This window comes from Oryza glaberrima, chromosome 11, assembly GCF_000147395.1.
Source record: "Oryza glaberrima chromosome 11, OglaRS2, whole genome shotgun sequence".
Lineage (NCBI taxonomy): Eukaryota > Viridiplantae > Streptophyta > Magnoliopsida > Poales > Poaceae > Oryza > Oryza glaberrima.
The window spans coordinates 1054738-1114822 of NC_068336.1; the positions used below are offsets into that span (position 1 = coordinate 1054738).

Consider the following 60085-nt stretch of genomic DNA (forward strand, 5'->3'; position numbering starts at 1 on the left):
AGAAACACGAGGATGATAAGGTTTGGTCTTTCAAAGTCTTAAGACAATGAGATAGCTATTTAATAAATTTTAAGTAAAATAATACTAAAAAATATATTATTTTGTTTGGGTGCTAGCTAGCGCAAATTGCGCTAGCCATTCTCACATTAATCGGAGAAAAAAAAGAGTCAAAGTAGAAACACAATTTAAAAAGAACTGAAATTCGAAATTAAAAAATAAGCAATATTGAAAGAAGAGTCCATATAAGAGCCCAATACGAGATTATTCAAAATTCAGAATAAAATTAAAATAAAATCCAAAGTTAGAAAAGAAAAGGAGAGTCTAAATAGGAATACAATTTAGAAATAACTGGAATTCAGAAATAAAAACAAGGAATATTGAGAAAAAAGTCCATATAAGAACCCAATACGAGATTAATTAATATTCAGAATAAAATAAAAATAAAATCCAAAATTAGCAAAGAGAAAAGAAAAGTTCAAGTAGGAATACAATTTAAAATTAACTACAATTTGGAATTAAAAATAAAAAATATTGAAAGAAGAATCCATATAAAAACCCAATACGAGATTAATTAAAATTCAGAATAAAAAATAAAATAATATTCAAAATTAGAAAAACTAAAAGAGAGTTTAAGTAGGAATACAATTTTGAAACAACTAAAATTCAAAAATAAAAAAATAAGAATATTTAAAGAACATTATACGGTATTAATTAATTAAAATTTGAAAAAAAATTCTAAAATTAGAAAAAGAAAAAAAAAGATTTCAGTTAGGAATACAATTTATAAATAACTAAATTTAGTGACAAAAAACTATTGAAAGAAAATACCATCTAAAACACATGACGAGATAAATTAAGTAACAAGTCTATAAAGGAGTAGAGTGTTGGCGGTTGATACGACATATTAAAACTGTTAATAAAACACCAAATAGAATCCTAATGACGATTAAAAGCAGGGACGACGGGCAGGCCATGAAGCAAACAGGCAAGGCGGTTGCCGGGACTTCTAGAAAGTAAAAAAAAATAAACCCCAATAATAATCATATTCAATTTTTAAAATCTCAATGACAATAAAAAGGAGAAGCAGCAGCCGCCGACGGTTGGCGGGACTTCTAGAAAATAAAAAAAATGAATTCCAACGATAGTTATGTTCGATTTTTAGAATCCCAATGACAATAAAGACTAGGTGGCGGATGGGCCGTAGAGGAGTATAATGGCATCGTTTGATGGGACTTCTAAAAATTATAAAAAATGAAACCCAACAAGAGAGTGAACTATAAAAACTATAAGGTCCAATTTTTAAAGGTTCGAAACTTCTAAAAAGTAAAAAAAAATCCAATGATAATCATGTTCGATTTTAAAATCTTAATGACAATAAAGAAGGGAGACAGCGGGCGAGCCATAAAAGAGTACAATGGTAAAGCCGTTGACGGTTTAGCGGGACTTCTAGAAAGTAAAAAATGAACCTGAATGATAATTATGTTCGATTTTTAAAATTCCAATGACAATAAAGAGAAAAGACAGTGGACGGGCAGTAGAGGAGTATAATGACAGCGTTTGATGAGACTTTTAGGAATTATAAAAACGAAACCCAATGAGACAATGAACTCTAAAAACTATAAGATCCAATTTTTAAAAGGTTCCAAGGAGAATGAATGACAATGGTAGATCGAGCAAGCAAATAAAAAAGGATATGACATAAGTAAGGGTAGTAACTAGTGTGACTTTTCAAAAACTATTTAATTAGAAATTTGGGGATGAGAAGATTTGTTCTTTCAAAGTCTTAAGACAATAAGATAGCTATTTAAATAATTTTAAGTAAAATCATACGAAAAAATATATAATTTTGTTTGGGTGCTAGTCGCGCAATTGCGCGGGCCACCCAGCTAGTTTCAGTAGAAAGAAAGAAAACACATCCAACAAGTTTCAGAAGTTAAAAAAAAAGAATTAAAAAAGATGTGATGGGACAAACCCCCAACTTCCACTAATAAAAGTATCAACTGAAATAACATTTTCAAAATCACATAGATTCTAGCATAAAATTTCGTAGGTACTACACCATCCAAACTGGAATAAAAGCTCCGTGGCTACCAATTCCAAGAGTGCAACACCAGTACGCATAACATCATGTTGTTCCTGTGAAAGCATCATACACCAAGAGTGAAGTCGATTGGAACACATAAAGATAACCTACATAATGGTAGAAAATTTCTTATGGTTAAAAATTATCGTTACGACAACGCCAGATTAACCAACATAGCGCACTAGTTCCAAATAAAATCATTATTTTGTGGCCCTAGCCACTCCCCTTAGGTTGTGTTCTTTTGAAGGGGTTGGTAACCTCCATACATAAAACGGAGTGATAGATTAACACATGATTAATTAAGTATTAACTTAAAGAACTTGAAAATGGATTAATATGAATTTTTAAAGCAACTTTCATATAGAAAGTTTTTGCAAAAAAATGTATTGTTTAATAGTTTGAAAAACGTGCACGTGGAAAATGAGGGATGTGAGTAAGAAACTTACGGGAAAGAACACAACCGTAGCCAATTACCCAAAATATTTTTTGCGTTGCGGGAAGAGGGATATTAAAGGCAAAGGATATATCGCCAAGCAAAACATACAACATGACAGTAAAAAAAAGATGTTGGAGTAAAAAATAAACAACATTACTTGTTCCCCTCCATTTTCTCTATGTGAGATTATCTTTCGTTAAGATTATTTTTTGTGAAGCAACCACGTAAACACTTTGATTTTTAGTGGTACCTTTTACCTCCCATTGTGGTCTTTTGATAGGCATGCAACCCATCTAAACCTCTACATGCAGAAATCCAAAAATAGCACACTCCTCTTTCCCTTCCCTCACATCGAACGAGCGATCGATGATGTATCTTATCACTCCTCCCCTCACCTCACCTTACCTGAGAACACCACCCATTGCCGGAGTTGATACCAAACAAGGAATTCATCAATGGCAACGCATACGGTGACGGATCCACTAGAGGAGCTATGGAATCACACAATGTCGATGGACAAGACGCACCTGATGTGCTTCTACCCGAGCAAGATCACCATGGGTGGCGTCTGGAAGGGCGACAACCCGCTCGACTTCTCCATACCTCTCCTCCTCTTCCAGATCCTCCTCATCACCTCCACCACCCGCGCCGCCACCCTCCTCCTCTCCCCTCTCCGCCTCCCCACCTACATCTCCCAGATCCTCGCCGGCTTCCTCCTTGGCCCCTCCATCCTTGGCCACCTCCCTCACTTCTCCAACCTCGTCTTCCCTGTCCGTAGCCTCTTCGTCCTTGAGTCCATGGCCCTCCTCGGCCTCGTCTACTACACCTTCATCGTCGGCGTCGAGATCGAGGTCTCCGCCATCACCCGCGCCGGCATCCGTAGCTTCGGCTTCGCTCTCGGCTGCGCGCTCCCGCCCTTCCTCGTCGGCGCCCTCACCGGCTACGTCGCGCTCAGCACTGACGACAAACGCAAGGGTGACACTTTCCTGAACAAGCTCTCCTTCCCCATCTTCCTCGGCTCCACCTTCTCCTCCACCGCCTTCTCCGTCCTCGCCCGCAACATCGCCGAGCTCAAGCTCGCCGGCACCGACGTCGGCCAGCTCACGCTCTCCGCATCACTCATCAACGACACCTTCGCCTGGACCGGCCTCACCGTCGCCACGGTGCTCGGCCACTCGCGCTGCACCATCACGCAGACCACGTGGACGCTCACGTCGGGCGTCGTCATCTTCGGCGCCAGCTACCTCCTGCTCCGCCCCATGCTCCTGCGGCTGGCGAGGCGCGCCGCCGAGGGGGAGGCGGTCGGCGAGGACCGCGAGTGCTGGATTCTGATCGGCGTCATGGTTGCGGCGCTGGTGGCGGACGCAGGGGGCACGCACGCCATATTCGGCGCCTTCGTGTTCGGCCTCGCCGTGCCCAACGGGCCGGTCGGGGTGGCGCTGGTGGAGAAGGTGGAGGACTTCGTGGTGGGTGCTCTGCTCCCGCTCTTCTTCGCCCTCAGCGGCCTCCGCACCGACACCGCCAAGATCACCAACATGCATTCTGCCGTGCTGCTCATGGTCGCTGCCATGGTCGCTGCGGTCTTGAAGGTCGCCGCCGCAATCGGCGTCGCCGGTGTGTTTGGCATGCCACTCAGTGACGGCACGTCCATCGGGCTGCTGCTCAACACCAAGGGGATCATCGAGCTCGTCATCCTCAACATTGCAAGGAACAAAGGGGTAATCCATTTTAATTAATCGATCGCCATGCAGTGCATTGCATGTCGTGATTAATTAAGGGTAGGTAGCTTCTTGTGTTGTGTAGATCATGAGTGACCAGTCGTTCACGGTGCTGGTGTTCGTGTCGGCGCTGATCACGGCGATGGTGAGCCCTTTCCTGGGGGGATGGTGGTGAAGCCGGCGCGGCGCCTCGTGTTCTACAAGCGGCGCACGGTCGCGTGGGCTCACCCGGAATCAGAGCTCCGCGTGCTGGCCTGCGTCCACGTGCCGCGCGACGTGCCCGCGCTACTGACGCTCCTCGACGTGGTGACGCCGTCGAGCCGGTCGCCCGTGGGCGTCCTCGCCCTCCACCTCATCGAGTTCGTCGGCCGCTCCTCGGCGCTCCTCCTCATCAATGCCTCTGCGCCGTCGTCGTCCTCCTACGACGCCTCTGTCCACGGGCGCAGCCACACGGAGATGCAGTTCAAGCACATCTCCCACGCCTTCATGGCGTACGAGGAGCAGTCGGTGGGCGTGTCGGCGCGCACCATGGCCGCCGTCTCGCCGTACGAGTCCATGCACGAGGACATCACCTCCGCCGCGGAGAACCAGCACTCGGCGCTCATCCTGCTCCCGTTCCACAAGTACCGGTCGGTGGACGGCGGCCTGGAGGTGTCCCACCCGGCGATACAGCCGCTCAACTGCAACGTGCAGAGCTTCTCGCCGTGCACGGTGGGCATCCTCGTGGACCGTGGCCTCGCCGCGGTGCCGGGTGGCGGGTACCGCGTGGTGGCGCTCTTCTTCGGCGGGAGCGACGACCGGGAGGTGGCGGCGCTTGCGACGCGCATGGTGAGGAACCCGACCATCGACCTGACATTGCTCCGGTTCGTCCAGAAGGGAGGAAACTTCATTGCAAGCGAGTTCGACGCGCTGAAAGAGCGGAAGGCCGACGAGGGGTGCCTGCGTGACTTCCTAGAGAGGGCGAACGAGGGCGGCGGCGCGACGGTGGAGTACAGGGAGCGCGGCGTGTTCAACGCGAGCGAGATGGTGGGGGAGATACAGAGCGTGGAGGCCATGGGGAACAAGGACCTGTTCGTCGTCGGGAAGGTGCCCGGGGGGTCCGGGCTGACGGCGGGGATGGCGGAGTGGAGCGAGTCGCCGGAGCTGGGGCCGATCGGCGACCTGCTGGCGTCCAAGGACTTCCAGACGACGGCGTCGGTGCTGGTGCTGCAGGCGTACGGGAGGCCGGCGGCAGTGGTGGGAGCTGGAGCGGGAGCCATGTCGGTGGATTTTGGCGGCGACAGCGTGGCGATGGCGGAGAGGACAGCCAGTGGGCGTAGGCCATGGGCACGACCGGGTGTATGATCATCGATCATCGGAGAATTTTTCTTTCTAGAATTGATGACCGTTGAGATAGATGTAGGAATAGCTGATAATATGGTGTGGATAATTGCATATTATGGTATAAAATTTATACATAGTGCAAAGCTTAAACATAGTTCTTGGAAAAATAAAGCTAAATAACCATATACTAGCATGTTGTTAATCAAGCAGTCATCATTGCGGTGCAACATTTTGTTATTTAGAGGGCCTGAGGATGAGAACAACGCAGGGAGGTTTGGAAATATCAGAAGAAACTCAGGATCAGTTTCACTTTCAAAAATATTTGCAAAGTACTACAGTAGTACGAAAATGACATTTCACGTGTATAATGGTATGCACAGCATATCGTAGGCCTACTAATTTCAGGCCCAATAAAATTGGAGTTCAAAACAAAAAGGAACAGTGGCAGATATGGGTCCAGATACGCACTGGGCTTAACTGAAATTCTTCAGAATAAGTTTACTTTTACTCCCTTCACTAATGGCTGAATCTTTTTCGCATATACCGGGCCCCCAACTATTAAAACCGGTGCATTTTATCTCCCTTGGTGGTTTTAAAGAGCGGTTTCGCTGACGTGGCACCTACTTGACGGTATTGACCGGGTCTTCATTCCACGTGGCGTTGATGTGACGCTTATGTGGCATTAAAATCAAAAAAGAATGTGCATGACTTATTTGCCATTCACAAAAACAATATTGTGGTACCCACTGACATGTAGGGCCCACATGTCATCCTCTCTCCTTCCCTTCTTCCTCCTCCCCCTCTCTCTTCTCTCTCTCTCCCCCGGCCTTTCTCTTCACCTGGCTAGAGCGGCGGTGGGGATGGCGGTGAGTTGTGGCGGCAATGGTGGTGGGGACGGCAGCCGCCGCGGGTGGGGGAAGAGAGAGCTTGCCTCTGCGGCCGCCACGCGGACGACGTGGGCAGCGTCATGGCTGCGACATGCCTTGAGGGGGGGAGCACACGGGGATGGAGCGGAGGTAGAGCGAGTGTCGACTCGAGCGAGCGGCACTGTGCACGCAGCTAAGGGGGAGGAGGCGGCGGTGTAGCGGCGCGAGGGCATAGGGGGAGCACACAGCCAGCCTGCACACCATGGCGGCGACAACCGCTGATCCAGCTGTAGAAGGAGGGTGGTGGGAGGCGCGGCTCCACCCAATGCGGACGTGGCGCGCGGTAGGAGATGCGGGTGGTGACACTAAGGAGGACGTTGTCAGGGAGGTCCCCCCACCTTACCCAATCCATGGCGGCCACCATCGGATGCCGCCGTCTTCGCTCCCTGCCACACCCGCTCTCCGCTTGCCCCCGCCGCCCTTCCTCTGTCCCCGACATGCTGCTCCCCCCAACCGGTGGCAACCACCCAAAGCTCCCCACCGCCGTCCCCACCATCGGATGCCGCTCCTGAGGTTTCGAAAGCATAACTGGTAAAAACAGTTGTTTGGCCACCCACGGAAAATAAAAATATAAACTTGAAAAGGAGTTTCGAAATAAGCTAACAATCAGACAGTGAGAGGAGCATGCATCTCAAGAATATCATCTCTAAGTACTAGAGCGACACGTTTGTCTTTTTGAAGGAAAATCTGAGAGGTCGTATATATTCATTCCAGGTCGGTCGGTCCACTAATCAGACCAGCATCATCACCAGCTTGTACTTTGCTATACATGCGAATGAAAGGAACCAGTCAGGTGTGGCAACCTTTATATTCGTGACTGGATATCATGAGATATGATGGTTCATCGATCGATCGACGGCAGGTTCCAGATCGAAAAGAAGAAGCAGCAAATGCATGTGTTCCTTTTTTTAAAAAAAAATCGATTTTATGGGGGGTATAAATTACCGGTACCCAAAAAATATCACAACAAATTTCTGAACCTTATATAGCAGGTGGCTTACAAGGTTAATTATATGGTTAGCTTAATTGCATGGGTTGGTACATATATATTTGTTGCTGGACTCTAGGCCCTAGAGCTTAATCTAATGGTTACGATTAATTAATATACACACGCATACATAAACTTATTAAGAACATTTTACTATGCATTATATATTTTTTAAATAGACGGGTGGTATACAAGTCTCTCATAGTAGCTAGTGCTAATTAACTAGTTGGTATGTACTGCGAGATAGCTTGGTTGGATACCAAATTTAGTCCTACGAATCATTTGATAACTTTAATATAGCACGATACATATTTGGATTAAGGTCAACCTTTGCCCCAAGTCAATAATAATTTTAGTAGTGCCAGAACATATCTAAGATTTTGCACTACTAAAATTTTGCGAGGGCACTAACCCAAACAGGCACTAACATTATTTACAATGCCATGGAGGATACATATATGTATAGCTATTGCTAGCTACTAACAATTAGTACTAGTAATTCCTAAATATTATAATATTTATACATTGGAAAGGTAGTTGTCCTAAAAGTCATATTTAAGACTAATTAATTGTCCAATCTCCAACTGATCAATTAATCTATGATGCACAAGAGTAGCTACTAGCTAGCTAGATCGTTCTTGGCAGGAAGAGTTTACATGGGTGGAGACATGAAGCACGCAGTGTCACATGGTGGCAGGCAGGTACAAGTACTATGGTACACAGAGCGCAAGACGATCGATATTATTCCAAAGGGCAAAGCAAGTATACAAGGGGAAAGCTGCAGAGGAGAGCTCATACCAAGGTGGTGTGGACTAGCAACGGACAAGGGGAACACGATGCATATACGCCAAGCGTCGCTGGCATGCGACTCACATCAGATCAGTGGATCGAGAATTAACTACCCATCTACTGCTGCCTGCCTGCCTAACCAGCAACAACATAACCCTCTCGTGACCATCTCATATACAGTAAATCCATTAACATACACACAGGCATATGCGTTCATGGTTAAACATGGTATATATAAGAAACCACATGTATTTAATTTGTAATGTTTAATACTTAATTAATATTGTGTTGTGTGCCAAAACCCCCGAGCAATTGGTGCAAGCACGCTCTAAATTCTAGCCCTCTTGTAGCGGCGTCCTAGTTTCTACAAGTTGACCACGTCGGAGGGTCTAGGGGAGAGGTGTTTCATCTTCTCTCTCACCTTCTCTCCCTAAATCGTGAAGTCTTGGATAGAGTTGGGTTTTGTGTTGATTGTATAGGTCGGGTTTTGGGTGATCTCGGCAGTGTTCTGTTGTTGGCCTAGCGGCAGTCGATCACGCTTAGCAGCGGCCGGTCCGGTGCTAGCCTTCTCTTGGATCTATGTGTTGGCGCTGTCGTTGTGTGGGTGGTGGTATAATTTTTTTTCCTGGTTATGACCTTATAGAGGGTTGTAATCTTGTAATTTTTTCCTGCTCTATTAATAAAACTTCGCACCGTCTAGTGCGAGTCGTTCCTCGTTGAAGTATAATCTCGGTTACTATTTTATACTATTGAGAATAAGTTTACAAAACCTAATAAGTTTATTATGAGATCTCAAACGTACTTAAGATCGGATGAATTGTATATTTAATTGTTTATACAAGAACAACAAATACAATTAATAATATATGGGCACCATATCGATCTAGCTTGGCTATCCTGGGTAGTCGATATGTGTCATAAGGGCAAGCACGTGGCACCACTCACCCTTTTTAGCCGACTGTGCAGTTTAGGTGTGATTATAAGTTACTCTCTCTGTTTCTAAATATTTGATACCGTTGATTTTTTTAAGCACATATTTAACCGTTCGTCTTATTTAAAAACTTTGGTGAAATATGTAAAACTATATGTATATATGAAAGTATATTTAATAATGAATCAAATGATAGAAAAATAATTAATAATTACTTAAATTTTTTGAATAAGATGAACGGTTAAACATATTTAAAAAAATCAACAACGTCAAATATTTAGAAACGGAGGGAGTATAAATATCTATTTTCGTAGCAGCGAGATTACTAGTTCCAGTATTTCACTAAGTGGAGATAGATAATATTTTTTAAGAACAGAAGAGGTAGGGATGGGTCGAAATAAATAGGGGCATTTGAAAATTTATAATTGGTATTTTTAATTGTGTAACAATTTAACTCGAATGGATGACAATTCTAGCGGTATTTTTTAATTTTCTATGATATTTTCGTAATAACGATTCAAACGAGTGGTAAATTTACAATTGTCCTAAATAAATAATAAAGTGATCATGATGGTGCCAATGATCAATCTCGAGTCAGGCCAGGGCTAGGACGACTGGAGGATGTAAGCTATAGGGTTGAGGTGACGCTCTGTTGGGGCGTGAATGACCGATACACTTGTAGTATGTATATATGCGTGCGTGTGTCACAGCTTGCACAGTAGCAGTGTCGCGCGACTGCCACTGCACGCTCTGGATGGACTTGGTTCTGACCGGCCGGTTGATCGATTGGGTGCATATTTACTATGCATTGGTCATTGCACGATGGCCAGTCTACAGTACGATAACTGATCGATGTAAGAAGCCAGGCACACGCATGCACGTCTGTGTGTTACTACTGTACAAGTGTAGATGGCTATGTCAAAGAATATTGCCACGTCCATATATAAGCCTAGCTACGTACCTAGCTATATGCACGCCTACCTAATTCGTTATAATTGTGTAGTAATTCCACATTTATTTATCCTGTGAACTATGTAATAATTGATTATATTTTTTTAAGTAAATGTCAAATAATTGATTTTCATTTTCCAAAAAGAAAAATATGGATTATGACTATGAACTCCAACATGCCTATCCACCACTACCTGCATGTGTTTCGACAGTCAGGATTTATGCACGCCTGCCGGAACAGGATTTATGCACTACGTACACAGTAGAGTGACTCATGAGCTGTTAATTAGCTCCAATTAACAAGCAAATTGCTAGCAAAATTAGCTAAATTCGTGCCGAAGAGTGGTGTTGTACTTAATTGTTACTGGTGTATCACGGGACATGCATGAAACGCCAGAAGTTACACTATAGCAAACAGCACTCCCGATGTTAGTTTCCTTCAAGAAATGAAACATTATATCGATCGATCCATCCATCGAAAATTCGAAATGATGGATATGCAAGTAGTTACTATCTCTGTTCCAAAATATAATAATTTTTGGCTATTAATTTGGACATATGGTTATCCATATTCATTGCTAAAAATATTTATATTTTAGGACGGAGAGAGTAACTGCTAGCAGGGTGTCGAGTGTGGTCGCTAGTACACGTACGTGATAGTTAAGTTGTAGTATACATACATACATACATACATACATATATACGTACGCGTGTGTGTGTATATATATATATATATATATATTCTCCATATATAGTTTGAACTTTTACTGCTTGTCGCCCGAAATAATCGGCATTCTGTCGACGACCTGCGCCCTGCAGGGCGGTGCACGCTATTCAGATCGACATTATATATATAATATATTCATGTCATTTTCTCACGACCCTACCAGTAATTAACGTCCGTTGATCCACGGCCTCTTATCGATTCAGCTATAATTAAACTTCACTGTCGATCATATACTTATTCAATCCAGTATAGTAGCAGCACATATGCATCATTCTCAATCGATCAATTAGCCATTAATTGTCCTAAGCATGCAGTAGATAGATATATATCGATCCAGATATGAATGATATGTGGAAATTTTGTAGTAATAAGAAACGGCGTATATTTATTTTTTTTCGAACGGTCAGACCGTTGCTAGCGTTTTATATAAAAAAGAAGTTGTTTCATTTTGAGGAGAAAACGTGTGACCAAACCTTACAGTGCATAGTTAATTAAGAAAAACTATGCGAAAACCACAACTACTAGACCAAATTAATAGAAAATGACAAATCTAAACTACAAGGCTACGAAAAACAGAAAAAGCCAGGTTCAACCAACGCTATTCACCATAAGCCTTGCAAAACAGTAGCGAGCTGGAAGATCAAGCAAGGCTCCCTACACGGGCAAACGTTGTCAATACTACAACGTTTTGAATTCATTTTTTAATTTGTTTTTAGAAAGTTTTCAGTCGATTCTGGTTTTCATCGGATAGTAGCCTTACCATATTCGTTTCCATTCTAGAAAAAAATCTGAATTTATTTCTGTTTCCAAAATTTTCCAAAAAAAAAATTCTAACCGATATTTTCCATTTCTAAAAACATGTGTCTGAAATCAGAAATTTTCTGAACCATTTTTAACCCTACCCTAAGCTAGTTAAGTAAAAAAAAAAGACGAGATTTGGAGGGACAGATGTCCCTCCCGACACTTCTTTTAATAAAAAATTATGAGTGTTTTGGGAATTAAACACGGAAGCTTAAAGTTAAAACCACACGGCTAGTTAAGTCTAGCTGCTTGTATTGCATGCATGCATCAAAACTTACGACTTACGAGAGCTAAACAACAAAGTAAAATACATGGGGGATATTGTTAATCACATGTCGCAAACGTGCAGGAGATGACGAAGGTCCATGCATGCATGCCCGGCCAGTTGCTGCATACTCCCTCCGTCCAAAAAAAAAAAAAAGATAAACCCTTATTTTCGTGTCCAACGTTTGATCATCCGTCTTGTTTAAAAAAGTTATGAAAAAAATTAAAAAGACAAGTCACGCATAAAATATTAATCATGTTTTATCATCTAACAACAATGAAAATACAAATTATAAAAAAATTTCATATAAGACGGACAATTAAAGTTGGACACGAAAATTCAGAGTTTGCCTTTTTTTTTTTTTGACGGATGGAGTATTAGCTATTCGCTGATTGATCAAAATTAATTATGAAATATATATCCGCACCGCACATCGATCGATCTGGTGTACGTCTGCTACATCTGCATGTGCTAGCAGCATTATTTGTTGATGTATGCAAGCGTCGCATTCGTATCACAAATTTCGCATGGAATCTTGAATTCTTGATGCATTATCCTCCCTCCGTTTCGAAATATTTGATACCGTTGACCTTTTATCATATGTTTGATCGTTCATCTTATTCACAAAATTGAAGTAATTATTAATTCTTTTCCTATCATTTGATTCATTGTTAAATATATTTTTATGTAGATATATAATTTTACATATCTCACAAAAGTTTTTGAATAAGACGAACATGTGCTAAAAAGTCAACGGTGTCAAACATTTTGAAACGGAGGGAGTATATTGTTGCTTGTCAAGCATATATGCATGCATTGATATGCATACCCTCCGATATGGATACTCTCGTGATCAAGTCGTTTGTTTCGTAGCAACTATCAACTCCAGTTTGTATGTTTGGTCTGATATATATGATCGTACATGTATGCTGATTGCTGGATCTGATCCCATTTGCCTTTTCCATGTACTGTACCCCCAGCCTGGCTGTTTCCACCCCTCGATCGTTTCCTATCCACAATTCCACACACCAATCGCCTGGCTTGAATATTATGCATTTTCATCGACTCTGGTTGCTGCTCCCCAAAACTAGTTACTAGCTACTCCTATATACTCTCTCATGTTTTTACTTAAGCTTTGTATTTGATTGCTATACATATACCTTTTCCGCTGGTGTTTCCCCCTTGTTTGGTTGGTGCCGTGTTCTAGCAAAGCTTTTGATGAATTTGTTTAAAAAATATGCTACATACCTTTTCCAATTATGTTATAATGAAACATAAAAATGCAATGATCTAAAAATAATAGTTCCAATGATAAATCTTCTAATATCATTTTCATGTGATGAAGATTTAGCTTTACTGTATGTAAAATGTCCACGCATGTTTTAATAAAAAATAAATACGGGAAACGAGAAAAGATTATTAGCATATGATTAATTAAGTATTAATTATTATAAACTTGAAAAATAAATTTATATGGTTTTTTAAAACAACTTCTATATAGAAAATTTTTATAATAAACATATCATTTAATAATTTAGAAAATATGCTAACAGAGAACGAGGAAATTGAAGTTCATATTCAGCTATAGTAATCCACAGTAGCGCATCTCATAGACGTCCACCCCGTCGTGGCCCTTTTCCTCTCCGGCCTCTTAATCTCCCACTCCCTTCATCTCTTAATATGAATTTACTTACTCTTCACCTTGAACTGATTCTGTCGCTAGGCTATCCACCTCTCTCCCCTCCTTCCCTACTCCCTATTATTATATGAAAAAGACATTACCCCCATCCTTTTCAACGTACGTAAAAAAGTTATCTATAATTAAAATTATATATAGTAAATATTAAATATTTTCTTTGATGATTGTTATAAGTGGCAAGTAAAAAAAAAAACCTTTTTTTAAAGAACAGAGTTCTTGATGCTAAGGCCATGTACAACACGTGACCCTAGCTTGTGGTCTCAAACCTCTACGTCGGATGCGCGCACCCGTGGCAGTGGGGACCGTGGCTCTGCAGGCCGATCCCGCGCTTGCAGAAGAACCGCCCGAAGCGCCGCGCCTGGGCTCGGGAAGGGCGAAGCCATGGTCCAAGGCCACGCATTGCCGGAGCCGGAGCCCGTGCGTCGCCTCGACCAGTCCCCAGATCCGCCGCCACCGCTACTCTTCGCCGCCGACGGTCGTGAAGAAGGAAGGAGGAGAGGAACCGTTGCCATTATGGCCCCTGCCGCCAGATCTGGCGAGCCCGCCGCCGCCAAGCTCGCCACGCCGTCGGCGAGCTCGTCCGCGCCGTCGTGGGGGGAGGAGGACGGTGGCGTCGAGCCATCCGCCGCCACCGCTGCTCAACGCTGCTGCCAGATCCACCACCACCGCTACTCAACACCATCGCCAGATCCGCCGCTGCTGCCACTCCCTGCCGCCACCAGAGCTCGAGCGCCACCGATGGGGAGCTCGCGGCGGAGAGGGGAGGGGAGAAGCCGTCTCGCGGCAGAGAGGGGAGGGGAGAAGCCGTCTCGCACCGGAGAGGGGAGGGGAGAAGCTGGCGAGCTCCGCCGGAGAGGGGAGGGATCTCGCCGGCGGGGTGGAGTAGGTGTCGGTGGAGGTGGAGAAGGGGATTGGAGGAGCGGGTCGGTCGCGTGTGAGAAGGGCAACGGGAGAGAGAAGGGGGAGAGTAAAAAAGAAATAGGGTGGAAGAGGGGTGGAAAAGGCTGACAGTGGGTTCTTATGGTGTTTTGGGGTGCATATGTATTTCTTTTGGTTTTTATAGGGTCCAAAATATAAAATTTTAATAGGTTTGATAATAACATACAACACAAGGGCTAACATATAAATAGATAGCAGGAATGCAAAATATGTTTTGGAGTGATTACCACTGTGGGTTGTGTGACCTTTGTGTGGTTCTATCCTACGTGGCATCTTAAGACCACTGTTACTTATGGCTTGCATTTTACATGCCATAAGGAGTCGGGAGGACTCAGGATAGAGGAGTCCCTATTGGATTTTGTTACTATAGGAGTGGTATATCCGAAGCTTTTTAGATCGAGTCAAACGCTCACCTAAAAGGCTACTGACTACATCCTTTTCCTTTAGAGAAAAAAGGCTACTAACTCTCACAACTGTGAATTGGGAATGCCATCATAGCAGTGACCAGCTAAGCAATTAAGTAATGTTTTGAACAGATTGAAACCATTTTCTCCCTAAAAAGCCTAGTGTTTTTCCAGACCCTTCTCCAGCATTTGTGTTCTAGTTAACAACCAATTTCAATGGTTATCCACAAAAAGATAGTCTAACACGTAGAGAATAAAAATTTACGCTGTAATTTGATGCCAGCGATACACATTTGCCTTTTGTTTTTTTTTAAAAAAAAGGATATATGTTCTTAATTTCCACCACTTCGATTATTCCATGATTTCGTCAGTTTTGTTCTCGAGATGGCTAGAAAGGTAAAAGCTGATTTACTAGTACTACACTTTCCAATCCGGAGTGATGGCTACTGCTACGACTATCAGTGTCATAGTTGACCTACCTTGCTATGATCCTCTGAAGATATAGAAGTACTCCGTTATACTGCTGCTACTTTAATTAGTACTTCTTCTGTTTCAAAAAAAAACGAATATACGATTGAACGTGACATATTCGAGTACAATAAATTTAGATAGAGATATATATAAAGATCTGTTTATTTGGTGAAATAAAATTTTTGGGTGTCACATCGGACGTTTGACCGGATGTCGAAAGGGGTTTTCGGACACGAATGAAAATACTAATTTCATAACTTGCCTGTACACCGCGAGACGAATCTTTTGAGCCTAATTAAGCTATCATTAACACGTGTGGGTTACTGTAGCACTTATGACTAATTATGGAATACTTAAGCTCAAAAGACTAATTATGGAATACTTAAGCTCAAAAGATTCGTCTCGCGATTTATATGCAAATTGTGCAATTAGTTTTTCTTTTTTATCTATATTTAATACTCCATACATGTGTATAAAGATTCAATGTGATATTTTTGTGAAAAGTTTTTAGAACTAAATAGGATCTAGATTCATAGTACTAGAATGTGCCACATCCTCATGGTAGCACGGAGGGAGTATTGTTATACTAGTACTGTACTAACTAGAAAACTGAATGAAGAAAGTATGCAACTATGCATGCATTAGTCATCAGTGTGTGAATTGACCATTGTTGGTAGTCTTAGTACAGTCAATGGCTACTGAACTGCGATTGATCATGCTACTACTCCTTAGTGTATTAGCTTGTCTAGCTAGCCAATTAAACCGGCTGCTATACTGTAGTACACTGTTATTGTTAAAGCCTGCAACTTTCTTAAATAAAAGGCTGAACAGAAGCAGAGAGCAAGCCCATTTACTCGTGCTTGCTGTGTTGTTAGTGATGGCATTTGTAGGTGATGCAGACTGTACAATCACGAGCAGTATTGTTCAATGAATGAACACACAGCAGTATGTAGGCAGAGTATGTGTACTTGGTGCATTTGTAGTTGATGACTGATGAACAGAGACAGTTCTGGCCTGGTATGCGAGCGAATCGTGAAGATATTCATTGCTGTCGTTGAGCTCAGGTGATAGGTGGAGGTCACTGATACAGAACTATTATGGACAAGATTACAAAGGAATTGAGCAGGATTGCCAGCAGAAATTGGTAGGAAGTAAAATAATTTTAGCCGAGGAGCGCGTGACCTGAGGCAGATCGAGGCAGCAGCAGCTTGTTTGTCTCATATATACAGTATACAGAAGAGCGCAGGAAGAAGCAGCGTGCAGCTTAGCCAGTGAAATGAGCAGCTGAGCTCGATTGCAGCCAATATTGGCTCGATCGGTGCAACACTACCAATGTTATTGTGCAGTGGATTCAGACGAACAGTGCAGTAAAAGGGCAACTGCGTATCGATCCTACCGTTGTCGTCGATCGACACGGGAGCTCAGCTGACTGCTCCTCTAAACTCCTAATCAATGGCGATAGCAACTTAGCAAGAGGAAGAGCAACTGATGCGTGTCTGCAACTCTGCATGCATATGCATGGTGTTTATGGTTGGGGGGTTTACTTGAAGCCAGCTTGAACACATGTGTAGTACTCCAACTACATTGGTAAGAGAGTATAATTGGAGTGAGCTGCGTTGGATGGATGTGGTGAAGAAGAGCGAGACGGCACGAGGCAAGCAGCAGGTGATGAGGCTGCAAAATGAGAAGGAACAAGAGCAAGTGACGAAAGAATTGGACAGGGAGGGACCAACAAAAGGAGAGACACTTTCCACCCCGAAAACAGGATCGATGCATACATACATCGACGATCGATCCTTGCGTGGAGTGGATCGACGAGTGAAGAAGACAGTGCCAGAAAGCCTGCCTGCCTTCCGGGGTCCAATGCACAAAGCACCCTCTCTACCTACTGCCATCTTTCCCCATATCCCCCCCTTGACCCTTCCCTTCTCTTGTTATGCGTACCAGATTACGTAGCCTCATAATCTCTCATATCCTGCGCAAATGAACAAGGCAAAATTTGTTACAAAACATCCAAAAAAATGTATAATTAGCTGTGGGACACTATAAAGACGTGAATTTGTTTGAGGACACTCTAAAAGTATGATAATTTGCTGTAGGACACTAGACGTATTAAAATATAATATCCACTAAATTGATGAGAGAGAAACCACGTAAAATGACAGTTTTGCCCTTTTTTTTTTCTTATCTACAATTGTGTCACAAGTATAACCAAGATTATACAAAGCAACCTGGCTGATCCAGCAAGCCAGTTGCTGCTCCCCGGCAGCGGCGACGAGCTGGACGAGCCCTGCTTAGAGAGTGGCTTGATGCTCGGGTACATGATGGCGCGCGGCAACGCCGAGTGGCCGAGCCCTAGGACATGGCCGATCTCGTGCGTCCACGGACTCGAGGTCGATGGCCCATACCGCTTCAGCTCGCGCACTGGTACGAGAGATGGTTTGTAGTTCCGGTTGGTAACCTCTTTGTAGTCCCGGTTTTCTAACCGGGACTATGAATCTGGGACTAAAGATCACTATCTTTAGTCCCGGTTTAAATAACCGGACTAAAGATAAATCCATCTTTAGTCCCGGTTGGTCACCATTTTTTTTTATTTTCATTGTTTCTTTCCAAAGAGTTGCTCCTTCCCAAATCTCCCTAAATATCCCAAAATCAAAGTATCATCCCAAATCAATGAATCATTCACATCACAAATTCTCAAAAAATACAACTCAAATTCTTAAAGAAATACATCACAGATCCACACATCAAATACATCACACATCATATACATCACAGATCCAAACATCACAGATTCAATGAATCACAAGTTCTTAGATCCAAATGTATCACAAATTCGGGAAAAAAGAAAAGAAAATTGTGCTTCGCTACCGCCTCCCCCCTCCGGCAGAGGAGAGGGCGCCGCCGGCCGCCAGCTCCCGCCACCGCCGCGCTCCCTACCGCCCGCGGCCCGCCGCCAGCCGCCAGCCGCCGCCCACGGCCCGCCGCCCCCATCTCGCCACCCTGCGCCCGACGCAGCCGGCCGCCGCCCTCCCGACCTGCGTCGGCCGCCGCCTCCATCTCGTCACCCCGCGCCGGGCCACCGGCGGCGGCCTCCATCCCGTCGCCCCGTCCGGGGCTGCCGTGGCCGGCCTCCATCACGCCGCCCCGCCGGAGGGGAAGGGAGGGGAGGAGGGGGAGGAGAGGGGAGGAGGAGATGGGGTGAGAGAAGAAGGAAGAGAAGGATGGGAGGAGAGGAGGAGAGAAGAAGATAAGATGGAGAGGATGGCTCGATGGGAGAGGAGGAGATAAGGATGGAATTAATAGGAGACTTGCATGCGCGCGCGTGGATAGAGGCTTTGTTTTACCGGTTGTTTAACAACCGGGACTAAAAATCTTAACTTTAGTCCCGGTTGGTGTTACCAACTGGGAGTAAAGATCACGGGAGGGCCTGACAGCCCCTGACAACATACGAACCGGGACTAAAGATGTACCAACCAGGACTAAAGATTAAATATGCCCACTGTAGCCACCAACCGGCACTAAAGATGATTTTTAGTCCCGGTTTTTAGTGGAACCGGGACTATTGTGGATTTTGGTCGACCGACCAAAGATGGTTTCTCCACCAGTCGGCAAGCCCCGTGACATGGCTCCCGCGCCGCGCGTCGAGTAGCTGCTTGAACGAGTGCCACGCCACACCGCTGTGCACGTGCGCCGAGTGGACGCCACCCGCCATGGGGAGCCCGAGCACCACCATCGCCATGGTGGTGAACAGACATGACGCAGTAGCCGCGCGGCAGCATAGGAACATCAGAGCGCGTGGTGTGGCGAGGCAAGGCAGAAAAAGATTGGGCAAAACTGTCATTTGATGTGGTTTCTCTCTCATCAATTGACTGGACATTATATTTTAATGCATTCAGTGTCCCGTAGCAAATTACTATACTTTTGGAGTGTCCTAGGGCAAATTCACGCTTTTTCGATGTCTCACAGCTAATTACACATTTTTTTAGTGTTATGTAGCAAATTTTGCCGAACAAATGAACAATGAGCAATGGTATTGAAATAAACATATTCTAGGCATTAAACATGAGGTGGTTTTTCTATCCTTTCGGGGATAACCAGGTGGAACTACCAGTGTTGTCAAGCCTGGGTGGTCGATGAAGGGTGTTTTCTTAGTACTATCTTCGTCTCAGAACAAAAACCCAACCTAGGATTAGGATGAGACACAATCTAGTAACACGAATCGGGGCAGGCTTCTCTCTAGATATTTTTGGGACGGAAGGAGTATGTTTTTAAAATGGTTAGCTCAAACATGGTTTTTTAATTAATCAAGCCTGAAATACTATTTTTTAAGACGGTCTAATGCTAATGCAAGTAGTGGAGAGAAACCTAAGCTGTGGTGTAAGTGCCGTGATGGGAAGCCGCGTACGTGCATCTCGGGGCCTCGGGCCAGCTGTTGAAATCCCGACAAAGAAGGAAAGTCACATTCGATTAAGGGTGAGCACAAATTAACTAAAGTCCGTACCGAACCAAGCCCGTACGGAAATGATGCTCAATCGGCCGGTAATTGACCATATTTATCATTTAAACTATTCAACATCGATATTAATATGATGTAGAAATAAATTAGAAAAAATAAAAATTATAAATAGCTAAAAAGGGTTCGTTTGGAAATGGTACCCCTTATACGAAAATGTCGCTCGGTCGATCGGGAAATTCCATGATCGTTTTCACCCTTACCATCAACTAAGGCCCATGAAAGTATAACCCTAAATCCCTAAGACATCCAGCGCTAGCATCGCAACCCTTCAACGCTCACAAGGCGCGGCATAGGTACCCTGCACCTACCGGCCTCAGCAATCCATCGAATTCATCTTTTGCCACTACGTCTTTAGTCTTGCTCTCCTCTCCGGCCACTGTGACCTTCATAGCATGTCTTGTTCCCCATCCCTTCACAGCTAACTCCCTCCGTGTCGTCCTTCATCATGGGTTTCGTCCATAGCAACCTGCATCACCAGCTATGCCGGTCTCTACCCTGGCGTCGTCCATCGCATCCTCCGCAAGTGACATTTGCTATGGCCTCCATTCGTAGGCACTGTCCTTATCTCGCTTTGTCGGCGTTCTCCTCACCTCCTTCGTTTTTGTTCTTGTGTGCGGTTAGGTCGGTCCTTCATTCGCAAGGTAGTTCGGTTTGGTTTTTTTTGCCACTTGTTAATTCAACTGTCATATTTTAAAAAAAAATGTTTTGAAATGCTAAAGAAATTAACCTAAACAAAGAAACCAAAGAAACCGACTAATAACCGCTACAATAATAATTTGATTTGATTACTCTCTTTGTTCACAAATATATAAGCATTTCTCTGAGCTTGTAGCGGAGATTAAGTTCAAGGTGAAACTACTTTGGTATCCTTGAAAGTTTATTTGACCCAAAAAGATCGTGCTAGCGATAAAAAAAATGTAAATGTAAGATATATATCATAACAGGATTTGGATAAATTTTATATGCCAGAAATGTTTGTATCGGTTGGACAGTGGGAGTACCAAAGTAGTAGCTCTACTACATGAACATGAGCTAGATAGCCTTTTCTCTTGGTTTTAGTGAAAAGATGAACTCTCTAACCTGGTCTGATGGAGATGGCCATCTTTCGGGCCTGCCGACCCCAAGAACGTACTGTACATATAGAATGATCCATGGATGGATCGATCAAAAGACTCGTTGACAAGAACGTTTCCCCTTTTATCGGGCCAAGAACAAATGTCGCGGCGTGTGCCAAATATGCATACCCAAACTTTGTTTTCTGCAAGCTAGTCGATCGTGCCGGTCAACAGCCAGGCGCAACCAAAGGAGTCGCTACCTAGCTAGCCACTTTCTACTGGAGTAGGAGTAGTTTCTACACGATAGATCGATGTAGCATCACAATAATGGCCAGTGGCCATACCCTTTTCAGCGGTAGTAATATTCTTCTTCATTTTCCGTATTTTAATATTTGAAGTCTTTTTTTGCCTCGAAGCTCTGGTGAGAATTTTGAAATGTGAAAGAACCAATCCTCACTTAATTCCGATGCATTCGCATGACAAGCTTCTCTCGTATCTGTATTATCAACTCCCTCCGTCTTAAATTAAAATTAGATTATTATTATTAACCTATTTTATTTATTTCAAAATAAGTTTATTTTTAGAAAATAAAAAAATACAATGAGAGTAGAAAAAATGAAAAATAGTTACATTGAGAAACTTATTTTGGGACAAAGAAAATATGCTATAGAGTACGTATGCTTGTGCTCATGTCACTCATAGTCATAGAGCTTAATTCTAGGCACTACTAGTGTAGTACTACCTCCGTCACAAAATGTAGCTATCTAGTACGGTATGTGACATCGCGTCCAAATTCATAGTCCTAGATGATGTTACATTCAGTACTAGGTAGCTATATTTTGAGACGGAGGAAGTAGAGTTTTTTGAGTAGTCCAAAGATAAAAAGAAAATACTGGTAAGCTGCTAGGGTCATCAAGCTCAACTACTCCATCAACGGTCAAGGGGTAATATTTGGCGTTTAGTGACGGGTGAATCACACGGAAATCCCCGCTTTAGAATGTGGGATGTTTTGGTTTTGTTATAAGTTAAAAGTTTAAAAATTAAATTTATAGAATTTAGCAGTAACACCTACAACACCAAATAGTTAATTAAATCCACTATTGAATATATTTTTATAATATATTTACTTGGTATAAAAAAATATTGCTATATTTTTTTTCAAAACATGATTAAACTTATAGAATTTTGACTTAGGATAAGACTATAACATATTACATTTTAAATGTAAAAGTAAGAGAGTGCTACATAAATAAATAAATAAAATCAAGAAGCTGATGTAGTTCATCTGGTTTGTTGATCAGTTCAACTGGTCAATTTTAAATGAAATGGACGAGGTGTGAAAGGGGGTTTTTAAGGGGAAACATGAACATTTTTTAAAACTCCTTTGGACCGAGGAGTTTACTGAAATTTCACTAGAATCAATCCATTTCTTATATTTTTTTTCTATTTTGTTTCTTTCAGAGCTCCTTTTGAACACATGAAAAAAGTGAAATTTCAAAGTATTTAAATCGCATTAGAAAAATTCTTATGAGGCTCCTTGGTACGAATGATTGGGTCTCTGGGTTCCTTTGAAGTTCATATGGATTGCATGTTTTTTTATGGGAGGCACCTCTCTATTTTAAATCATGTGTGTTTTCCTGTGCTTCGTCCAAACTGTTCCATAGTTTTCTATGTTTTTTTTATTTATCTGGATTTAAGGTGTCATGATATTTTAATTCTATGTTCCTAGCAGTCCCCTAAATGTTTGAGGAGAAGAATGCCAAATGTTTAGGCCTTTTGAATCGTATGGCTAAAAAACGGAGGAATAAAAAAATATAGGATTTTGACAGTAATGCAAATGTAAAACAAAGAATTACAAAACATATGAATGATCGTTTGATTGGACCATAAGAAAAACGCACCGCAGGAAAAATATAGGAATCAGATGAGAGATAGACTCAAAAGGAAATTTCCCAAGAGGTTTGAGCTCTTGCTGTAAGAGCATCTCCAACAGCCTCTCCAACTCTGACTCTCCAAATGTCTATTTGGCTAACTCTCCATCTAATTTAGCAAGTCAAACTCTTGTTTACTCCAACAGCATCTCCATCTATTATCTCCATTACAAGTCAATGACAAATGGGACCCATATGTCAACCTCAACAAACCTTCTTCCATCCTGTTTTTTTATCCCACCCATGGCCATACTACATCTCCCTTCTCCCTCCAGTACTACTTCCCCTTCCCCACTGGCGCACCTACCTCGGTGCGGCGACGGCGCCTACTACCTCGGTGCGGCGACGGCGACGACGACTTGCGTGCCGACGGGTGGAGATGGGGCGACGGGCGGAAGTGGGGCGACGGGCAGCGGATCAGCGAGTGGCGGGGCGGGCTGAGGCGGGGCGATGGCTGCGGCGAGCGGCGGGGCAGGCGAAGGCGAGCAAAGGCCGGCGGCTGTGACGAGCAAAGGCCCCGGCAGGGCGGGCGGAGGCGGGGCGACGGCCGCGACGAGCAGAGAGGCAGGCGCTGTCTAAGCCTCCCATAGCGGCGGTGGGGCGGGGCGCGGCAGAGGCGGCGCAGAGGGCGGTGGTAGCCTAGGGGCGACGGCGACGGCGACGGGGCGCGGCTTGGGGACGACGAAGGCGCGATGGCGGGCATGGCCGTACGAAGGCGCGATGGCGGGCACGGCCGCACGGGTACGGAGAGAGAGGGAGGATGGCGTGAGAGATGAGAGAGATGGTGGGGCCCACATTTGGCTAGTCTGTTTGGATGGCTAAGAGCATCTCCAACAGCCCCCTTACTCCACTCTCCAAGCCAAATTTTAGCAATTTTGGATCAAAATCGTGCTCCAACAGACTGGCTAACCGGATGGCCAAGCCATCCAGCTGGCCAAAGTACTACTTCCGCTGGCCAAATTTGGCCAGCCAAAATGGCCTAGCCAAACGTGGGTCCCGCGCCTTTTCCCCCTCCCATCCCGTCCCGCAGTCTCTCTCCGCCGCGTTCCTCCTCCGCTTCTCCACTCCCCAGCGCGCCGGCACCTCTCCGCCGGCGCCGCCCTCTCCGCCGTTGCCGTCCCCTATCGGGCCCACCTCCGTTTGCTGCAGAGGCCGCCGCGTCATCGTCCATTGCCGGCGCCCTGTTATTTGCTGTTGAAACCGCCGCCGGTTGCCCTCTGCTGCCGAGGCCGCCTCGTCGTCGTCGACGCTGCCGAGGTTGCCACTCGACGCCACTGTCTTTGTCTCCTCCGCCGCTATCCGCCTCGCGCGCGGGGGATCCGCTGCCGCCGGCGCCGTCCGCCTCGCGCGCGGGAGGAGCCGCGCCGTCGTCGCCGTGCGCCTCGCGCGCGCGAGGAGCCGCCGCCGCCGTCGCCGTCGGACTCACGCGCGGGAGTTGCCGCCGCCGCCGCCGCCGCCGTCCGCCTCGCGCGCGCGAGGAGCTGCCGCCGCCGTCGCCGTCCGACTCGCGCGCGGGATGAGCTGCCGCCCCCGCCGCCGTGCGCCTCGCGTGCGGGAGGAGCCGCCACCGCCGTCGCCTCAGCCATCCGCCTCGCGCGCACGGGGATCGCGCGAGGAGCCGCTGCCGCCGTCCGCCTCGCGCGCGGGGGATCCGCTGTCGCCGTCCACCTCGTGCGCGCGAGGAGCCGCCACCGCCGGCGCCTCCGCCGTTCGCCTCGCGCGCTGGGGGATCCGTCGCCGCCATCGCTGTCCGCCTCGCGCGCGCGGGGAGCCGCCGCCGCCGTTGCCATCCGCCTCGCACGGGGATGCCTCAATGAGGAGGGAGAAGAGATTGAGGAAGAGAAAAGAAGAACAAGAAGAAAGCAATAGAGGCTGACATGTGGATCCCTTTGTTATTTTGGAGATGTAAATGGAGAGGATGTTGGAGTCAACACCTAGTTTGATTACCCAAATCAAATGGAGAGTTAGCTATATGGGTATTTGGAGAGTCGAATTTAGAGATGCTGTTGGAGATGCTCTAAATTTGGCCAGTTGGGAGAGGAGTTTGGCCAGTCATTTAACTTGCCATCTGAGTAGAGAGTCTGTTGGAGTGCTATTTTCTGCTGAAGTTGCCAAAATTTAACTTAAAGAGTCAGATGGAGAAGCTGTTGGAGATGCTTCAAGTTTCCTCCAAAATCCACATACAATAAGTCATTCCATAGGATTTGGAAAAACTTTAATCCTTTAAATCTAATGGCCAATTAGAAAAATTTTCTATAGATATTAAATCCTATAAATTTTCTATATAAATTATTTGATTCAAAGAGCTACTCCTACAATTGATTTTTGGAGGTTTGTTTTACAAAGTTTTCAGTTTTTACCTGTAGTGTGAAACTTGTACACAGTACACATGATATTGACAAAGCCATTATTACATGTTAAGTGTGAACATTACAACAGGGACAAACATCGGTCCGAGTAATCAACCATGGGAAAGGTGAAAAAGAAAACGAAAAAGAAAGGATACACGGAGCCCAAGGGCAAATGACACGCTGGTACTAGTCCAGTAGACTGCTTGCCGTTGCCTCTCTTCCCCCATAAATTACCCCTCACACAATCTCGTGATATGCTCCTGCTAACCTCTCCCTCTTGGTCTCCTCCTCTCGGCCTCTTCCTCTTTACTCCGCTTCCCCCTTCGCGCCATCGCCTCGCTTGCGCCGCGCCAAATCCCATAAAAATTCCACCCAACACAAGCTTTAGGCCTCCCGCGCGCGCCCGTCCGCTCGCCATGCTCGCGGCCGCTTCCCCTTGGCGTTTGTAGATGGGCTCCTCCTCCCTCCTCCTCTTCCCCTCCTCTTCCTCCTCCGCCACCCACTCCTCTTATTCTCCCTCCTCTCATGCCATCACCTCCTTGCTGCCTCCTCTCCCCTCCGACCACCATCTCCTCCTCTACCTAGACCACCAAGAACAACACCACCTCGCCGCCGCCATGGTCCGCAAGCGCCCCGCCTCCGACATGGACCTGCCACCGCCGCGCCGCCATGTCACCGGCGACCTGTCCGATGTCACGGCCGCCGCGGCGCCGTCGTCTGCCAGCGCGCAGCTCCCCGCGCTGCCCACGCAGCTCCCGGCGTTCCACCACACGGACATGGACCTCGCCGCGCCCGCGCCGCCGCCGCCGCAGCAGCAGGTGGCGGCGGGTGAGGGTGGGCCGCCTAGTACGGCTTGGGTGGATGGTATCATCCGTGACATCATCGCCAGCAGCGGCGCCGCGGTCTCCGTCGCGCAGCTCATCCACAACGTGCGTGAGATCATCCGACCTTGTAACCCCGACCTCGCGTCCATCCTCGAGCTCCGCCTCCGCTCTCTCCTCACCTCCGACCCTGCGCCGCCGCCGCCGCCGCCGCCGTCGCATCCTGCTCTCCTCCCTCCCGACGCCACGGCGCCACCGCCACCCCCCACGTCGGTCGCCGCGCTTCCTCCCCCTCCGCCGCCGCAGCCCGACAAGCGGCGCCGCGAGCCTCAGTGTCAGGAGCAGGAGCCCAACCAGCCGCAGTCGCCGAAGCCCCCCACCGCGGAGGAAACCGCCGCCGCCGCCGCTGCCGCCGCAGCGGCGGCTCTCGCGGCCGCCAAGGAGCGGAAGGAGGAGCAGCGGCGGAAGCAGCGCGACGAGGAGGGCCTCCACCTGCTGACGCTGCTGCTCCAGTGCGCGGAGTCGGTGAACGCGGACAACCTCGACGAGGCGCACCGCGCGCTGCTGGAGATCGCGGAGCTCGCCACGCCGTTCGGCACATCCACGCAGCGCGTCGCTGCCTACTTCGCGGAGGCCATGTCGGCGCGGCTGGTGAGCTCGTGCCTGGGGCTGTACGCGCCGCTCCCCAACCCGTCCCCGGCGGCGGCGCGTCTCCACGGGCGCGTCGCCGCGGCGTTCCAGGTGTTCAACGGCATCAGCCCGTTCGTGAAGTTCTCGCACTTCACGGCGAACCAGGCGATCCAGGAGGCGTTCGAGAGGGAGGAGAGGGTGCACATCATCGACCTGGACATCATGCAGGGGCTCCAATGGCCGGGGCTGTTCCACATCCTGGCGTCGAGGCCGGGGGGGCCGCCGAGGGTGAGGCTGACCGGGCTGGGGGCGTCCATGGAGGCGCTGGAGGCGACGGGGAAGAGGCTGTCGGACTTCGCGGACACGCTGGGATTGCCATTCGAGTTCTGCCCGGTGGCTGACAAGGCCGGGAATCTTGACCCGGAGAAGCTGGGCGTCACGCGCCGCGAGGCCGTCGCCGTCCACTGGCTGCGCCACTCCCTCTACGATGTCACCGGCTCCGACTCCAACACGCTCTGGCTCATCCAGAGGTACTACACTTTTCTTCTTTCTTCCCTTGTCAACTCGGGACCCCCCGGAATCATGGCCACTTTACACCCTATATTTCCCATTGACATTGTGACCTACTAGTATATCTATCTATGCATCATCACATCAGTGGTTAGTAGTACTAGCCCTAGATCACCATAGTCCATAGGATGATTAAGGAAGAGTAAAAAAAATTTGCGTTTTGGAGCCCTAAAAGTATGTCATTATGGCTAACTTTTTAGGCTTAAAAAGGTTGCAACTTTCTAGTGGTTCTGTGGTATCAAGCTTCTCCATGGTCTTTGGTGATCCGAGAAGTGGGAAAGATTTCTCCTCCATTTGGTTTGCGGATCACTATGAACGAGCTAAAAGTTCTTATCATCATGACCAACTTTTCATGCCAAAAGGTCTCAGCTTTCTAGTTCTAAGTGCCACCAATGTTGATTATTAAATTGAAATGGCTGGAATCTATGCACAGTTCATACTAGATTCACATATAGTAGTGGACTGCAATAGATATGTCCCACTGTACTTGCAAAAACCATGAAGGCAAGGCAACCAATTTAGGTGTCCTTGAGAACTTATTGTTATCATTTATAGTTCTAAATGTTGCTGGTTGAGTCATTCTTGTCGAACAGAATCATAATAAATTTGTGTACTGATCTTGACTCTGTGGACCGCACAAATCAGGTTGGCGCCAAAGGTTGTAACAATGGTGGAGCAGGATCTGAGCCACTCAGGCTCCTTCCTGGCACGTTTTGTGGAGGCCATCCACTACTATTCGGCACTGTTCGACTCGCTTGATGCGAGTTACAGCGAGGATAGCCCGGAGCGGCATGTCGTGGAGCAACAACTCTTGTCGCGGGAGATCCGCAATGTGCTAGCCGTGGGCGGTCCAGCACGCACCGGCGATGTTAAGTTTGGGAGCTGGCGCGAGAAGCTTGCGCAGTCGGGCTTCCGTGTGTCGTCGCTTGCTGGAAGTGCCGCTGCTCAGGCCGCACTGCTGCTTGGGATGTTCCCTTCCGATGGGTACACGCTCATTGAGGAGAATGGCGCCCTGAAGCTTGGATGGAAGGATCTGTGCCTTCTCACTGCCTCTGCTTGGTGCCCAATTCAGGCTTCGGGACGTTAGTACTGAGGGGGAATTTATAGAGCTGAAGTATCACTTGATCTTACTTAGGTGCAATTACCTAGTCCTTTTGCTTCTTTTAGCTGCTCAATTTGGTCAATTCTGAGAAAAGAAAAATAAAAAAAATTCTGATCACTAATTGCCAGATCTCCACACGGTGGTAGTTACTAATGTGCAGCTTAGCTTTAGCTTTTATTCTGTTCATGCTCCAATTAACCATTCTGTCCAGTTTAGTTTATTTTGCAATTTTGTAGTGCTTAATCCTTGCTGACATTGTTTTGGGGGAACACGCAAAAGGATCCTTACTGACATTAGAGATGCAGTTCTTATCGTATGATCATTGATCACAAAATGAAATATCTGGTGGTTAGTGAGCTCAATTAGATTGTTGATAGTGTAGCATTGTCAATGATCACCAAATAATATTGTTAGTGTCCATCTACTATGAGAATTTACATGTACATTTAAGTTAATGTTCCTAATTTTCTCCAGAAAATGACTTAGGGTTGATCTGAATGCCAAATTATCAGCAATGAACTAATGATGGGTAGCACATGAGTTGTGTACTAGAAAGTCAGGATGTTAGTGGTTTTAATTCATGCCATCTAAATCCTGCTAATTCTTTTCTTCTGAAATATTTGAAACCACTGACCTACACTGCTCATTTAGACATTGGTGTATCACTTTTCTAACATTTTTGCATTACAATAATCTTATTATGGAATTCACTTATTCCTGTATCCGGCATCTACTGGATATACATGGTTTTACTTTTTAACATCATTTTCACCTTTCCGTCCGTGATGGTTATTAGCTTGTTAAAAGTCTTGCTTCCTGGACACTTCGGCCAGTATAACCATTTTGTATGATCAGCTTGGTTCCATGTTTCTTTATCACAAAGGTTACGTTCCACGATTGAGATTCTGGTGATTTTCTTATTTGACTATCCCCATCAAGAAATCCCACTCCACTAGTTTTGCTATCTATTTTTTGTTCCCGGCTAACCTAAGCCAAACAGACTTCTTGGGCATTGTTTACCTGGATGTCGTTGTCTTGCATATTTTCTTCATTACAATATCATCACGAATGTTTTGGTTGGGATTTGCCTTGAGTTAGTAACATTCCTAAGTAGTTTCGCATGTTTTTTTTTTCCTTCTAATGCTGGTGTTGTCTACCATTTGTTTGCGTCTTATTGGCCTACCCGCTTTATGCAAAATAGTAGTATGTCTGAATGATTGCTGTTTATTCACTGCCAGATTACTACACATTGATACTTTGTTTACTTTGCTAAAGATTGGCAGTTTTTGGCACTGGGCACACCTGCATTTCCAACCAACCAATGCCATATTTCACTATTAGAAGTAGTAGTAACTGATTTAGCTTCCTAGTCACATTTCCAAAGTTGGTTATGTGCCAATGTGGCAATCTTGAACATCACTTTCATTCAAGGGTTGGAACATAGATCCACCTGATGATGCAATTACCCTCAAATGAATCACTTGCTTCTACTTTACACTCATTATGGTGTTGTGGAGTGAGAGAGGGATTGGGATTGGGGGCAGGCAGAGTGGGGAGAGAAGGCAGGCTATAAATTTGTTTCCCAACAATGCCTTTAGACCACCTTTGCCTGCTTGCCATGATGGGGTGATGCATGGCATTGGCTTCTTTCTTCTACTGCTAACTACTACAAAAGCTTCCCTCTTTCTCATGTTCTCTCTCCAAGGCTTCAAGGGTCCAAGCAAGCAAGCAAAGGGCCCAATCTTTTCTTGTCCCCAGGGCCCAGCATTGCCATTGCCCCCAAGGAGAAGGACTAGTCCTTTTCTATCAGCAGAGGGGCCTGTTGTCTCTTGTTCTCTTGTGCTAGTGTGGGGAGCTACTGGCACGAGGTCAGCTTGGAAAGACACTGACCTCTCTAACCCCCTTTGGCTTGTGCAGTGCAGTGCAATGCAGCCTTGGAGTTGCAGAAAAGGGGGTTGCTAGCTATAGTTTGGGGAATGATGATGATAGTCAGGAAGTGGTTGTTGAACATCTTCAATCCATCGCAGGAAAGAGAAGGGCACTCTCTTTGCGTTTGATGTTCTTCACCACCTGATGTGATGGTTAACTCCCTCTACTCCCTCATGCTTTTAGTTATAAAGGGTAATTTGCAAGGACTCTTGCCAGAAGAGAGTACAGTGATTATTAGTTGAGCATTTCTTCTGAAACTGGTTGCTGATAGAGTTACTTAGAATGAATGAATTAAATGGGGGATGATGATTGTATGAGTGGGGCAAAGGAACATGCAGTGCCATGGTCCTGAATATTCCCCAATCATGGAGCAACAAACCAAATCAAATTGCACACTGTGTGAATGTGATGTGTGTGAGACTGAGAAAGAGAGAGAGAGAGAGAGCAAGCAGCCAAGCAAACATACCTACAACACAGTTGCTCCTGGCTTATCACATTGTGGACCTGGGGTGTTGGGAGGACTGCTTTGCCTTGATGAAGTGTCTGTCATATGATACCATAATATCAGATGGTGAAAAAATTGTGGAATGGAACTGTGTGGGCTTTCTTCTTCTTCTTTATGTTGTCTGATTGATTGTTTGTTTGTTGGTAGCATTATTAATGGCGGAAAGGAGAGGATGAGCAGGACTCAGGAGTGGGTGAATGCATTCATTTTGGTTTGTAAATTGGCCCTGGTAATTTGCAGTGTACAGTAGGGAGTTACTACTGTGCTGTGCTCTCTGCCTGCAATGCCCAGTGTTGCACAAGCACTGCAGTGCACGTCTCTCTCGTGCCAGTGCCAATGCCATGCTTACAACAGTCTGCTCTGTCTTGGGTTCAGTTGATGACTCGATCAACAAGCAGAAGCTGGAAAGAGAAGAGAAAATTGGAAAAATAAAAAAAGAAACAAGAACAGCTACTGCAGACTTTACAGTTTCGCCATTGCTGAGCTGACGATCCCTTCCTGGGCTGGGTTCACATACACAAGAGCAAGAAGCTGACACGCACACATCGCATCTCATGGCCATCGGGCGTCGCCTGTTGAGCCATCGCCAATTCGCCATCGCATCCGGATGCGATGGGCGGCAGTGGCACAGTGTGGGCTCGCGACAGCCATGGACGACGACCACCACAGCGGCGGCGAGGTCTCTCTCGAGGGTTTGGATCGCTATTAATGATGATTGTGATCCTGATTTTTCGGATCGCTGTTAATATGCTAGCCATGGTAAAGATCGTCTCCCAAGCTACAGCGTCAGATAAAATCAATTCAGCATTTCTGACTGAAGTGAACGATGGCCCCGCCGGACGACCTGTTTGTTGCTACCACTCCGCGATGACAAGACCAAATGCCTCAGAAATTGGTCTGCATACTTTGATCTGAAGCTGTCTATTTGACGGACGGGCTTAACAAATGAGCTCTACAATCAGTTGCAGGGACAGCACCAACTGCAGACTGAAACTCGCCTCATTTTTTACAGTTTTCAGTCAACAATGCTCGTGGTCTGATTTTTAATGACATTGGTCCTCAGAGCAAGTTTAATAGTATAGCCAGCTGCTGGCTCCAAATCATATATAGTCAACTTAGTAGACCATTCATACAATAATTACCTATAAATATATACTACACTATTAAATTCTGTGGTCCCACCAATCATACACACATGTATCTTGGAGTCCGTGCTGCAGTTGGCTACAAATCTGTAGCCCGCTGCTCTTCTCACTCCTCTTTTATCTTCTCAAAACGTGTCTATAGTTGGCTTATAGTCTGCTATGGTACGTGCTCTTAGACTGCTGGCCTGAATGCTGGAAGGGGTTACAATTACATTGCCTGATCAAGCTTAATCCTATTTGCAGACGGGGATGATTGGAGGATGGAATTCGGCTTTCTTGTTTCTGCTGTCTGTCTGTATGTTAGTTGGTAGCAATATTAATTGGGGGAAATGATGAGCAGAATTCAGAGGAGTTGGGTGAAGGTATTCATTTTGGTAGTAAACCTTGCCTACTCCTGCCTCACTCGCCGGAGACCAGTACGGAGTACTGCTTACTGTACACTGCAGTCTTTCCTGCCATGCCTTCCCGTACTCTGTTATCCGCTGATCTGGCAACCTGACATACATTCATGCTAGTATTTCACAGTAACTATGCAAGCGTAAAAATGGAAGTTACATTGGATACAACTGTTAGCTGATCAGCACTCAGCAGTAGCAGGAAAAGTGCGTACAGTGCCTGTGGAATTCGCTAACAATACTGCGTAAGGTGAAGGTTTGCAGTCACACATGCATTTTTGACGATTCTGACCAAATTCACACTTCATCAGAAGTGGAGCACTCAAGCTAACCCATGCGTGTACATGCACCCATGGTTCACTGATGACAGCCATGAGGATAAATGTGGCATGCGTTAAAACTGAAAACTGGAATATAAGTGAAGGAAACAGGAGAGTACAAACTCACTTTTGCTAGTAATTGGGCTTGACCTTTTGTGCCATATCCAGGCCCGCTATGGCCTTCACATACTTGCGCAATCTTACACTTGGAGTATGTCTATTTCACCTCCCTTGTGCTTTTGCCCTCGGTCAAATCGCATCCCTCAACCGTAAAATCGGGTATCGTTTTTGAGGGTGGTTTTGTTGACGTGGTAGCCTAGTCATTGAAAAAAAATAAAAAAATATATACATTGGGTCTACATGTTGGTGACTAATTCTATTCTTCCTTCTCTACCACTCCCTTCTCTCCTCTCCACCCTCTCTCCACGGGCGAGGTTGATGATCTACACGATGAATTCATGTGGTCCTCCTAAACAACTCCATTGTGTGGTACCCAAAAGCCGTCAAGCTTTGCTTCCACGGTCACACCGTCTTTCTCAAGTGCTTCCACCACTGGTCACGTGGCGGGTCCTTCCACGACATGAAGCCTAATCTCACCGAGTGTCGCATGTGGAGTTCGGAGATGGCGGTGGCCACAACAATGGAGGTGGGCTTAATAGATGCCTCGTGTGTAGAGGAGGCAGCGTATCAAAGTTATATAGGCCTTATAATCCAATCAAGTTTAAGAAGAGTAATGTAATGTAAGATACAAATGGATCAACGAATAATGTTTGATAAGAACAAGGATCTATTTGATTGGGCTTAAGCTTCGGCTTCACTTTTTCCGAAGACACGAATTAAGTTTGATAAGGATAAGGTTGTGTTTGATTGGACTCCAACTTCACTTTTTTTTCTAAGGCTAAAGTCTAAAATAAAAATGGGTTAGAGTGATCCTAAAAAAGAACTAGAGAGACGGTGTGGATGCTCCATAATTCTGCTCCAAACTCCACTTTCAGTAGTTATATTTAGAAGTGAAAGTCCTTCTAAACATGAACTAAATACACTGAGTAAGAGCACAAGGTATGAAGATGCACAAGGATGAGCAACTTAGTTGGTAGCACAAGGTGCATTCTTTCACCAAAGAAAAGTCTTGTTCATCCCCATAAATTTCAGTTGGTGATGAATTTGCAAATTGGAATTCTCTATGCAACCTCGCAAGAATGGACAACATCACGGGCCTGTTCACTTTGATGCCATTTTCAACCTTACCAAATTTTGGTAAAGTTGCCAAAAAAAGTGGCTACATTTAGTTTGCTGCCAAATTTTGGTAACTATATAAGAAATCCTACCAAAATTTTGACATAGTTGCCAAAATTTTGACAGGCAATGCCAAAATTTGGTAAGGTTTTTTTTGTATCAAAGTAAACAGGCCCCACAACAGAATACAAGTAAAAGTAACGGCACATCCTTTTCTTGATTCTTGTCCTTGCTCCCAAGTCATCAGTTTCCAAAGTAAAGATCACACCAGCACGTTGGCGATGGCGACATCCTCAAAAAGAAAAAAGGAAAAAAAGAGAAGAGAAGGTAACTAGCACGTAGAAAAAGGAAATAAAAACTGAAAAGGAAAGGAAAAAGAGAGGAAGGGTCTCTGTCCAGTCCAGTCCACTTCCGGCCCATTTACTACGGAGTAGTATACAAGTCTACTACCACGCCGTCGCCGGAGGCCGGCCTCATTCGGCAACCAACCATGTGGCGCGCGGCCGCCTACCACCTCCTCCTCCTCCGCCGCGCCGCGCATCCTCCTCCCTCTCCGGCAACCGCCACAGGGGCGGCCTGCGCGCTCCGCCACGTGCGCCTCTTCTCCCCGCCTCCGCATCCGCCGTCGTCGCGGCCCACGGAGGCCGAGGCGGAGGTGACGGCGGCGGAGGCGCGGAGGCTGGTGCGGCTGGTGGGCGTGGAGGCGCTCAAGCGGCGGCTGAGGGACGGGCGGGAGGAGGTGGTCGGGTACGGGGAGCTCCTGGACGCCTGCGTCGAGGCCGGCGCGGCGCGCACGCGGCGTGACGCGGAGGCGCTCGCCCGGGCCATGGACGAGGCCGGCGTCGTGCTGCTGTTCCGCGACAAGGCCTACCTCCACCCCGAGAAGGTGACATTTCTCCCTAATTATCCCCATTCTCCCTGTACTTGCATGCTTCAGTTCTTGATTTGCAACTCCCTTTAGAATGAGGATCTGGATTCCAATTGGAATGGGCCCTTTTGCTTTGCCCCCAAATGATTGACTGCCTCAAGAGAATTTTACTCCTGTAGTGACCACTACTGCAATTGTTTTTAGCCCATTGGAGATTCAAATGCTCCTATATAAGCACCCATTTTCTCTGACCTGCAATGTTAGTAGTGTTCCTGAAATGGATAATCGAAATGGACATGCACAATTCAAGTTGATCGAATTGGATACCAACAAAATAACAACAAATGAAGTTTTGTTCAAAGTTCGTTGCTATTCATGAGGCGGATGAAGCATTGGATCAAGGTGTAGAGACAGGATTTTATCAGAAACAGTAGAAATGAGATTGGGCTATGACCATTCACAATGTGGTAAAACCAAGATGTTTCCAGTTTCCAACGATATCTTCTTCACCTACCCTGGTCATAAGAAAGACCATACAACACTCCAAGCAAGCAAGGAAAAGTAAAATACTGGAATTTGTTTTGTAGTTGTCTTTTATGCCACTTATACCATATCAGGATCCAGCCTTGACACAATTTGTAACTTTATTCCTTGAGTTATGGACACTACATCCACCAAAGCTTAAAGCTTATCTTAATGCAATTTACGTCATCATTTCGTGATCATTTCTCTCGATGATTCCTTTTTCTCTTTTGTTCATTTCTGGCAGGGGGACATGGGGAGTTTTTCCTTTTCACTGTATAGAAGTGATAATTCTGCCTAATTGCCTGATCAATTTTTAGAACTCAGTGACACTTGTGCTATTAAACTGAAGCCTTTTTTTTTTGACAATTTTTAGGTGGTTGAGCTTGTTAGAAGAGCTGTTCCGCTTGCACTCTCACCGGATAACGATTCAAGAAAAGAAGAGCTGAAGAAGCTCCAGGAGAAGAAGGAAGAGATCGACAAGCTGGCGCACAAGCAAGTCCGGCGCATCCTGTGGTCTGGACTAGGTTTCTTCATGTGCCAAGTTGGGCTCTTCTTCCGCCTTACTTTCTGGGAATTTTCATGGGATGTGATGGAGCCAATTGCCTTCTTCACAACTGCATCTGGCCTGCTCGTTGGTTACGCATATTTCCTCATTACCTCAAGGGATCCAACATATGAGGACTTCATGGAAAGGTTGTATTTGTCAAGACACAGAAAGCTTTGTGCCAAGAATAGTTTTGATATGGCAAAGTACCTCGAGTTGCAGAAGCATTGCAAGTGTCCTCTGGAAGGTCATTATTTCCATAGTTCTAAGTTTCATGACTTGTAACACCAGGATTGGATTGTCTCTACTGTTGTTACTTGATAATGTACTCTTTACTTGTAGAATTGATAGAAAAAAACACATGATCAAGTCATTGAAGGGGCATTTATAAAAAAAAAACAACATCAACCTAACAAAAGCTTGCATACTTACTGTAGATAAATGGAAACGATTTATATTCACAGAAATCAGAAACCACTTACAGATTTAGCTTGATCCTTACTGGAGATAAATGTGAGCTTTCAGATTTAGGCGTTCTTATCTACCGTATGAAATTTTTACACAAGATGTGTTATTAGAGCAATCCAAAAGCCACAATGCCCTGCTTATAGTGAAAGGGGACAAGGCACAAGCAGTGTTGCCATCTGAGTGCTTAAATTCCTTGCAAACAAAAACATATTGGAATATGCAGGACATAAAGATGCCATTTTGATGCCAAAGAGCAAAACAAACATCGTTTTTCTGCCTATAAAGATGTCAACGCACCGAAAAATAGCCAGGCTTGCCATTGGTAAAGAATTGGATGAATAAAATGACAACTTGCAAGGAGCTGCACCTTTGCAAACCCAAACGTGCAGTTGAACAGGTGAAGTATTCAACATAACACCCTGGTAACTGGTAAACTGCAGCCTACTTCAAAGGTGTCGTATGGTGACCAGCTCACATGTTCTATACAAAAAATTAACGCAAATGCTTACAGTTTGGTATAATAATTAAGACCATACCCCAACAATTTCTTTCACTTCATCCGGTGGCTTGCATATATAATCGTAGTTTCTTTTGATACATTCCTTACACATTATATTTGTGATTTTTTATATGATTCATACACATTTATACAATGCAAATTAGGTCGATTGATATTGGTGCAATGATATTTTATTTGAATCTAGAGGTAATCAAGTACCTCAAAAAGGTCGCCAATTTAAACATAGTGAAAGGGCACATCTAAATAACAACCATATCATATAAATAAGAGTAGCATTACATGCATATAGACAGCACACTTCGGTTTACTGTGTGGGTAACCTAGATAGGTAAGACCGATGTACACTGATTGCATGAAGCATTCACTAACCATATAGCTAACAGTAGACGATGAGATCGTAAAGGCTTGAACATTCATGGATATCCTTCTAGAAGTTTAAGAAGGGATGGATACATGCATATTACAAATAAGGGTATCAGTTTCTCTAAATATGGCTTGGAAATTAAATTGCATTATTCTGTCTTCGTTATTAAATATGATGATCACCCCTTGCACAAGTTCAAGAATTAATTATATCCTGTATGCGAGCATAGGCGTCCATTTGTACTTGCCGACATTCCGGGCTGCAGAAAGCGCTCTCTCCCCTGTTACAACATTTTAAAATTAAAAAAGAGAGGCATAAAAGGATGTGAAGTTTTCAATCCACCTCATCATTGTACAATAGTATATTACAATTGTTCAACAATAATTTCATTCTTTTTCTAAAAAAAGAATTCGCACGTGCATGTCAAACAAATAAAAATCTTCCCTATCTATAAAAACAAAATACACTAGTACCAACCACGGATGAAAAGTTATATAAATTGATTTCACCTAAATAAGTAAAAGTGATCATAATTAGTAGCATGTGTACAAGTTAATTATGTATGGAGATTAGAAAATTAATTAACTAAACCGTGCATGTATACAAAGCTATTATCATTTATCAAAGAAAAAGAAGGTTTATCAATTGTCATCAACAAATTAATTAATCAGCTAGGTTAGGTACCTGAAGATGTAGACGTTCATCTGTGGACTAAGTGTGCGGTTGCAGGTAGCGCAAAACCTCATAAAATTTCGAGGACGCAGCGTAGGGGGCTGTGAACTGATGGGAACGCCAACATTATCATCAACACCTCGTCGTGTTTGATATTCATCTGCCACGCCCACGCCCCGGTTTCTGCTGCTTGGCTGGCCTCTCCTCGTCCTCACCTGCTCACTACTCATGTACTCCGGCTGCTGCTGGCCGCCGACGGGCACCAGCGGCGGCGGCGGAGCGGCGTCGTCGTCGGTGTTCCTCTGACAAGACAAGCTGTCGCCCATATCTCGGCCGGCTGACACTGTAGCTATAGCTGAAGGAGAAATGTATGTACTAGCTAGCTAGGAATAATGGAGCTAATGATCGAGCCAATCAGCGCGCGTTTGAATATATAATGATACAGAGTGATGCACATGCATGCAATCAAGGAATTAACTTAGGAAATATAGCATGTATCCATGCATGTATGCGTAAACGAGGGATTTGATATATGTCGCTCCAAATAATTAAAAGGCTTTCTTAATTTACACCAGTGAGATTAGGATCCCGTATATATTGTAGTAATCCGGAAATTAAGAGCGAATTTCTCGTGTTTCATGTACGTAAATTAACAAGGGGCACACGCATGTAGTAGGAAATTAACACTCTCTACGGGGCCGGCCGGGGATGCGAGATCTCGCCGCCGCTAGCTAGCTAGGAAATTAATCAATCCTTTTGCTTAATTACCTGCGTGGTTGGATACGTGACATAGCACTTTACACTACACACAGAGATCTTCATCTGCAAGCATGCATGCTAATATACATGTATATGGAAGTGGATTTTTTTTTCTCTCGAGGGATATCCCCTTAAATTTAAGTTACATGTAAAAATATAAGGGGATATCTTTTTTAAGGGAGATAATTTGAGTTTTCTAATATATAGTAGTCCATGCAGTACATATTAATTAACTTACCGAGATTATTTATATGGTAGGAAATCACTGGCATGTGGCCCTGATATTAGGCACAAAGTAGGAGGTGTATCTCGAGAGAAATAGGGGCGATGATTAATTCAGTGTTCAAGTGGGGGCCGTACGTGGCGATTAATTTGATCCGACCAAAATAAAAAAAAGTTAATAGAGATTAAGGCCCTGTTTCTTTCAGCTTGCGATTATTATAATTCAGACTATTGGGAGAGTAAGCTGGAAGAAACAGATAACTTATTGAAGTAGCTTATTATAATCTGGAGTCCAGCTTATTATAATCTGATAAGCTCATTTAGGTGAGCTTTTTCCAGATTATTGAGTAAAAAATTACCCACCATGCCACCCCACTCCCTTTTTAGACTTGCAAACCTAATAATCTAGGCTCTAATAATGGACGTGACTACATAGCTAATGGTAGCTGGTTTGTCTAAACCGGCTACCACTCCATCTACAAGAGACACTATCAACTTATACTTCAAATACAATTTTCTCTTAAACTACTCATCCAATCTACGATTCGATTACACCGTTGTGTTCGTAATAATTAAATCTTTACAACAAGATCTCACATGATTATATTTTGATGAAAAATCACAAATTACTTTTAAGATATGTCTAAATTACTTTTAAATTTCACTAAGTTACTTCTTAGACATACAAAAGTAAATTCAGTAAAGCTTAAAAGTAATTTACATATATTATAGAAGTAACTTATAACAAAAAGAAATTAACTTTAATTAATTCCTTTTTTCGTTGAACAAATTATCATATATTTAATTATCATATATATAAGTTACTTTTAGATTTGATTAAAATACTTCCTATATATTCATAATGCTCTGAGGTGATTACTTTTATTATTGTTTTTAGTTAATTCCATAATTTGTGCTGATTAATTTAATTTCTAGATAGAGTCATATTTTTATCTCTACAACCGATTTACTTCAAATGACATGCCAAAGTTACATTTGTTTTGTTCTAAGTTACTTCTATAATATATGTAAATTACTTCTAGACTTTACTGAATTTACTTTTGTATGTCTAAGAAGTAACTTAGTGAAATCTAAAAGTAATTTAGACATATCATAAAAGTAATTTGTGATTTTTCATCAAAATATAATCATGTGAGATCTTGTTGTAAATATTTAATTGTTACGAACACATCGGTGTAATCGGATCGTAGATTGGATGAGTAGTTTAAGAGAAAATTTCATAAGAAGAAAAAAAATATACACAACCTAATAGTAAAAACTACTTGCATTGCATGCATGTCTGTAACGCTAGCTACTACTACTAGTACTACCCACGTAATTGTCCGCGTCGCTAGTTAAGTCTAAATCGAGATGCCTCGCGAAATAGATTTTGCGTCTAATAATCTAGGAAAGAAACAACTAACCGCTTATTCTACTATAGATTATAACAATATAGCTTATAGTAATCTGACTCAATAATCTAGATTATAATAATCCCAAGCTGAAAGAAACGGGGCCTAATACTACTCCGTAATTGATATGTGCTACCAATGTTATCTTGCTCGGCCCTTGTGCGGCCCAACATAATTATGAACGTGTGTTCTAATATGTTTCTGATTCGGAAGTCGGAACGCGTACTCACGAGATAAAATAGAGAGAGAAGCCTTAGCCGCCGGTGATCCCTAGCTAGAACCACCCCTCTGCATCGATCCCCAAATCAAATTGAGATTGAGATCGAGGTGTCGAGCGAGCGATATGGCTGGCGAATTTAGTGATCTGATGATACAGGAGGGGGCGAGGCTAGGGCTGAAGAGGTGCTCCAACGCGGAGGGCGGCGGCCAAGAAGATGAAGGTGAAGGTGAAGGAGAGGCTGACGAGGGAAGAGGTGGAGCGGCTGCTGTCGTTCGTGCCGAGGCCGTTTCCTCCTCGCGACAGACCACGGTGCGACGATCCCGACGTCAACGAGATGGAGGATCTCCTCGCCCACACCGTGCTGCTCCTCAACTCCAACAACCAAGTCATCCTCCGGGCGCAGGCCAGGGCCCGCGAGGAGCTCCGGACCAAGGGCTACGTCGAGCGCTGGGTCACCAAATCCGTCGCCGACATGCCGGCCTCAACAGCCTAGCTAGCTAGGCCCTCCATACCTAGCTACCTCAATTCAAGTATCACCATCGATCTCTCCTAACTGTATTAGTAATATAATGTAGATGAGCATGACATTACGATGATTTGCTTCTTCGGTGGTGTGGAAGCAGATTTTATTACTGATTAGTAGCATCTGTATATATCTGTAAACAGATTTTATTACGACGACGACGACCAAAAATACGTACTAGTATTACACTTGCCATAGCCCATAGGAAGGCTTAATTTGCGGATTATATTTACGTCATCCGATTGACTCCCGCACGACGCCCTCCTCCGATCCGTGCATCGGCGTCGTCTAGCCAACTCGTCCGATCCGATTAAGAGACCGAACGCCGATCGATCCGGCCAATTGGACTCGAATCCTACTTGTTTTGCCTCCCCCAGGTAAAGTGATGCATATATAAATGCAGACCAGCATCGCTAGCTCAGCTCGTGTCCACCAATTCACAAAATCGATTCCAATACCCAACAAGGCGACGCCGTCGGAGGAGGAGGAATTAAAGGGAAGAGAAGAAGATCGATGTGTGGCGATGACAAATGAGCTGAAGAGGTGCTCCAAGGAGGCGACGCCATCGGAGGAGAAGGCGGCCAAGAAGATGAAGAAGGAGGAGGCTGTGAAGAAGAAAAGGATGCCGATGGAACGGGTGCACCACCTGCTGTCGATGGTGCCGAGGGCGCCGGTTCCTCTTCCGGTGATCCGCGATGATTCCCCGGAGCTGAAGGAGATCGACCAACGTCGTGCAGGCTCTCAACACCAGCTCTCAACTCATCCGCCGGATGCAGGCCAACGCCCGTGAGCAGCTGCGGACCAAGGGCTACGTTGACTCCGACGACCTCTAGTTGAAACTGATCGATGTCTGTATGATGCTGCAAACTGTCATTAATTAATTATTAGCGGTCTGAACCATCGAGTGTCATTAGCTATTGACGATCTCCTCAACCATCGATGTATCTGTATTATTATACTGAACCATCGAGTGTCATTAGCTATTATCAAAGTTTTCGTGCTTAATTTTGATCGTCCGTCTTATTTACAATTTTTTTAAATTAGTATTTTTCTTGTTATGAGATGATAAAATATGAATAGTAATTTACTTATGATTTATGTTTTTATTTTTTTTTAAAAAAAAATTTAAATAAGACAGACAATCAAAGTTAAACGCGGAAAACTATGGCTGTACTTAAAATGATGGGACGGAGGGAGTACATATATTTCACCTCACCTGCTATACGGCGGGAGACTGGGATGAATCTTGTAGGTAGTGTTTGGTTTCGGGACTAAGTGGGATAGGATGGAATCATCCCTGATTTTTGGGTTGGGATGATTCCACTCACATGTTTGGTTTGTAAGATGGGACGATCCCAATTTTTTGTTTGGTTGAAGGGATGAGAGAGGGAAGGGATGGACGCCATTTGCAATCACCGTCAACCGATCGCCGGATCTGCCGCTACAGTCCTCCCCATCACCGGAGGAAGAGCAAGAGGATGAGCCGGCGGTGAGTAAGAGCAAGAGGAAAAGCCGCCGCCACTCCTTCCCATCACCGGATCCGCCGCCGTCCCTCGACTTCCTCCTCGCACGCCGCCGCCGCTCCTCCCCCGCGAGCTCCTCGTCGCAAGCCGCCGCAGCTCCTCCCCATCGCCGAATCCGCCGCCGCACTATCGCCAGATCTGCTGCCGCCCCTAGACCTCCTCCTTGCACGCTGCCGCCGCTCCTCCCCCGCGAGCTCCTCCTCGCAAGCCGCCACAGTCCCCATCGTCGGATCCGCCGCCGCCCCTCGACCTCCTCCTCGCATGCCGCTGCCGCTCCTCCCCGTCGCCGAATCCGCCGCCGCAGTCCTCCCCATCGCTGGATCCACCGCCGCCACCCTCCCCACCACTGGATCTGCCGTCGCTGTCGCCGAGCCCCCCACCGCCGCGGTCGTCGTCGCCGAGCCCTGCGTGGTCACCGTCGCCGAGCCTGCCGCTGTCGCTGTCGCACGAGCCATATGCTGCTGCTCCCGAGGGCGAGCAGCGCGAGCGCGGTAGGAAGGCGTCGTCACGCCGTTCGCTCGTCCCAGGTGGGACGAGTTCGTCCGCCACATTTTCCCGGATCGGTTGGTCCTGGATCTGAGAGGAATATTCCTCTCCAGGGACCAACCCATCCCACTCACCCCTCAACCAAACACCCCTAAAAGTGGGTTCGTCCCATCCCATCCCCTCAACCAAACACTACCGTAGTGTGTGCCCTGGTCTTCTTTTTTTGTTCAGCGTTTTGGTTGCTACCATGTCAAAATTAATATGGAAAATATCAAAACCTAGAAAAAAATTTGGTAGTGCCAAAGCCATTTTTTTTGGCAACCTATGTGTTATTATTGGCATTTTTTTAGCAAACCAAAACTAACCAAAGAACTATTCAAATTGCCAAAAATTTGGTAGGGCACATAATTTTGGCATCAAAACCAAAATTCTTTCATGCTATTGCTTTGGTTGTCATACCAAAAATAAACCGAATAAAACCTTACTAATGTTATATTTTGCTACAATCAACGATGGCCTGAGGTCTATTTGGCACAGCTCCAGCACTAGCTCCACCCCTCCTGGAGCTGGAGCTCAGTCAAACAGTTTCAGCTCCACCAAAACTAGGAGTGGAGCTGAGTGGAGCTTTCTCACAAAATGAACTAGAATTGTGGAGCTGGGTTTAGGCAGCTCCACAACTCCACTACAGACCTAACTCCTGAAGCTAAATTTAGGAGTTGGAGCTGTACCAAACAGGCATATGTGAATGAGTGACCTTTACAGGATGTCCTGAGTGCTGAAGACAAAATGTAAAGGTAGATGAGCCTGCAGTATGCAATCACGCTATTCTGGTTTTGCAATGCTTGGACGTTGAAGCTGTTTTAGCTCTATGTACTATCTTTTATCAAACTGATGATACAAGAATCCTTCCGATGTACAAAATGCAAAGATCTCAAAACTTAACATTGGTGTGACATGGTACATAGGCCTTGAAGAAGAAAGAAAGAATCACCCAATACTTGCGGGTTGAGGCATTCTACATCTGTACATGCCATGCTAGTGAACACTCAAGTTATACAGTATAGCTCTTATACAACGAGCAAAGATACACATGAAAGAATTTATACGAAAAAATAACCACCAGGGAACTGCACTTTTGCAATCCCAAAGTGGTAAATGTGAAGAAGATCCATCCAAATCGTGTAACAGGTGAAGGAATCAACATACACCATTGTTAACCAGGGATCTACTTCAAAGGTATCATGCTGGTGGCCTGCTACCATCTTTAGCTACCATGAAGTATTGCTTAAAATCTGGCACAAAAACATTTCATCCTATCTCCATTTTGGAATTAATGTAGTGCCACCATGCCACCCTTACTATACTCAATTCATTATAATGCTGCATCAGATTTCATCTCACTCTAACCCTCTTTGTTCCCGAAAGTTCTGTTGCTCCAAAATCCGAGAAATGTAGAATGTAGTGAATCTCATGTCACTGTTAGTCTGTTATTAATGTATATTGCATTCTGTCATAAACCTTTCCCCGTTGGTCATATATTTCCTCCAGTAGCCCTTGTAATCATGTATGCCCAAATCAAGCCAAGGTTTCATGACACCATTGTAGTGTAGAGTAACAGACCTTTTTATATCGGTTTGACTAACTCCATAATCATGTCCAAGACCTGATTGGACCCATGAATCTTCCAAAGGATATATCAAATCTTGAAAGACAAGTAAGCTTATGGGAAGTACTTTAAGTGGAAATGATGTCACACTGTCCTTTTGCAACTACAAAGACAAAGGCAGTGCATGAGAATACTGCTCTTATTGGGACACAATTAATAAATGAAATTGTGGAAGGATAACCAGGGCTACTAGAAAGGAATTCAGATATTTTCTATGATAAAAGTTACAATCGAATGTAAGATCTTAGGGATAGGAGTACTAACCTTTTGAAGCAATTGATCATACCGACTGGTAATGTGGAGATCCCTCCATTTTTTCAGTTCAATAACATTCAGACCAGATAACCACACACATGAATTGGTGCCAAAATTACGTTCCTTGGTGTAAGCCTTCAATTGTCCTAATTTAACTTCACAGAACTGAATAGCTCCCACCACTTTACCTCCCATATTGAGGTTCCACAGAGATGACAAGTCTTTCTGGACAATCAAATCATCATCTAGAACTACAACTCTATTCAAGCTAGGAAGAAGGTCAGGCAGGAGGAAATGTGAATGGCCAAAAGTAGAAATGTACTCAGTTTTCATTTGCTTCTGGAAAGATTGATAATGATTACGGAACGTGACACGGAATTCCTCAGCAGGTCGTAACAGTTTCATATCATGAAAATCAACATCCTTAGAGAGCTTCTGGTGATCCTCAATGTCAGTTACATGTACAGTTGCTTCCAAATACATATTTCTGTCAAACCAATGCTTCATCGCATAAAAATTTTGTGAATCGGTGAACAAATGGAAAACAATGCTACCAGAATCCTGAAATGTGTCAAGAGGACACAAGTTAGAACTGAGAAGGATTACTCATTGGTCATAAGTTTTTCAATCAGTTGGAAATACCTTGGAGTTCATAACCGTTGAATTAATTGTAGTCGAAACTGCAAGCACATTCTTGGAGAATATCACATAGTGATGGAAGGTGGGGTCTTCAAGTTTCTTCTTGTTTGACTGGACCGTATGAATAGACGTTGATTTGAAATATTCTACTGTCAATCTCATGTTCAAGCAATGGTGAGTTTTTGGCATAGTTTGTACCCCAAGATGATAGAGAAATGCACTCTGCCTTGTATGGAAATAAGCTTCATCTTCAGTTATATCAAGTAGCTGCCTAAGTTTCCGTTCAACACTTGTGCAGCCGACTTCACAAGACTTGGCTCTTTCAATTGTGCGCTCCATTTTCTCTAGCTTCTTTGCAAAACTGAAAAGGTATAAAAAGAATGTAAATAAGGTCAAATATTATAACAAAAGAAGCAGTCCTGACATTGCTATTTCTCATATAATTTGTTATGAAGTTTAATTGTACAAGTTTTTTTTTTTTTACAAACAAAGCAGAAGATATAGATTTGATTACTAAGATCGGACTCACAATGGTGGAAGATCAGCATCTGCAATGGTATCACTGAGCATGCGTTCATGCTCTTGGATGTTTTGTTTCAGTTCACGTGTAAATGTTTCCTGGTTCTTCAGCTTTGCAATACTAGGATAGTGAGCTCTTGCCATGAAAAGTTGATCCTTAAGCCTCTTCACAATAAAATCTTTCATCACTTCCTTATACTCAACAGACCAGAGGCAGTAGCTACCATATTCAAGTTCACAGGATCTGGGGTTCTCATGCTCGACTTCTTGCTCTTGGTTCTCTTTCTTATCAATAGTAGTATCCTGTCACAGAACAGATTCAGAGCCTTGTGGCAGAAAAAGGAAAGGGCATCCATCGTACACAAACACCTATCAGGTTATTGTGCTACTATTGTCTTCAAATTCATTTATACCAAGGGAAAAAAATCTGAAATTTGAAAAAGCCTTTTCTAATGTATCATTATGTCCATAATGCAGTTGTGATTTGCCAAAGCATTAACAAACAGAAGCACCAAACATGTGTGTACAAGATTTGCAGAGTAATACAAAATTATTCAGTGGTTCTGAGCCATAGAATAAACTTGTAACAGCGAAAAAAATGGGCAACCAACTAAGTTTCAGAGGAAAATTCAGTTCTATACTGTGCTGCAAACTATGTCAAGTATGTGCATTCTTAACTGATTGAAAGTACTGGCAACAGTGAGACATCTAAGAAGCAATTTTTAAGGTGTGAAATATGGCCAAAAGGACAAGTCAACTGTATAGTACAAAATTATTGCACTTTTAATCAACACAAATGTATACATTATTACTGAAGCCACACTGGAAATAAAAAAAAATGTTCCTACTCAAATATTTTACATTCACTATCTGTCTTCCTGAAGATCCCGTTGACTGTAAAATCCCATTACTAATCAACTTATCATAGCAAGAAGTACAAACATTATAACTAACTGTGCTCACAGACAAGAATAATCCGTTGGTTACTCCAAACCAATGAAATGCACATATATTAAAATCCTAAGATTGCAAATAAGCATAGAAACTATTTCTTACCTTTGATCTCCAGGATAAGTCCTTTAACTGGTATCTTCTTTGTGTATGAAGTTCTGAAATAACATTGGATACTATAAAATGGATGCTGGTGGTATCTTACAGTTCTTGTTTTACAAAGTAAATGCAGTAACACTCTGCAAAATCTGATCTGACATTTCTTACCTTTGTTTTTTCTGGTCTCATTTTTTAGCTGAACTAAAGAGAAAACACCCTTGAGCTTTTCTTTTGATTTGGTAGAAACACTCTTGGACTTTGATCTACTACCAGATTTCTCACCCAAAATCCCATCAGATCCAGGAATTTTCTTTCTAGAAACATCCTGGTTTCACGAAAAGGAGATTAGCCAAAATAATAGGAATCATTTGAGAGGTCATTGGAGCAAGCTCTTAAAGATTATTGTAACCAAGCAAATATCAAAATGGCATGGGTGATTCATTTCAATAGCCGTGCACATTCAAAATAAGTTTAGGCAGCAGTGTAAACCATATCGCATACGAGCTGATTCATCTACTTGATATTAATTTGTAACACAATACATTTAGTACAAAACTGCTAATGCATATGTTACACCCCTAACATGGCGTACCCAAGCCTCCCTCAGTGCCACTCCCAAAGCCCAGTTGCACGATACCAGGCACGAATAACAAATATACTATAGCTGTAGAGGCATACTGTGATAGTATTCGACCTAAGCCCCATTTGGGAGTCTGCTGCAGTGCTGTAGAGCAGTTTTTAGTTACATGAGTCACGGGACATATACATTTACACGCAAGTACAGCAGGGTAAATTAGTAGATATATTTTTCACAACAACATGTTAATTGAAAATTAGGTGTGACAACAGCAGTTAGGAGGAAAGCAAAGCAATAATGTAAGGCCGAAAAGAAAAACACAAGAGAAATATGACCAGTTGAAATGGAAAGATGTGCAGTTCAGCAGAAATGTTGCTCACAGCAGCAACAGTCCAAGTCCATTTGTCAGTGACATTGGCAAAGAACAATTTTGGGGTGGCAATAAGAGAATAGCAACAAAGCCCTGGCTTACAGTGTAGAGTGAGTACCCCTGCTAAGCAAGGCAGAACGCAGTAAAGCGTCAGCAAGCACACTGCACACACACGCAGAGTGCATGAACCGATGCCGTCTTGTTTTTTCTTATACTACAGAAACCTACCCATAAAACCCGCCTGGAAATTTGGGAATTTATATTCAGAAGGTCAGTTCTTACTCCAGAGTCACACAAATCTTCCAATTGGCAGGACAGAATGTCAAATTGGAAAAATTCTTCAGTAAAGCTGGGCGCGAGCCTTCCCTCAAAAAAAAAAAAAAAATCCCGATGACTAAGAATTATGAGTCAGCCAATGGGCAGAATCAGCAAGCAGCATTACCTTGAGTAGCTTGTGCTTCATTCTCCCATCCAGATGCTTGTGCTTGCTAAACCCTAATTCCTAATTTAAAATGACGCACAAATCAGAACACCGAATTAAAAAAGAAATAAGTAATTTCGAAATGCAGCATGTATCAAATTCAGAAGGAAGGGGAAAAATGTGTTGATGAAATCGTACAGTGCTGATGACAACCGCGGCGCGCTCCTCCGATCCATGCCCTGCTGACAGTTAAGAAAAAAAAGACAAGCAGGAGGTGAGGTGAGCAGCATGTAGATGTAGGTAAGGTACAGAACAGATCCGAGGCGAGGTACCGGGGCGGTGGAGACCGAGGAGGAAGACGAGGGGCAGGAGGATGGAGCAGACGACGAGCGCCGGGACGGCGGCGGCCAGGGCGGTGCAGCGGCGCTTGGGCGGCGGCGATGGCGGCAAGGAATGGTGGCCCTTCATAGTGAGAGAAGCCGAGCAACGCCTGCTTCCAGACTCGAGAGAGCAGTGAGCAGTGGCAGCTTGTCGTCGTCGGAGCGGACGGTGACCTCACTGGCCGTGGCCGCCGATTGCCGCTTGGTAATTAGTGGAAGGAATTAATTAATACTCCTAGTTAGTTCCACATTAAGCTAGGCAGGGGCAGGCAGAGAACAAGCGAGGAAGACGAAGAAGACGCTTGTCTTCCATCCTCGGGGAGTGTGGTGTGTTAATGAGCAAAGCACGTTCTTGCGCTTGTACACTCACTCTGCTTTCTTTCTTGTGCTCTGCTTGCTTGGAGAGTGAAGAGGAGCGGCGTATTGGTTGATTGGATTCCACAAAACTTTCTCTCTCTCTAGTTTATTTTCTTTTGCTTTTGTTTGTTTCTCCTCTTTTGCTTTGCTTTGGACGTTGTATGTCTCTCTCTAATGAAATCGAAATCTCATGTCCCCTCTCCTTCGCTGTCTCGCTGATCTTCATTGTTCCTTTTAAAGTGGCTTGTCTACCTGAGCTAAGCTTGCTATTAGAGCAAGTTCAATAGTATAGTCCGCTACTTACTTCAAAATTTAAAACATCATATATAGTCAATCTAATAGCTCACTTATATAATGTATAGCTATAGAAATATACTGCATTATTAAATGCATAATTCATCTATCTTTTTTACATAGTTTATTAGAGCTCATGCTGCAACTGGTTACAAATTTATAAGCACATTTTTGTTCTCTCTCCTCTCATCTCTCCTCCACATAAGCACAAATCTGATGTGGCAGCTTGTATAGCCCGCTTATGTCACCTTATTGTACTTGCTCTTAGTAGTACACACCATTTGGAGCAGCACATCTTAAATACTCCTAAACCAACATACAGGGGCGGATCCAAAGTGGGTGCAGGGGGGACTCAAGTCCTCCCTACACCCACAAGACCCATGGATATTCCCCGGAGCACCTCTTTCAATTTTTTCACCATGAATGATAAACTAAAGGTTCCTATATGGCTGGAGGTTGAAGAAACTGTGTAATTGAGTCTCCCCTAAATTTTTTTTTTGTTCCAGGATCCACCTCTACCAACATAGTACCTGGATCGGTTATAAGCTAAAAGTTGTTTAACTCTATCTACCAACATATAGAGATTAAGGGCTTGTTTAGTTGGTGAAAAATTTTGGATTCGTTGTCACATCGGATATACGGACACATATTTGAAGTATTACACGTAGTCTAATAACAAAACAAATTACAGATTCTGCCAGGAAACAAATTAAGACTAATTTAATACTTCATGCATGTGTCCAAATATTCGATGTGATAGGTAAAAAGTTTTTGTTTTAGGAACTAAACAAGGCCTAAGAGCAAGGTACAATAGCATACTATTAGTCAGCTATAAATATATTTTAATGAGATAAAAGATGAGAGAGAAAAGCAGCGGGCTACAGATTTGTAGTCAGCTGCAGCACGAACTCCAAGACGCGATGTGTGTATGACAGGTGAGACCACATATTAATTGTAAAGTAAGCAACTATTGTATGAATTGGTTATTAGATTGGCTATAAATAAATTGGAGCTAGTAGTTGGTTGTACTCTAAGGCCCCCTTTGATTCAAAGGAAATTTATAGGAATTTTAAAGGATTTCATTTCTATATGAATTTTTCCTATATCGCCCTTTGAATCAAAGGAATGGATCCTATGAAATCCTATAAAATTACTATGGAATGTCTCTTCCCATATAAGTTTTGAAGGAAATTTAACATAAGGTAGAACCTCTTGATAACTCTCTTCTGCGTCTATCTCTCTCATCCAATTCCTGTGTTTTTTCTGCAGTTAAATCAAACGGTCATTCCTGTGTTTTTCCTGCGTTTTGCAATCATCTGTTTTACACTTACATTTCTATCAAAATTCTACGTTTTTTCTATTTCTATATTTTCTCAATCCTTTCAAAGAGGTTAACAGTTCGACCAGCATATGGGAAAATGGAGTACTACTAGGACTCGTCTCGTGAAGTGAAACTGCAGGCGCCCAAATGACTATAGTCCCCACCGTACGAACGTAGGCCCTCCTCCATGACTCCATCCATGTGCCTCGTTGCCCATCCATCAACCCAACCCAACCCAAGGATTTATCAGTTTTCCTACTACTACTACTCCTGTCCTGGAGTATAATAGGTACTAGTACTCTTCACTCACCCAGTGTAGTAGTATATCACTGCAATTTCAATCTCGGTCATTTTTACTCGCTGCCATGCGTTGCACGCCCACAGCATCAACACGCTGATGGCCTGATGCTGATATGCATGCACATGCTGTCTTGTCAGCGACCAAAAAACTTTGGGCTTGCGCACGCACATCGCAAAACTCTACTACTATTCCAGATAGATTCGTCAGCAATCAAGTAAACTAAACTAAATTAACCCAACCCCTGGTTGCTTTGCTTCGCTTGGTTCAAGGTTAATTTGAGTCAGCTCTCAGTCAGTCGGTCGGTAGCAGCCAGTATGGCCTTGCGCAAATCGAGCAACCTGTTGCCATTAACCTACTACACCAATTGTCAATCAAACCACTTGCGTGATTCGTGCCAAGATTTCATCACCATTTTAAATAGCAAAGGCGTTTTTCTATCGCATGCTACAGTCATAGATAATCCAACAAATATACTGTCCGTAGATCTGCGCTACACATGCACACGTGTTCACGTACATGTAAAATACTTCAATACTCCCCTCTGGCTGGGTTGGCGTGGGCTGTGTTGGATTACTCAGACGATCACAAATGTATATAATCAGCATGTAAATTCAAACAAAATACAACTCCAACCTCAAAAAACAATCTACATATGCTCTCTCAGCTCTTCACTAAAGACTAAGTACTCTTCCGTGAACTCATGAATGACATACTCTTTCCGTCCTAGAATATATTATATTATTACGAATCTAGAAACTCGTACTCCTTCCGTCCCATAATGTTGCAACCTACCCATCCTAGGACATGTCCAGATTCGTAGTCTTAGGATGAGTCTCATCCCATCCTAGGTTGCAACATTATGGGACGGAGGGAGTATTATATTAAGTTACATCTCGTAATAGACTAATTTATTTTGGGATGAAACTAGGAATAACTAGTGATTTTCTTTTTTGCCGCTACAACTAATTAAGTACTCCATGCTGGTAGTACTATACTATTGTCGGGTGCAAAATAAACTATCAAATTAATGTTGGCCCTTCTTCGGACGCACAAGAATCACATATAGAAAGAAATGCGCGATCATGTCGCTACTAGGACAGTCTCATTTGGACCAGACCAGCTAATTAACCTCTCCTTTACTCCTGCTCTTCTGGATTTCGTTGCGCTTTAATTTGGTACCAATAGAGAGATCAAAGAGACTAGCATTTGTTTTGATCATGGCCATGACATATTCCTTGCGTTTAAACAATTCTACTTCCATTACATAATATACTTCATCCATTCTAAATTGATCCACATATTTCATAGTTACACTAAGACCAAGAAAAACTAATAACTCTCTTATACTATATTTACTCTAGCAACAAACTCAATGCATGCACCATCCCCACTATTTTCTAGCTAATAGCAAATCAAGATATTGCATGTGGGTTATAAATACATGTGTGCATGGATGCATGCATCAATGTCCATTTACTCCAATGCACAAATAACGAATAGACCTAATAAATAAACACAAATATGTAGATCATTTAGAAATAAACTTAAAAAAACTATATGTAGATCAATTTGGAATGGAGGGAGTAAGGCATAACCACTTTTCTTAGATGTTACATAATAGTACTACTAGTATAAGGCATGCATGCAAGCATGCAATTTACTATGACATCTTCTCGATTAAATTACTACTTTTTTAAATCCTCTACTCTCATGTTATCTAATTCTATTGGATGCATGCATTACATTTATTAGGATGATCCAAACTACAAGATAATAATAATTATTTCTTGGTCTTTGGGTTAATGGAGGTTGTGCTTTATATTTTGGAATGGAGCGAGTACACTGCAGTGATAAATCTTAATTAATCTGTTTTGCACTGCATATTACAGGAAGGAAACCAATATAGATGTGTGTTCGGCACCTCATTTTCCCAATACATCTCCATCGTTTTTCGCGCGCACACTTTTCAAGCTGCTAAATGGTGCGTTTTTTGCAAAAAGTTTCTATACGAAAGTTGTTTTAAAAAATCAAATTAATCCATTTTTTTAAAAAGATAGTGTAACACTCCGCTTTTCGTGAGACATTAAAAACTAATTCGGCAAAATCCTAATTGCGAAAATTTCGTTCTTTGTGTGCGAGTCTAAGTTGTGCCAAGGATCTCAATTCAAATCCCGTTGTTCCCTCTCATCGAAATCAAAATCCTCCACCTCAAATTCCTCTTCCGATTCAAGTCTCCAAATCAAATTCCGAAATTCAATCGCATCCTTTGAATCCTCGCTAAACACTCGCTCCCAATTCCGAAAAAATACCAAACCCTATATTGAGCCTTCCTTGATTTCTCCCTGAGCGCTCGAGTTCAAATATCGAATTTGAATCAAAATCCAAACTCCAATTCTCTCCAATTCAATTCCTCTGCAGAAGTCTATTTTTCCTCCTAGTTTTGGATGGGCCGAATCCCCCTCCCCTCGGCCCATCTCTTCTCTTAGCCGTTCCCCCTCCTCCCTTCCCACGTGCGCCGCACGCAAGCTGCTCGGGAGAGAGAGCTCTCTCATTCTCTCTCGGTTCTCTCTCTCCTCTCGCCACGCTATGCGCCGTCGCCGCGATTCGATTTTCGCCACCGCCTTTGAATTCCCGCCGCACCCTTGCGTCCGCGCGCGCTCCCGCGTCGTGGCCGACCGCCCGGCCGCTCGCCTTTTGCCGTCATCCATGGCTCCACCGCTAGCTTCCAAAGCAGAGAGGCAGTGCCACCCTCCTCTCTCTCTCTCTCTCACCAAAATGGCAAGGGACTGAGCCTTTTTCCTTCCTCCCCTTTTCCTTTTTCTCTTCCTGGACCGGCACACTGCTCCGCCAATGGCGCCTAGCGCCGGAGACCGCGACCGCCTCGTCCCCCTGACCGCGCCAGCCCGCGCTCGCGGTTTGATTCTCGCCGTCCGATCCACCGCCTCCACCGCGCCCTTGCATCCACGCCGTCGCCGCTTTTGCACTGCCTACGAAACCGCCAGCTGCCGCCTTGACCGCCCTAAGTCGGTTTCCTCCCTCCCCAAACCGACATCCCCCTCCGCTATAAAAACCCGAGCCCTCCCATCTCCCTCGTTGTCTCGCCTCCTCTCCTCGCCACACCATTGCCGCCTTGACCGCCGTTGTCGTCGTCGCGCGTGCCGTGGGAGCCGGCGAGCGCGAGGAGCCAAAGAGGAGCTCCGGGCCGCCCCATCTTTGCACTCCCTCTCATCTTCCCCGACGCACTCGCCTCGATGCCACGCCGCCTCGGCGTCATCCGCCGTGCGCCGCCGCTTGGTCGCGTGCCGCCATCGGCCTTCCACCCCTTTCCATCCTCAAATCGCCGCCGATACCGTTTCCACACGCCGGTGAGCTCTTCGCCCAAATTCTTGCCATTTGCATCATCTTGGATAAGCCCCGAGTCATTCGGTTGCTTTCTCATCCCCGTAAACGTGCCGCCCCGCCGTTGCTATGCTTCGCCGCCGCCGCGCCCGCCTATGCGCCGCCGTGGACCCCCTCGCCAATCCCTCGCGCCACCACCATTCTTAAGCTCCCTAGGACCACCCCAAATCATCCCCTAGCGCCGTCGATGCCGCCATAAGCTCGCCGCCGAAGCCGCTTGAACCCGCACCGCACCTCGCCGTCACAGGCTTCTCTCGAAGTCCCTCTGCTCCATCCGACACTAGAAACGAAACCCTTGAGCACCAGAGATGCTCCCGCAGCCGCGAATCGGACTCCCGTCGCCCGTCGACGAATCCCCTCTTTTGCCACCGCCGGAGGTCGCCGCCGCGATTCGTCGCCGTCGAAGCTCCCCTGGCGCATCCGAACCAAGAAACGACACCCTCACCTCGTCCTCTCTCCCCCGGTGGTCATTCCTCCTCCCGCCGCGCCTCGTGCCGTTCCGCCGACGCGCGCTGCCGTCCGTCGTTCATCCCCGGCCACGGCCTTCTTCCTCCTCTTGCCGCCCACGTGGCCTGGCATAGGTGCCACGTCGGCTTGACCCGGTCAAGCCGGTCAGCCGCTCGCCCTCGCCCCTTCATCCCCGTGCGCGCAGAACCCGGTGAGCCATGAGGCTGCACGTGGGCCCGCCGCCTCCTTGTCAACCGGCACACCGCATCTGCACCCAATCCACCGATCCGTCTCGCCCGTCCCCGCATGCGCCCTCCCCACCATACACCCGACCGCCGCCATACGGGCCCATCTCGGGACCCCGCGCGGTGGACCGCGCCCACCCCGTCGGCCTCCCTCTCTCCCCGCGCGCCCTAATGGGCCGCCTCCCCATGGCCGCGGTCGGCCCAATGGCCGGCCAAGCCTTGTGAACCCCTCGGGCCACGCCTAAGCCGCCCGAGGAAGTCTAAATCTGATCCCTCCTTCCTTTTCTTTTCCAAGGGAATTAATAATTCCTTTTCCTTTAGACAGAAAATCAAATAATCCTTAGAAAATCCATATCTTCTCAACCGCTCCTCCGATTGACTCCGTTCCACTTCCAATAATTCCGTAAAATTGAGATATATCTAATGGCACTATTAATTAGTCTAAATAGGGTTTTTCTTTTGGTATTTTTTTAGGTTTTCGATTGTTTGTGTATAGTCACGGTTATCGGATTTTCGTCGATCGTGGTTTTCTCGAAGATTCGTGAAGCTTCGTGAAGACCTTGAGCAAGGCAAGTCACCCTTTGACAAATTGCTCCTATAATTGGAAAATAATTATTATTTTGTTTGCAACTTGCATTACTAGAATCACACACTTAACTTGTTTGGCCTCGGTTTGCGTGCCAAACCGACGGACCTACCCAGTAGTCGCACTATTTCTTGTAGGTTGTACTACCCTGATTCCTTGTCGCTCCACCCTTGTAGTACTTTGGTATCCGTGCTCTCTGAGCACGTATACCAAATATCCCACATACACCGTTGATTGTCGAAAACTTGGGAAATGGGTTTGAGAAGCCTTGAAACCCGACATGTGGTGTCGGTGTGTTTAAAAATAAAATGAATTGTGAAAACTCGCGATGCGGGGATTGTGCCTGCGTGACACTGTCCCGTATTCGCATAAAAGGACCGATTCCTGTGGGAAACTCATCGAACATAATCAAAGTGCAACCACAAGGTGGAATGGGACACCCTGGCTAAGTATCTTGTCGGTTCAGGGAAACCTCGCATGCCAATAGTTGGGAACGCCGGGGCGGGGTCGGTTGGAGCCAAACCGGGTTCCTGGTAAGGCAAGAACGAGAAACTTGCTAACTTACCGATCGAGGTGGTTGGAGTTTGATTTGTGAAAACTAAAATGGCCTAAATTTATGTGAGGATTTGATCCTTCTATGTGGCATGAGGTATCCCTGGGTCGGCTTGGGAAAGGCTTTGTTGCGAACCTCCGACACCGACGGGTGTTCGGAATAAGTTCGTATCTTGTGGGTCAAGTGTACCCCTCTGCAGAGGTTAACTAACTGTTCGAACAGCCGTGCCCACAGTCATGGGCGGATGTGAGGTGGTTCCCGTTGCGTAGATTTTTTTGCCTGTGCTTTGTGAAAAGTTATTGTGGTGTAGGAATCGTAACCAGAATCAGCCTATGTGGCAGATGGATGACCTGAGTGGTCAGAAACGAATCTGTGTGATTCGGGATGTCTGCGGGCATCATAGACTAGGCTTCCCGAGTGGAAGCGGATTGTTGTGCTGCTGGGCAGCAGGACTCTGGGAGTCCAAGAAAAAGGAAAAAGGCTCTGGGAGCCGCTTAATCAAGTGAAATGGCTCTGGGAGCCGAGAAGTAATGATCTGACCTGGGTGATCGGTACATTACCATTTGAGTTGTTGAAAAGCATCTCTTAAAGTCGAATCGAGACGCAAGTCTCTTTTCGGCCCAAACTTAGAAAGAAATAAATCACTTAGTGATTTCAAAAGTGGTTTCAAACAAAGGATTTGCAAAACAACCTTGCCTGTCTTCCAAGCTTGCATCAGACACCTAAATTCCCGTGACGTGCTGAGTACGAAAGTACTCACCCTTGCTCTATATAAATATATATAGTTCCTCCGCCCTAAAGTTGAAGATGAAGTAAAGTGAAGATTAGGGTTTCGTCCTGGTTCCCAGCCGTCGCCTGTGGTGTTGGGTGTTAGTTCGTTGGTTCCGCTGCTGCTGCTGTTGTTGGTGTTTCGTCGTCCGCGTCGTCGGTTGCATTCTCGGGCTGTTCTAAGCTGCAACCTAAGTTAGGGTAATTAAGTCCTCTATTTATTTGAAGGATTGCAATGATTCATATTTGTCACCGTGGGTACCAGCACTATGTCCTGGGACTGGTACTGACATCGCGGTTTCGTAGGAAGCGGTTCACGCCATTTTTCCTACGACACGCTCCTGTCAGGTGCAGTTGTACGGCGGTGCCGGATTGGGGTGTGACAGATAGCTAATACTTAATTAATTACGCGCTAATATATCGGTCTGTTTTCCGTGCGTTACTGTTCCAGTTGGGATCCGGAGATAGCGAACACAGCCAGGCACCGTTTTTTCAGCTTATAGAAAGAGTTACTTGATCAGTTTTCATGTACAAGCTTTCTAAATCATTAAACTGTGCTTTTTTTAATGAAAACTATATATATTTAATAAAATAAAATAAAAAATATTTTTTAGATCTGAAGCAGACATGCAGTTGATTTTTAATTAATTACGTGCTAATCTACTTTCTTGATTTAGTGGCTGCACTACCTTGGGACATGATAAATTTATAGCGTCTTTCATGGCGATATATAGCAGTTAAAAATTGACCTGTTTACGGCAACCAGGAGCCTCTTTCGCACTTGAGCAGCGTCAAATTTGCAAAATATTCAGCTTAAACTACCAAAGGGAAACGAGTGTCAAGTTGGTGTAAGAATCAGGCAATATATTCTCTGTACGAACAAATCAGAGATATGATCTGGAGGCAGTCGAAACAAACACGTCCCAGATCCAGAGGGAGATCGATGCGATGCGATGCCCACGAACTCGACAGGCTGAGAGGGAATCACTTTTGGCTAGGAAGGAAAATCACCAAGCTTCAATTATGCAGATATGGAATGTTCCTAGTTAGGCAGCTAGGACCTCACTCTTTAGGGCAAGTACTATAAGCCTCTACATATTGTCCCTAAATTTGCCACATAAAATTAGGTGATGAGTCAGAGGAGAGAAGTTAGGAGAGGGAGAATGAGCCACCTCTCATATAAGGGGCAACCTCCACACAATCTCCAAGAAAAATATAAGATGATGTGAGAGTAAACTAATATTAGGGTTTATGTACTAGAGGTGGCATGTTGTACTTGTTACCTCTTAATTAATAAGAATATAACATGATTTAAATTAGATGTGGCACTCACCTCCATTATAAAACTTGCCTTTACCCTCCCCAGCGGCCACAGTGCAAAAGGTGTTAAAGGTTCCCACATTGCGGCTTTGCAAACAGTGTCTGATCATCATCTTTCTGCAGGGTTTCAAAAGCAGAAATTTGCAGCTTCAAGAACCTTCCTGGAGACAAAATCAACTCGTCGACCAACAATCCAACATATCCATATGGTTCTTGTTGCCCTGGAGAGCCCAACACAACAACTTAAAAGAATAAAAGCATTGTTTCCATGATTTCCAGGATATGTTTTATTCCAGGATTTGAGATGGCCGCACTTTGTCATGGATGGGGAAAAAAAGAAAGGAAAGAAGAGAAGAGCATCATGAAAGCAAAGATGATAGTAGTCGCCGCTGCTTTAGCTCGTCACCTTTCAATAGCTACCTAAACCAGGCCTAGTAACTTTTTTAATTTTGAGTACTACTGCACTCAACAAGTTAAATTCAGTAATCCAGTCAAATGTACATGCAGATCGACGAGACATTATGTAAGCAGCATCGTCAAGAGAGTCTACAGACTACAGTAATATACTAGTAGTGAATTAGAGGTAAAGTGAAGTTTGTTTAATTACAGCGGAGGCATCTCCTGGTCGGTGTCAGAGTCGTCGTCGGCCTCGGCCAGGACGTGGACGTAGCCCTTGGCCTCGAACTGGGCGCGGATGACATCCTGCCTCTGGCGTATGGTGACAGCAGAGTTCTTGATGAAGTCGACGGCTTAGAGCAAGTTTAATATAATAGAGCCAACTACGAGCTTTTAGCTTATATTAAGAGGGAGACTAGTGTACGGCATTCCGTCTGAATGGGATAATTAAATAACACCTCCACCTCCCCGAGCAAGATATGGATAAGGATCAAAGATGGACTCGGCTAGCCTGACGTACCAATATGCATGGCTCTCACAAAAATCTGCATGTAGGAATTAATGGCTCTCACAAAAATCTGCATGTAGGAATTAATGATTGGCCCCACATGCATCTAGCGCTTCTCCTTGAGTTTGTAGGTCAGAACATGCATGTGTAGTGCATCATCAACTATTTTATTACCACGATATTCTACTAGTACTAAGGATAAGACGATTTCTAATAGGTATCATATGATACTTGCGAGATATCACCGGTGATACTTATCAGGTATCAGACGATTCCAATCAGATTTCACGTGATTTTCACTATGTATCAGTTAATACTTGCGAGGTACCACCTGATACCGGTTAGGTATCAGGACATGATACCTGAAAGATATCAAGACCTGATACATGTTTCTATCCAAACGGTGATACTTATCAGGTATCAGACGATTCCAATCAGGTATCACACGATTTCTACCAGGTATCATATAATACTTGTGAGGTATCACCCGATACCTGATAGGTATCACCTGATACCGGTTAGGTATCAGGACGTGATCATATTTCCGTCCAAACGGTGATACTTATCAGGTATCAGAAACTGGTATCAGGATTACCTGATACATATTTCTGTCCAAACGGTGATACTCATCAGGTATCGGATGATTC

At 44.7% G+C, this 60085-nt stretch overlaps 4 protein-coding genes and 1 pseudogene across 7 annotated transcripts; 3 read left to right on the plus strand and 2 right to left on the minus strand.

The window, feature by feature from the left end:
• The first annotated feature begins 2974 nt into the window (after window positions 1–2974).
• LOC127755245 (cation/H(+) antiporter 15-like) lies at window positions 2975–5763 on the plus strand (annotated as a pseudogene).
• Window positions 5764–25547: 19784 nt separating this feature from the next.
• LOC127755166 (protein SCARECROW 1) lies at window positions 25548–31080 on the plus strand. The gene is made up of 2 exons (XM_052280812.1): window positions 25548–27288; window positions 27974–31080. Exons 1-2 carry the CDS (start codon window positions 25757–25759, stop codon window positions 28413–28415), a joined length of 1974 nt encoding a protein of 657 aa, XP_052136772.1. The 5' UTR covers window positions 25548–25756; the 3' UTR covers window positions 28416–31080.
• Window positions 31081–34384: 3304 nt separating this feature from the next.
• LOC127754128 (calcium uniporter protein 6, mitochondrial-like) lies at window positions 34385–36485 on the plus strand. The gene is made up of 2 exons (XM_052279595.1): window positions 34385–34846; window positions 35727–36485. Exons 1-2 carry the CDS (start codon window positions 34451–34453, stop codon window positions 36180–36182), a joined length of 852 nt encoding a protein of 283 aa, XP_052135555.1. The 5' UTR covers window positions 34385–34450; the 3' UTR covers window positions 36183–36485.
• A 6103-nt stretch (window positions 36486–42588) lies between these two features.
• LOC127754265 (uncharacterized) lies at window positions 42589–43131 on the minus strand. Its single transcript, XM_052279744.1, has one exon. The coding sequence runs from the start codon at window positions 43129–43131 to the stop codon at window positions 42589–42591; it is 543 nt and encodes a 180-aa protein (XP_052135704.1).
• A 564-nt stretch (window positions 43132–43695) lies between these two features.
• On the minus strand, window positions 43696–49492 carry LOC127755419 (probable galacturonosyltransferase 7). 4 transcript variants are annotated; one of them, XM_052281093.1, is made up of 9 exons: window positions 48896–49492; window positions 48762–48805; window positions 48585–48644; window positions 47364–47520; window positions 47202–47272; window positions 46156–46448; window positions 45630–45987; window positions 44997–45548; window positions 43696–44835 (listed from the first exon to the last, which is right to left on the minus strand). In XM_052281093.1, exons 1-9 carry the CDS (start codon window positions 49029–49031, stop codon window positions 44557–44559), a joined length of 1950 nt encoding a protein of 649 aa, XP_052137053.1. In that variant the 5' UTR covers window positions 49032–49492; the 3' UTR covers window positions 43696–44556. The 4 variants fall into 4 exon arrangements, with proteins under 4 accessions (XP_052137053.1, XP_052137054.1, XP_052137055.1 ...); XM_052281094.1 differs by having other exon boundaries at window positions 43697–44835; window positions 48762–48802; XM_052281095.1 differs by having other exon boundaries at window positions 43698–44835; window positions 47202–47254.
• Window positions 49493–60085: the final 10593 nt, after the last annotated feature.

What these genes read in the sequence shown, in the direction of transcription:
- LOC127755166 (XM_052280812.1), top strand. Translation starts at nt 25,757, where the DNA reads ATGGGCTCCTCCTCCCTCCTCCTCTTCCCCTCCTCTTCCTCCTCCGCC. An exon ending in ACGCTCTGGCTCATCCAGAG is followed by an intron (nt 27,289 to 27,973) that starts GTACTACACTTT and finishes CGCACAAATCAG; the next exon opens with GTTGGCGCCAAAGGTTGTAA.
- LOC127754128 (XM_052279595.1), top strand. Translation starts at nt 34,451, where the DNA reads ATGTGGCGCGCGGCCGCCTACCACCTCCTCCTCCTCCGCCGCGCCGCG. An exon ending in CCTACCTCCACCCCGAGAAG is followed by an intron (nt 34,847 to 35,726) that starts GTGACATTTCTC and finishes GACAATTTTTAG; the next exon opens with GTGGTTGAGCTTGTTAGAAG.
- LOC127754265 (XM_052279744.1), bottom strand. Translation starts at nt 43,131, where the DNA reads ATGTGGCGGACGAACTCGTCCCACCTGGGACGAGCGAACGGCGTGACG.
- LOC127755419 (XM_052281093.1), bottom strand. Translation starts at nt 49,031, where the DNA reads ATGAAGGGCCACCATTCCTTGCCGCCATCGCCGCCGCCCAAGCGCCGC. An exon ending in TGAAGCACAAGCTACTCAAG is followed by an intron (nt 47,521 to 48,584) that starts GTAATGCTGCTT and finishes TCGTGAAACCAG; the next exon opens with GATGTTTCTAGAAAGAAAAT. An exon ending in GATGCTGATCTTCCACCATT is followed by an intron (nt 45,988 to 46,155) that starts GTGAGTCCGATC and finishes ATACCTTTTCAG; the next exon opens with TTTTGCAAAGAAGCTAGAGA.